Source organism: Ylistrum balloti, unplaced genomic scaffold (assembly GCF_031769215.1).
Source record: "Ylistrum balloti isolate Yb309-2 unplaced genomic scaffold, AGI_CSIRO_Ybal_v1 Utg370298, whole genome shotgun sequence".
Taxonomy (NCBI): Eukaryota; Metazoa; Mollusca; class Bivalvia; order Pectinida; family Pectinidae; genus Ylistrum; species Ylistrum balloti.
In genome coordinates, this window is record NW_026782224.1 from 1,107,215 (window position 1) to 1,179,303 (window position 72,089).

The following is a 72,089-nucleotide window of genomic DNA, read 5'->3' on the forward strand; positions in this document are numbered from 1 at the left end:
AGAAATTGGTTTAAACCGTGTATCGTGATAACACACTTATCTGTATTTTTTAAAATTCACTTTTGAAACGACATATGTAATGAACTTAACTTCACATCTGATTTTTGGTCGGACTGGATTTAAAGGTGAAAATGAGCCCGTAGATTTTTTTTAACTTTAATGTCTTGAAACACATCTTTTTCGAGTGATTTAATGGTCTGCTTAATAACTTGTGACAGTAACTGAATCTGCTGCACAATGATAACCTGTAAACAAGTGAAAAAAACAAACGGCGGATACGTGTATAGATGTTCAGACAGATTGTGAATTCTAAACATCTTATACACGTAGATTATTTCAACCTGTCACATGGGCATAAATCACAACATTCCCAACTCACTATGCGATCTTCAGAAGTCAATTTAAAAAAGCAAGCAAACAGAATAACAATGATTTTGTTAAATCCCTACCCATTGGCCCTTTTTCAGAAAGGAACATATTTTTTTCGTACTATTTTCCAAGCAGATGTCATTCAAAATAATATTGCAACAAATTCCCGTGTTTCATGTTTCCAGCATAACCGTTTACATTTACTCTATAAAGTATTTCACAGCTTGATATGCAGATAGAAAATTAATACCGTTGATTAAGTTTATCTATTTGTTTATTCTTTTCCTTTTCTTTAGCTATTGGAGTGATCTCCCTTACCTTCACGTGAGTACGGTATTGTATCTTTAATGTGATAGGGTGACGATCTATAACGATTGTTCCAAGAGACATATCAGATTTAAGGAATGATTAGAGGAAGTCTTACCACACACAGGTAACGTATACATGTTTATAGAGATTTCATTGAATCTTCGTGCTTGTCAGCACCGAAAACTTAAACAAATCTTACATTTTGAACACATCGGTCGAGGCCTAACACCTGAACTGGTGCTAAACAGGTGTTGAACACTGCAGTATTCGTACATGTACAATATAGCTACATCATACAACGGATTCAGAGAGGACTATTTGTGTTCTGACAGTCATATATATAGTCTGTAACATGATGCTAATGTCAGCGTGATTCTTTTGATAACATGTCATTTGGCTGGTGTCATCGTACATTTTGTTTGTTTGATTTTTGCTGGACTAAATTTAGGAGTTCGATTCTCAATAGGGTCATGAATAGATTTTTTTTTTCTCTTTTATACCGGTATATATAGTTTATTTTTTATTCCATTCTTTTATCATATATTGTTGATATTTTTATGGAAACTATGAAACAAAATTAATTCTTGGGCTGTCCACTGGTTCACCAGGACCCCGAAAACAGGTTACATGTATATGGCTCTATCCCGATGTGTTCATAACATTGTTAGATATTTAGTGTTAGGTGGGTGTTGGAATGGAGCAGTTGTTAGGTCAATACTCAGTAAAATGACATATATTGACAGGGCTCTCACACCCCATTTTGGGACTGGGGCCTGTGGCCCTTAGAATGGGGAAAAATAGCAGCGGTTTCCTTAGAATTGGGAAAACTTGGGGTCTAAATTGGGAAAAAAGATACTATTTTGCATTGGGAATGTTCGGCCCCAAATCTGGCAGATCGAGAGCCCTGATTGAGATTTTTGTTGTTAAATTTTAATTTTTTTAAGTTTATTGACAAATTCCGGGTCCCTTATTCCATGATATGACTTTCACCTCATAGTTTTATGATACATACCTACAAAGATTCATTTTATGATATTTCTTCTTACATACAGTGTAGGTATATTTGAAATATAGGCCATGAAAATTTCCTGAGGTTCTTTAGATATGTGAGGAATTTGGCAGGTATTGATTTATAAACGTTACTTAAAGATCATAATGTGAAATTCCGAAACGCATATATTACATGACTACCTCACCACCTTACCCCACTCACCAGGCCCCTTCACCAAAATCCTGTATCTGTACATTTGTGTGTATCACATACAGTCTGTTCTGTTTTTTTTTTTTTTGCCAAGTTGTGGATAAAAAAAATGAAAGATTTCACACTACAAGTATTATCTAAATCAAAGTAAGTAGTGATGTGAACCTGCAGACATCTGATATCATGAAACCACTTTTGTGTTGTTAATCCTTATGTTTTTTTCTTTTTTTTGAATGTTTTGAGATTTATTTCATAATTTTATCAAAATATGATGTATCACAAGAAGCCATCAAGACCAAAACTCTTATTTTGCTTAGCTTGACCGCAGCCTATCTGCCTTTGTCCTGAGCCAGGTCAGTGGCTGGTCTGTGCCCTATAAATGTGGTTAAGTCATTTCAAGGAGGTTTAACAAGGTTGTGTATTCAAAAACAAACTTAAGGAAATTAACTCCAGAAAGTTGTATTTGTCATAAATGTTGAATTAGGGACATGATGATTAGTGGTCCAAGGGAAGTAACTCTTACAAGTTACCAGTCTGAGTTACCTTTACAACTTACCAGTCTGAGACAGTCTGAGATACCCTTACAAGTTACCAGTCAGAGTTACTCTTACAAGTTACCAGTCTGAGTGTGATATGTTCTGATTGAATTTGCAGAATATTGTGATGATATAAAAATCTTCTAATGGAGATGGACACCACCATCTTGTCTGGACATCATGGCTCTACTAAAGAATCAACTCCACAGTCTCAGCCGATACAGGAACAGAATTCTTCTGATAATGACCTTCAGATTTTACGTAATCGAGGTAGACTTGAAAACCATGTCGTTAACACCACTGAACTGATTGATGATCCAAAGCGGAAATCCTCCAGCAGTTTTGTAGACTTACTAGAGGACTCCCTTATACAGAGAATTGATAGTGATGTGGAGGCTCATAAGATTAGTAATAACTACTTGGTGAGTTCTAGGGAACAATCTATATTTCATCATAATAAGCATGGATTAATCTAGAATATGGGAAATACTACGCATTGAGGAAGAAGGAAAATATTTGGGGTTATTTTTTGAGAAATAGAAGAATTTCAGACAGCCCTTTTGGTCACAATTCAAAACAGGGACAGGGTAAAACTATATGACATTCATGAATAAGATATGACAAGGATGAGGTTAGACATATATATATGATTGGAAAACATATCACTTGAGTTATACTACAGAAAGTATTTTGTCTAAATTTATCCCTGATGATAATGAAGGACTAAGGGAGAAAAATTGTTGAAGTCATGGCTTAAATATATATATATATATATGTGGTCTGTAACAACTATGTATTGGACCAAAAAGCAATCATTAAAATCTCTTGATGATGAGATTTTGAATATTTGAAAAAATCAACATCTTTTCATCACCTGTAAGCCTGTTATCAACTAAGAGTAGTGTTTCAGTTGAAATACTTAATCAACGCAAGTGAGATAGAAAAAAGGCATGATTGTAATAAACAATTTATAGTTCTCATCTTCTTGATTACAGGAGCCAAATTGACAAATCATAAAACTTAAGCATTGTCTATATAAATACAAAACCAGAAGATTTCCCTACGAAGACATTGATATGATGTCATAGTAACAATTCTCTGATGTCATATCTACAATTCAGTCACGTCAATGACAAGAAGCAATAGGACAATACATTTACATAGGAGTATCTAATAAAGCAGGAAAAATAATCAGTCACCCCCTTGTTAGTAAAATAGCGTGATCTCAGTCCTTGGGAAAAGATGTTTATATTGTTAACACTTGGCAAACTTGTGTTTGCTAATTTAATCATCTGTCCTCTTGGATTGAGATCAACCTATTTCACCTCCAAGGGGATGAAAGATTCTGTTAATACTTACATGTATAATACACAAGCATGTTACATATGTATATCTACTTTATAATCGTATGATGAAAAGGGTGTTTTAACTGAGTGATGATTTATTGAAGTAGAAAATCTTTAATTCTAGACATTTTTATCATAAAACTTGTCATAATTATTTGATATTTGTTACAGTTTGGATTTAAGAAATGGAAAGGACATGTGACAGATAGACCGTTAAGTTCACGATCAGAGGTCGTACAGAATCTGTACGAGGATTTTGACAAGATCCAACCAGTAAATGGTAAAAAAAGCATGTAATCAAAAACCACATTCTGATTAAATAAAGCATTATTATACATATATGTTCCGTATAACACATGGAAAACACTCTTACTGCTAGATTTAAATAAATTTTGTAGTCATTGTAGTCAAACATTTTCAGATGATTAAGAGTGTGTGACCCAAACACTTGGATGATTATATAATCTGTCAAACCTGATGCTTCAAAATTTCTTTGGACACTCTGGCAGTTATTTTCATTTCAGTTAAATAATGATTTGTCCTTTATTTAAAGTGTTATTGTGCTTATTCTGAAATTGTGTCTGCTTTGCAGTAGGTTTGTAACAAGCCTTGACCAAGCTGTTTCAATGATGTACAAATTGCTAAAATGAGAAAATCATAACAGAATTTTCCCACTTCAGGCTTTCAACTTACTTTCTGTTTGCTTTCAAATGACTTTTTTTCGAAAGTGTACATGATTTCAAAATAAGTTAGATACCTCATTTTAGACCAGACAAACACTATTTTCTGTTTCCAATGACCTACCTACGGGGTACTTTAAAACTTTGTGTCTATCACTTTTATTGTTAAGATCTCTCTTCTATACAAACCATGTAAAAAGTACATGTTTTTTTCTACCTACCAATCCTAAATTTTCTCGACACATTGTAGGAAACTTAGATTTTCTGTTTGGCCTTACACGAAGGTACTTTGACCTTCATATCTAAGTCGTCACTACACAAAAACAACTATGAAGTTTTTGTTCTTGGTTAAGTTAAATTTCTTATCATAAACAAGTCACACTTATATCAGCTTGGCATTGAATAAAACATAGTTTAAAAACAAAAATTATGCATTATTTGAGATAAAACTTTTGTTACAGTTTCAACATTGCGTCCATCTAACTTGCTGTATGTGTTGCTGTTTGGATGGTGGCTAGCTTTGTTGTACCTAATAGTAGGCTGTCTTATGTTTCTCTCTGTCGTGGGCTGGAACTATGGTAGGTATTTACCTGATTCAGTAAAAGAAAAACTGAAAAATTTGTCATGTTTCCTTTTATTTATTGTTTGATGAAGATATTGTTAGAAGTAATACATAGACAAGGTATTTATGTATTAAAGTCAATGATGATAATGATATATCCAGACCCTGTACTAAATGTTGCTTTGTTTCCTACTCACATATACTGTAACATTTGATCTGGCATCTTATACCACTGAATTTTATTTTATCAGGGGTCTACTGCTGGATGCTAGCTAGATACTTCCTGTGGCCATTCGGAAAGTTTGTTCATCTGGTAAGTATACATATTTTCTCACCTGGTCAGAATCAGTAGTCTCTCACCTGGTCATAGTAGTCTCTCCCCTGGTCAGCATCAGCAGTCTATCACCTGGTCAGCATCAGTAGTCTCTCCCCTGGTCAGCATCAGCAGTCTATCACCTGGTCATAGCCGTCTCTCACCTGGTCATAGCAGTCTCTCACCTGGTCAGCATCAGCAGTCTCTCACCTGGTCAGCATCAGCAGTCTATCACCTGGTCAGCATCAGCAGTCTCTCACCTGGTCATAGTAGTCTCTCACCTGGTCAGCATCAATAGTTTCAGCATATTATGATGGGAACCCAAAAGCTTCTGGGATCTCTTATTTTTTATTGTATTATTTCAAGGAAAAAAGTGGGGTTTACTTCATGCATTGTAAAGAGAGTGATTTCATGTTGGCGAGACTTAACTAGAAACAAAATATACGACTTTTGTAGCATTTCGATAGACTGATGTGTCTTTTAATAGATGTATACAAATTGTTAGAATTGTGCATGATTTTTTAGGTTCTAGGAACTTATTTAGGTTTTATTTAGGTTGCAGGAAGTTTTATTAGGTTGTTAGGAAGGGTTTTATTTAGGTTGTTGTTGTTAGGGTTTTATTTAGGTTGTTAGGGTTTTATTTAGGTTGTTAGGATTTAGGTTTTATTTAGGTTGTTCAAGGAAAAAAGGGTTTTATTTACGTTGTTAGGAAGGGTTTTATTTAGGTTGTTAGGGTTTTATTTAGGTTGTTAGGAAGGGTTTTATTTAGGTTGTTAGGGTTTTATTTAGGTTGTTAGGGTTTTATTTAGGTTGTTAGGAAGGGTTTTATTTAGGTTGTTAGGGTTTTATTTAGGTTGTTAGGGTTTTATTTAGGTTGTTAGGGTTTTATTTAGGGTTTTATTTAGGTTGTTACAAAAGGGTTAGGGTTTATTTAGGTTGTTAGGAAGGGTTTTATTAAGTTTGTTAGGGTTTTATTTAGGTTGTTAGGAAGGGTTTTATTTAGGTTTAGGAAGGGTTTTATTTAGGTTGTTAGGTTTTTATTTAGGTTGTTAGGTTTTATTTAGGTTGTTAGGTTTTTATTTAGGTTGTTAGGGTTTTATTTAGGTTGTTAGGAAGGGTTTTATTTAGGTTGTTAGGGTTTTATTTAGGTTGTTAGGAAGGGTTTTATTTAGGTTGTTAGGAAGGGTTTTATTTAGGTTGTTAGGGTTTTATTTAGTTAGTTAGGGTTTTATTTAGTTTTTAGGGTTTTATTTAGGTTGTTAGGAAGGGTTTTATTTAGGTTGTTAGGGTTTTATTTAGGTTGTTAGGAAGGGTTTTATTTAGGTTGTTAGGGTTTTATTTAGGTTGTTAGGAAGGGTTTTATTTAGGTTGTTAGGAAGGGTTTTATTTAGGTTGTTAGGAAGGGTTTTATTTAGGTTGTTAGGAAGGGTTTTATTTAGGTTGTTAGGAAGGGTTTTATTTAGGTTGTTAGGAAGGGTTTTATTTAGGTTGTTAGGGTTTTATTTAGGTTGTTAGGAAGGGTTTTTTTAGGTTTTAGGGTTTTATTTAGGTTGTTAGGAAGGGTTAGGGTTTTATTTAGGTTGTTAGGAAGGGTTTTATTTAGGTTGTTAGGGTTTTATTTAGGTTGTTAGGGTTTTATTTAGGTTGTTAGGGTTTTATTTAGGTTGTTAGGGTTTTATTTAGGTTGTTAGGGTTTTATTTAGGTTGTTAGGAAGGGTTTTATTTAGGTTGTTAGGAAGGGTTTTATTTAGGTTGTTAGGAAGGGTTTTATTTAGGTTGTTAGGAAGGGTTTTATTTAGGTTGTTAGGAAGGGTTTTATTTAGGTTGTTAGGAAGGGTTTTATTTAGGTTGTTAGGAAGGGTTTTATTTAGGTTGTTAGGAAGGGTTTTATTTAGGTTGTTAGGAAGGATTTTATTTAGGTTGTTAGGAAGGGTATTATTTAGGTTGTTAGGAAGGGTTTTATTTATTTAGGTTGTTAGGAAGGGTTTTATTTAGGTTGTTAGGGTTTTATTTAGGTTGTTCGGGTTTTAAGGGTTTTATTTAGGTTGTTAGGAAGGGTTTTATTTAGGTTGTTAGGAAGAGTTTTATTTAGGTTGTTAGGGTTTTATTTAGGTTGTTAGGGTTTTATTTAGGTTGTTAGGTTTTATTTAGGGTTTTATTTAGGTTGTTAGGAAGGGTTTTTTTAGGTTTTAGGTTGTTAGGAAGGGTTTTATTTAGGTTGTTAGGAAGGGTTTTATTTAGGTTGTTAGGGTTTTATTTAGGTTGTTAGGAAGGGTTTTATTTAGGTTGTTAGGGTTTTATTTAGGTTGTTAGGAAGGGTTTTATTTAGGTTGTTAGGAAGGGTTTTATTTAGGTTGTTAGGAAGGGTTTTATTTAGGTTGTTAGGAAGGGTTTTATTTAGGTTGTTAGGAAGGGTTTTATTTAGGGTGTTAGGGTTTTATTTAGGTTGTTCGGAAGGGTTTTATTTAGGTTGTTAGGAAGGGTTTTATTTAGGTTGTTAGGAAGGATTTTATTTAGGTTGTTAGGGTATTATTTAGGTTGTTAGGAAGGGTTTTATTTAGGTTGTTAGGAAGGGTTTTATTTAGGTTGTTAGGAAGGGTTTTATTTAGGTTGTTAGGAAGGGTTTTATTTAGGTTGTTAGGGTTTTATTTAGGTTGTTAGGAAGGGTTTTATTTAGGTTGTTAGGGTTTTATTTAGGTTGTTAGGGTTTTATTTAGGTTGTTAGGAAGGGTTTTATTTAGGTTGTTAGGAAGGGTTTTATTTAGGTTGTTAGGAAGGGTTTTATTTAGGTTGTTAGGGTTTTATTTAGGTTGTTAGGAAGGGTATTATTTAGGTTGTTAGGAAGGGTTTTATTTAGGTTGTTAGGAAGGGTTTTATTTAGGTTGTTAGGAAGGGTTTTATTTAGGAAGGGTTAGGTTAGGGTTTTATTTAGGTTGTTAGGAAGGGTTTTATTTAGGTTGTTAGGAAGGGTTTTATTTAGGTTGTTAGGGTTTTATTTAGGTTGTTAGGAAGGGTTTTATTTAGGTTGTTAGGAAGGGTTTTATTTAGGTTGTTAGGAAGGGTTTTATTTAGGTTGTTAGGAAGGGTTTTATTTAGGTTGTTAGGAAGGGTTTTATTTAGGTTGTTATGAAGGGTTTTATTTAGGTTGTTAGGAAGGGTTTTATTTAGGTTGTTAGGAAGGGTTTTATTTAGGTTGTTAGGAAGGGTTTTATTTAGGTTGTTAGGGTTTTATTTAGGTTGTTAGGGTTTTATTTAGGTTGTTAGGAAGGGTTTTATTTAGGTTGTTAGGAAGGGTTTTATTTAGGTTGTTAGGAAGGGTTTTATTTAGGTTGTTAGGGTTTTATTTAGGTTGTTAGGGTTTTATTTAGGTTGTTAGGAAGGGTTTTATTTAGGTTGTTAGGTTTTTATTTCGTGTGTTAAAGGTTTTATTTAGGTTGTTAGGAAGGGTTTTATTTAGGTTGTTAGGAAGGGTTTTATTTAGGTTGTTAGGAAGGGTTTTATTTAGGTTGTTAGGAAGGGTATTATTTAGGTTGTTAGGAAGGATTTTATTTAGGTTGTTAGGAAGGGTTTTATTTAGGTTGTTAGGAAGGGTTTTATTTAGGTTGTTAGGAAGGGTTTTATTTAGGTTGTTAGGAAGGGTTTTATTTAGGTTGTTAGGAAGGGTTTTATTTAGGTTGTTAGGGTTTTATTTAGGTTGTTAGGAAGGGTTTTATTTAGGTTGTTAGGAAGGGTTTTATTTAGGTTGTTAGGGTTTTATTTAGGTTGTTAGGAAGGGTTTTATTTAGGTTGTTAGGAAGGGTTTTATTTAGGTTGTTAGGGTTTTATTTAGGTTGTTAGGGTTTTATTTAGGTTGTTAGGGTTTTATTTAGGTTGTTAGGAAGGGTTTTATTTAGGTTGTTAGGGTTTTATTTAGGTTGTTAGGAAGGGTTTTATTTAGGTTGTTAGGGTTTTATTTAGGTTGTTAGGAAGGGTTTTATTTAGGTTGTTAGGAAGGGTTTTATTTAGGTTGTTAGGAAGGGTTTTATTTAGGTTGTTAGGAAGGGTTTTATTTAGGTTTGTTAGGTTGTTAGGAAGGGTTTTATTTAGGTTGTTAGGAAGGGTATTATTTAGGTTGTTAGGAAGGGTTTTATTTAGGTTGTTAGGGTTTTATTTAGGTTGTTAGGGTTTTATTTAGGTTAGTTAGGAAGTTTTATTTAGGTTGTTAGGTTTTTTTATTTAGTTTGTTAGGGTTTTATTTAGGTTGTTAGGTAGGGTTTTATTTAGGTTGTTAGGGTTTTATTTAGGTTGTTAGGGAGGGTTTTATTGAGGTTGTTAGGAAGGGTTTTATTTAGGTTGTTCGGAAGGGTTTTATTTAGGTTGTTAGGAAGGGTTTTATTTAGTTTGTTAGGGTTTTATTTAGGTTGTTAGGGTTTTATTTAGGTTGTTAGGGTTTTATTTAGGTTGTTAGGAAGGGTTTTATTTAGGTTGTTAGGAAGGGTTTTATTTAGGTTGTTAGGAAGGGTTTTATTTAGGTTGTTAGGGTTTTATTTAGGTTGTTAGGAAGGGTTTTATTTAGGTTGTTAGGAAGGGTTTTATTTAGGTTGTTAGGAAGGGTTTTATTTAGGTTGTTAGGGTTTTATTTAGGTTGTTAGGGTTTTATTTAGGTTGTTAGGAAGGGTTTTATTTAGGTTGTTAGGAAGGGTTTTATTTAGGTTGTTAGGAAGGGTTTTATTTAGGTTGTTAGGAAGGGTTTTATTTAGGTTGTTAGGGTTTTATTTAGGTTGTTAGGAAGGGTTTTATTTAGGTTGTTAGGGTTTTATTTAGGTTGTTAGGAAGGGTTTTATTTAGGTTGTTAGGAAGGGTTTTATTTAGGTTGTTAGGGTTTTATTTAGGTTGTTAGGAAGGGTTTTATTTAGGTTGTTAGGAAGGGTTTTATTTAGGTTGTTAGGAAGGGTTTTATTTAGGTTGTTAGGAAGGGTTTTATTTAGGTTGTTAGGAAGGATTTTATTTAGGTTGTTAGGGAAGGTTTTATTTAGGTTGTTAGGGTTTTATTTAGGTTGTTAGGGTTTTATTTAGGTTGTTAGGGTTTTATTTAGGTTGTTAGGAAGGGTTTTATTTAGGTTGTTAGGGTTTTATTTAGGTTGTTAGTAAGGGTTTTATTTAGGTTGTTAGGGTTTTATTTAGGTTGTTAGGAAGGGTTTTATTTAGGTTGTTAGGGTTTTATTTAGGGTTTTATTTAGGTTGTTAGGGTTTTATTTAGGTTGTTAGGAAGGGTTTTATTTAGGTTGTTAGGAAGGGTTTTATTTAGGTTGTTAGGATTTTTATTTAGGTTGTCAGGGTTTTATTTAGGTTGTTAGGAAGGGTTTTATTTAGGTTGTTAGGGTTTTATTTAGGTTGTTAGGAAGGGTTTTATTTAGGTTGTTAGGGTTTTATTTAGGTTGTTAGGGTTTTATTTAGGTTGTTAGGGTTTTATTTAGGTTGTTAGGAAGGGTTTTATTTAGGTTGTTAGGAAGGGTTTTATTTAGGTTGTTAGGAAGGGTTTTATTTAGGTTGTTAGGGTTTTATTTAGGTTGTAAGGGTTTTATTTGGGTTGTTAGGAAGGGTTTTATTTAGGTTGTTAGGAAGGGTTTTATTTAGGTTGTTAGGAAGGGTTTTATTTAGGTTGTTAGGAAGGGTTTTATTTAGGTTGTTAGGGTATTATTTAGGTTGTTAGGAAGGGTTTTATTTAGGTTGTTAGGGATTTAATTAGGTTGTTAGGAAGGGTATTATTTAGGTTGTTAGGGTATTATTTAGGTTGTTAGGAAGGGTTTTATTTAGGTTGTTAGGAAGGGTTTTATTTAGGTTGTTAGGAAGGGTTTTATTTAGGTTGTTAGGAAGGGTTTTATTTAGGTTGTTAGGAAGGGTTTTATTTAGGTTGTTAGGGTTTTATTTAGGTTGTTGTCTCAAAGTTTTGAATGCTTGAATAACAGTTTGTAATACTAAATGTTTTGATGAACTGAAGTCAAGTAGAAAAATATAGACAACTATTTCTTTAACTTAAAATTCCAATCACAAAATGAGTGTATTTGTTTTATTGTAAAACTGTGACCTGTGCTTTCAGCTGAACTTTAAAGCCATCACACAGATAATGTTCCTGCCTCCCCAGAAGCTAAAGGTAGAAGACTACAGTTATGTGGTATGTATAAAACCATCTATCATTTCTAGCAGATAGTCAGATCTGATGACACCAATTTTCATACTCATTAGATTTCACCAAATTTAACCAAACTTGTAGAATGAACTGAACATAGATGATGATTGTGATGTATATGTATAAGGATGACCTTGACATTGATAACAGAGGGAGGACCACCAGGAAAGTGAAATTCTGATGTATACTCACCAGTCTGTGTATCTCTACTACTACAAGTACAGCGTGGACGGCATGAACATCATCCTCTTCAGTATCCTTACACCTTATACTGTTAATCAAAGGAGACAGATTGGCAGATATTTCTGTCTGTCTCCATCATCATTATGTTTCCTGTTCAAATTTTAAGGTTTCTTTAAGAAATATTTATACTTGGAATATATTTTTCCCTTTTCCATTATTTGTGTGATAATGAATTATTGTTACTAGTGTCACTCATAATAAACAATTACTGTTACCTATATACATATATATATATCTATAAATAGTGTCACCCTTAACAGTTAATTCAGATTTACTTGTGTTTGTAATTCTTGCCTTAGCTTTAGGATATACTGACCCTGAGCATAAGATAACCACTGGGGTCACAGTAAGTACACTGGGGTCACAGTAAGTACTATTTTACTGTATCAGATGACCACTGGGGTCACAGTAAGTACTATTTTACTGTATCAGATGATCACTGGGGTCACAGTAAGTACTATTTTACTGTATCAGATGACCACTGGGGTCACAGTAAGTACTATTTTACTGTATCAGATGACCACTGGGGTCACAGTAAGTACTATTTTACTGTATCAGATGACCACTGGGGTCACAGTAAGTACTGTTTTACTGTATCAGATGACCACTGGGGTCACAGTAAGTACTATTTTACAGTATCAGACGATCACTGGGGTCACAGTAAGTACTATTTTACTGTATCAGATGACCACTGAGGTCACAGTAAGTACTGTTTTACTGTATCAGATGACCACTGGGGTCACAGTAAGTACTGTTTTAATGTTTCAGAAGACCACTGGGGTCACAGTAGGTACTGTTTTACTGTATCAGATGTCCACTGGGGTCACAGTAAGTACCATTTTACTGTATCAGACGACCACTGAGGTCACAGTAAGTACCATTTTACTGTATCAGACGACCACTGAGGTCACAGTAAGTACCATTTTACTGTATCAGACGACCACTGGGGTCACAGTAAGTACTATTTTACTGTATCAGATGACCACTGGGGTCACAGTAAGTACTATTTTACTGTATCAGACGACCACTGGGGTCACTGTAAGTACTATACCACTGGGGTTACAGTAAGTACTATTTTACTGTATCAGACTACCATTGGGGTCACTGTAAGTACTATACCACTGGGGTCACAGTAAGTACTATTTTTACTGTATCAGACGACCACTGGGGTCGCAGTAAGTACTATTTTACTGTATCAGATGACCACTGGGGTCACAGTAAGTACTATTTTACTGTATCAGACGACCACTGGGGTCACAGTAAGTACTGTTTTACTGTATCAGACGACCACTGGGGTCACAGTAAGTACTGTTTTACTGTATCAGACGACCACTGGGGTCACAGTAAGTACTGTTTTACTGTATCAGACGACCTCTGGGGTCACAGTAAGTACTGTTTTACTGTATCAGACGACCACTGGGGTCACAGTAAGTACTGTTTTACTGTATCAGACGACCACTGGGGTCACAGTAAGTACTGTTTTACTGTATCAGACGACCACTGGGGTCACAGTAGTACTGTTTTACTGTATCAGACGACCACTGGGGTCACAATAAGTACTGTTTTCCTGTATCAGACGACCACTGGGGTCACAGTAAGTACTGTTTTACTGTATCAGACGACCACTGGGGTCACAGTAAGTACTGTTTTACTGTTTCAGACGACCACTGGGGTCACAGTAAGTACTGTTTTACTGTATCAGACGACCACTGGGGTCACAGTAAGTACTGTTTTACTGTATCAGACGACCACTGGGGTCACAGTAAGTACTGTTTTACTGTATCAGACAACCACTGGGCTCACAGAAAGTACTGTTTTACTGTATCATACAACCACGTGGGTCACAGTAAGTACTATTTTACTGTGTCAGACGGCCACTGGGGTCACAGTAAGTACTATTTTACTGTGTCAGACGGCCACTGGGCTCACAGTAAGTACTATTTTACTGTGTCAGACGGCCACTGGGCTCACAGTAAGTACTATTTTACTGTGTCAGACGGCCACTGGGCTCACAGTAAGTACTATTTTACTGTGTCAGACGGCCACTGGGCTCACAGTAAGTACTATTTTACTGTGTCAGACGGCCACTGGGCTCACAGTAAGTACTATTTTACTGTGTCAGACGGCCACTGGGCTCACAGTAAGTACTATTTTACTGTGTCAGACGGCCACTGGGCTCACAGTAAGTACTATTTTGGGTTTTCCCACTGGGTCACAGTGTCCCTTTACTGTGTCAGACGGCCACTGGGCTCACAGTAAGTACTATTTTACTGTGTCAGACGGCCACTGGGCTCACAGTAAGTACTATTTTACTGTGTGACGGCCACTGGGCTCACAGTAAGTACTATTTTACTGTGTCAGACGGCCACTGGGCTCACAGTAAGTACTATTTTACTGTGTCAGACGGCCACTGGGCTCACAGTAAGTACTATTTTACTGTGTCAGACGCCACTGGGCTCACTGGGTGTTCTCCTGTGGGTTTGTCCCTTTGGGTTTCTCCTGTGGGTTTGTCCCTTTGGGTTTTCCCTTGTGGGTTTGTCCCTTTGGGTGTTCTCCTGTGGGTTTTCTCCTTTGGGTTTTCCCTTGTGGGTTTGTCCCTTTGGGTGTTCTCCTGTGGGTTTTCTCCTTTGGGTTTTCCCTTGTGGGTTTGTCCCTTTGGGTGTTCTCCTGTGGGTTTTCTCCTTTGGGTTTACCCTTGTGGGTTTGTCCCTTTGGGTGTTCTCCTGTGGGTTTCCCCTTGTGGGTTTGTCCCTTTGGGTGTTCTCCTGTGGGTTTTCTCCTTTGGGTTTTCCCTTGTGGGTTTGTCCCTTTGGGTGTTCTCCTGTGGGTTTTCTCCTTTGGGTTTTCCCTTGTGGGTTTGTCCCTTTGGGTGTTCTCCTGTGGGTTTGTCCCTTTGGGTGTGGGTTTGTCCCTTTGGGTTTTCCCTTGTGGGTTTCTCCTTCTCCTTTGGGTTTTCCCTTGTGGGTTTGTTCTCCTGTGGGTTTTCTCCTTTGGGTTTTCCCTTGTGGGTTTGTCCCTTTGGGTTTTCCCTTGTGGGTTTGTCCCTTTGGGTTTTCCCTTGTGGGTTTGTCCCTTTGGGTGTTCTCCTGTGGGTTTGTCCCTTTGGGTTTTCCCTTGTGGGTTTGTCCCTTTGGGTTTTCCCTTGTGGGTTTGTCCCTTTGGGTTTTCCCTTGTGGGTTTGTCCCTTTGGGTTTTCCCTTGTGGGTTTGTCCCTTTGGGTTTTCCCTTGTGGGTTTGTCCCTTTGGGTTTTCCCTTGTGGGTTTGTCCCTTTGGGTTTTCCCTTGTGGGTTTTCTCCTTTGGGTGTTCTCCTGTGGGTTTGTCCCTTTGGGTGTTCTCCTGTGGGTTTTCCCTTGTGGGTTTGTCCCTTTGGGTGTTCTCCTGTGGGTTTTCCCTTGTGGGTTTGTCCCTTTGGGTGTTCTCCTGTGGGTTTTCCCTTGTGGGTTTGTCCCTTTGGGTGTTCTCCTGTGGGTTTGTCCCTTTGGGTGTTCTCCTGTGGGTTTGTCCCTTTGGGTGTTCTCCTGTGGGTTTGTCCCTTTGGGTGTTCTCCTGTGGGTTTGTCCCTTTGGGTGTTCTCCTGTGGGTTTGTCCCTTTGGGTTTTCCCTTGTGGGTTTGTCCCTTTGGGTTTTCCCTTGTGGGTTTGTCCCTTTGGGTGTTCTCCTGTGGGTTTTCCCCTTTGGGTGTTCTCCTGTGGGTTTTCCCCTTTGGGTGTTCTCCTGTGGGTTTGTCCCTTTGGGTGTTCTCCTGTGGGTTTGTCCCTTTGGGTGTTCTCCTGTGGGTTTGTCCTTTTGGGTGTTCTCCTGTGGGTTTTCCTTCCACATCCAAACTAATGTTTGTTCTCTTATCTGCACCACAGTAATAACTCTACAGATCTTATGTTGAACTTTCAAACAACTTAAAATTATTGTTATTTTTCATTTTTATTTTCACAAAGTAATTATGGCTAGATGGCTAAAGCTAGAAATACTGGGAATAAAATCAGTTACATAGAAAATGTAACAAATTGTCAGAGATTTCAAAATGTTTCCTTTTGTCTGTTTCAGAAATGTATTCTGGGAGTGTGTGCCATCATACCATTAACCTACTACATCGGTCTGGCAATTATCAGGTAATTGTTGGGGCAGAAAAATTAGATACAGGATTTAAGTATTGCTGTCATTGAGTCCTATTGAAAATTCATTAAGGAAATTTGAGACCATGTTACGAATGACTCCTGAACTACTGGGCAGGATCATGTAAAGACCCAAAGATCCAATGTTTGTTTTACAACCACAGATTGCCCAGTAGATACATCTAATGGTGGGACATGTACAAATATACAATATAAATGGGTCATTATAGCAAAACTAATGAAGTAAGACAACTGTCTACAATGAATTGATAACAAAACCAAACATTATCACAGTGGCTGTAGGTTTACAATGATACAGTGGCTGTAGGTTTACAATGACTGACAATGTAATGTATTATCACAGTGGCTGTAGGTTTACAATGACTGACAATGTAAAGTATTATCACAGTGGCTGTAGGTTTACAATGACGGACAATGTAAAGTATTATCACAGTGGCTGTAGGTTTACAATGATACAGTGGCTGTAAGTTTACAATGATACAGTGGCTGTAGGTTTACAATGACTGACAATGTTAAGTATTATCACAGTGGCTGTAGGTTTACAATGACTGACAATGTAAAGTATTATCACGGTGGCTGTAGGTTTACAATGATACAGTGGCTGTAGGTTTACAATGATACAGTGGCTGTAAGTTTACAATGATACAGTGGCAGTAGGTTTACAATGACTGACAATGTTAAGTATTATCACAGTGACTGTAGGTTTACAATGATACAGTGGCTGTAAGTTTACGATGATACAGTGGCTGTAGGTTTACAATGACTGACAATGTAAAGTATTATCACAGTGACTGTAGGTTTACAATGATACAGTGACTGTAGGTTTACAATGACTGACAATGTAAAGTATTATCACAGTGACTGTAGGTTTACAATGATACAGTGGCTGTAGGTTTACAATGACTGACAATGTAAAGTATTATCACAGTGGCTGTAAGTTTACAATGATACAGTGGCTGTAAGTTTACAATGATACAGTGGCTGTAGGTTTACAATGACCGACAATGTAAAGTATTATCACAGTGGCTGTAAGTTTACAATGATACAGTGGCTGTAAGTTTACAATGATACAATGGCTGTGGGTTTACAATGATACAGTGGCTGTAAGTTTACAATGACGGACAATGTAATGTATTATCACAGTGGCTGTAGGTTTACAATGACTGACAATGTAAAGTATTATCACAGTGGCTGTAGGTTTACAATGACGGACAATGTAATGTACTATCACAGTGGCTGTAAGTTTACAATGATACAGTGGCTGTAGGTTTACAATGATACAGTGGCTGTAGGTTTACAATGACTGACAATGTAAAGTATTATCACAGTGGCTGTAGGTTTACAATGACTGACAATGTAATGTATTATCACAGTGGCTGTAGGTTTACAATGACTGACAATGTTAAGTATTATCACAGTGGCTGTAGGTTTACAATGACGGACAATGTTAAGTATTATCACAGTGGCTGTAGGTTTACAATGATACAGTGGCTGTAGGTTTACAATGACTGACAATGTAAAGTATTATCACAGTGGCTGTAGGTTTACAATGATACAGTCGCTGTAGGTTTACAATGACTGACAATGTTAAGTATTATCACAGTGGCTGTAGGTTTACAATGACGGACAATGTTAAGTATTATCACAGTGGCTGTAGGTTTACAATGATACAGTGGCTGTAGGTTTACAATGACTGACAATGTAAAGTATTATCACAGTGGCTGTAGGTTTACAACGATACAGTGGCTGTAGGTTTACAATGATACAGTGGCTGTAGGTTTACAATGACGGACAATGTTAAGTATTATCACAGTGGCTGTAGGTTTACAACGATACAGTGGCTGTAGGTTTACAATGATACAGTGGCTGTAGGTTTACAATGACGGACAATGTTAAGTATTATCACAGTGGCTGTAGGTTTACAATGACGGACAATGTTAAGTATTATCACAGTGGCTGTAGGTTTACAATGATACAGTGGCTGTAGGTTTACAATGACTGACAATGTAAAGTATTATCACAGTGGCTGTAGGTTTACAACGATACAGTGGCTGTAGGTTTACAATGATACAGTGGCTGTAGGTTTACAATGACGGACAATGTTAAGTATTATCACAGTGGCTGTAGGTTTACAATGATACAGTGGCTGTAGGTTTACAATGACTGACAATGTAAAGTATTATCACAGTGGCTGTAGGTTTACAACGATACAGTGGCTGTAGGTTTACAATGATACAGTGGCTGTAGGTTTACAATGACTGACAATGTAAGTATTATCACAGTGGCTGTAGGTTTACAACGATACAGTGGCTGTAGGTTTAAAATGATACAGTGGCTGTAGGTTTACAATGACTGACAATGTTAAGTATTATCACAGTGGCTATAGGTTTACAATGACTGACAATGTTAAGTATTATCACGGTGACTGTAGGTTTACAATGATACAGTGGCTGTAGGTTTACAACGATACAGTGGCTGTAGGTTTACAATGATACAGTGGCTGTAGGTTTACAATGACTGACAATGTTAAGTATTATCACAGTGGCTGTAGGTTTACAATGACGGACAATGTAAAGTATTATCACAGTGGTTTTAGGTTTACAATGACTGACAATATAAAGTATTACAAATGATACAAGTGATAAATGTGACAAGGTGTATTATCTGTGAGTGTTCTTTTGTTTTCAGTATTGCTGCTCAGAGTACCTTTACCATAGGAGCAGTTCTGAACGCCACCTTTGGGTCTGTTGTAGAAATAATAATTTTTGTCCTGGCTCTGTCTAAAGGGAGTGAAGAAGGTTCTGGTTGTTATGTAGAACTGGTGAAGTCTTCTCTCACAGGTAAGTCTTACTGTTGTCAGGTATCCTGGTCAAGTCTTCTCTCACAGGTAAGTCTTACTTGTCAGGTATCCTGGTCAAGTCTTCTCTCACAGGTAAGTCTTATCGTTGTCAGGAATCCTGGTCAAGTCTTCTCTCACAGGTAAGACATACTGTTGTCAGGTATCCTGGTCAAGTCTTCTCTCACAGGTAAGTCTTACTGTTGTCAGGTATCCTGGTCAAGTCTTCTCTCATAGGTAAGTCTTACTGTTGTCAGGTATCCTGGTCAAGTCTTCTCTCACAGGTAAGTCTTACTGTTGTCAGGTATCCAGGTCAAGTCTTCTCTCACAGGTAAGTCTCACTGTTGTCAGGTATCCTGGTCAAGTCTTCTCTCACAGGTAAGTCTTACTGTTGTCAGGAATCCTGGTCAAGTCTTCTCTCACAGGTAAGTCTTACTTGTCAGGTATCCTGGTCAAGTCTTCTCTCACAGGTAAGTCTTACTGTTGTCAGGTATCCTGGTCAAGTCTTCTCTCACAGGTAAGCCATACTGTTGTCAGTTATTCTGGTCAAGTCTTCTCTCACAGGTAAGTCTTACTGTTGTCAGGTATCCTGGTCAAGTCTTCTCTCACAGGTAAGACTTACATACTCACAGGTATGTCTTACTTGTCAGGTATCCTGGTCAAGTCTTCTCTCACAGGTAAGTCTTACTTGTCAGGTATCCTGGTCAAGTCTTCTCTCACAGGTATGTCTTACTGTTGTCAGGTATTCTGGTCAAGTCTTCTCTCATAGGTAAGTCTTACTGTTGTCAGGTATCCTGGTCAAGTCTTCTCTCACAGGTAAGTCTTACTGTTGTCAGGTATCCAGGTCAAGTCTTCTCTCACAGGTAAGTCTCACTGTTGTCAGGTATCCTGGTCAAGTCTTCTCTCACAGGTAAGTCTTACTGTTGTCAGGAATCCTGGTCAAGTCTTCTCTCACAGGTAAGTCTTACTGTTGTCAGGAATCCTGGTCAAGTCTTCTCTCACAGGTATGTCTTACTGTTGTCAGGTATCCTGGTCAAGTCTTCTCTCACAGGTAAGTCTTACTGTTGTCAGGTATCCTGGTCAAGTCTTCTCTCACAGGTATGTCTTACTTGTCAGGTATCCTGGTCAAGTCTTCTCTCACAGGTAAGTCTTACTGTTGTCAGGTATCCTGGTCAAGTCTTCTCTCACAGGTAATACTTACTGTTGTCAGGTATCCTGGTCAAGTCTTCTCTCACAGGTAAGTCTTACTGTTGTCAGGTATCCTGGTCAAGTCTTCTCTCACAGGTATGTCTTACTTGTCAGGTATCCTGGTCAAGGCTTCTCTCACAGGTAAGTCTTACTGTTGTCAGGTATCCTGGTCAAGTCTTCTCTCACAGGTATGTCTTACTTGTCAGGTATCCTGGTCAAGTCTTCTCTCACAGGTAAGCCATACTGTTGTCAGTTATTCTGGTCAAGTCTTCTCCCACAGGTAAGTCTTACTGTTGTCAGGTATCCTGGTCAAGTGTTCTCTCACAGGTAAGTCTTACTGTTTTCAGGTATCCTGGTCAAATCTTCTCTCACAGGTAAGCCTTGCTGTTGTCAGGTATCCTGGTCAAGTCTTCTCTCACAGGTAAGTCTTCCTGTTGTCAGCTATTCTGGTCAAGTCTTCTCCCACAGGTAAGTCTAACTGTTGTCAGGTATCCTGGTCAAGTCTTCTCTCACAGGTAAGTCTTACTGTTGTCAGGTATCCTGGTCAAGTCTTCTCTCACAGGTTTGTCTTACTCTTGTCAGGTATCCTGGTCAAGTCTTCTCTCACAGGTAAGTCTTACTGTTGTCAGGTATCCTGGTCAAGTCTTCTCCGACAGGTAAGTCTTACTTGTCAGGTATCCTGGTCAAGTCTTCTCTCACAGGTAAGTCTCACTGTTGTCAGGTATCCTGGTCAAGTCTTCTCTCACAGGTTTGTCTTACTCTTGTCAATTATTCACACTTGTTTGTAATGCTGTAGTGAAAGATGAAATAATCAAAGACCAAAAAAATTGATGGTGTTTAGTTTAAAGATCATGGGAATGAAGTCCTAAAATTAATCTTGGTAACATGGACAACATTCATTTTAAGCATTGATAGAATCACATGCTTCCAAAATTCTGAACAGCTTCTAATTTGATAATCAAAAACTGCAGCTGGCCTTAGAGGCATTCAGCTTGCTTTGAATATTATGATATCAAGTTCTGAAGCCTTCTGCACCATGATATGACAAGCAAAAGTGGAGAAAAAAAGTCACAATTTATATATAGATATCCGTAGAAAATCTGAATATACATAAATAATTCTAATATCTATAATTGGATTGATGGATATTGATAAATAGTGACATTTTCCCACTTTGCCTTACCAGAATGCCTTCTTCATGGACTATGCCATGAAACAAGCTTGTTTTTGGAAGTTATGAAACTATGATTGATAGGGGTTGTGACAGTTCAGTGGGAAGAGCAGCATGCCTATATAACCTTAGGTGAAAATCCTGTCAATAGACATTCTCCTCCCATGATAGTTTGTGTTCCTCTGGCAGCTGAGAAACACACCAGTCTGTGCTGACCAGGTTGTGTCCTTGGAAAAGACACTTCACTCTAATTGCACCACATGGCATGTAATGAGCCTCCTGCATGTTGTTCAGTGAGGTATATACCCGCTACTTTAAAGAGTTTTTACCTCAAAGTGACCCTGATTGTTCATGGGTCAATAAATCCAGCAAAACAAACAAAAAAAATCAAATTTGATGGATTTTAAATCAAACTATTCAATCAGATTGTTTATCTTTATTACGGTTTCTCCAGTTCACATTTGATATGACTATTGTGAGTAAAACAACAGAAATTAAAATTGAATTTGTATTTTTGGATTTCAGGTGCAATAGTGGGCAGTCTACTCTTTATACCGGTGAGTCCTGTCTTTAATGTATATAGGATTGAACATCTATAGGGCAAGGATATCATTACACTTAAGTCTAGTGTAGTTCTGGTGGTCAGATATGATTGTAAAATAGTCACTGATAACTATAAAATTCCAATCTATTAATAATTTTGATTATTAATTGATTAATCAGTTTAGATAGTATATCTGTGTCATCATTGCCCAAGTTAATCAGACGTGTATAGGTGTACATACCAAATGAAATGTAGGTCGAGAGTGAAGACAATAAAAAAACGAATTCGTGAATTGGGAAGGAGCTGTTCGTGTTGTCTTCATTCTCGACATACATTCAACCCTTTGTTGGTGAAGAATCTGTATCCATTTTGTATCTACGGCAGTTCCCTGAAGAATTATCATCATTTGTGGGAGGTTGTGCCCCCTGATACCTAAGGAAAGTTTTGTATTTTGTATTAGTTGTGTGTTTGCATCGTTGTAGGGAATCTGTATGGTTGTTGGAGGAATCAAATACCACTCCCAGCGATTCAACCCCCGGGCAGCCAATGTTACCGCCCTTCTGTTGTTTGTAGCAGTTGGAGGTACAGTAACAACTATGTAATGTGTTATTACAATTCATAAAGAATACTGATCTGGGAACGTACACTGTCAAAGAGTAGACAAAAAGATTTAGCACTGTGTTTATCATCAGATATACCTAGTTGCTGTTCGTTCATAAGATTTTCAAATTTATCAGACAAATTCAATGTTTGGAAAGTATCAATTAAAAATTCTGCTTTGTCAAAGAAGGAGATTTGCATATCACTGTATGATGGACAATACATTTAGATATTTGTAAACCTGCGCCAATTTGGTGAATGTAACTTCTTAAAAAAACTTTGTTTATACAACGATATTGTCCAAGTGTGGTCTGAAGCAATTTTTTATGAAAATGAATCTAAGTTCTTTTTGACCACAATGGACCGAATATGAAAATTATATCTGAAATTATTTATCATATTTGAAATTTGAAATTAAATTGCTGAATAGCTAAATAAGTCATGTGAGCAATGAAGGCCCTTGGGCCTTTTGTTTACAATACCTTCTAATATTGGACTTTTTTCGGTAGGTGTGTATGCTCCAACTATATTTGCAAAGATCTTTGGTAACATGCACTGTAAAAGCTGTGTAAATGTGTATGATGAGAATGCCACTGATGTTACATCAAACTCGAGTTACTCACTCCACTGCAGTGAGTGTCGCAGCTCTGTGGTAAGTATCCAGTTTGTAATGTTATATACATGTGTAATAATACATCACCAAACAGATCCACATCTTTAAGTATTGCTGTTTAAGAAGCAAAGATTACATCCCCTTATATGCTTGTGTTCACAGTTAATACTCTACCCAATTTCCTTGATGTATTCCCTCTCCCCCCCCCCATCTCTTCCTTTACTGTCAATATTTGTCTTCCTCCTGTGATGTATGCCTGTTTTACATGATTATCTCCCCTTACAGTCTAGCCTAGAAGGCGATTCTTCACTGTACCGTGGACACGTGAAGCCCCTGGTGTATGCTTGCTCAGTGTTACTGCCCATAGCCTACATCATAGGGATGATATTTGCACTGAAGACGCATTCTGCCAACATTGCTCAGCATGACCATTCTGGTGACGTGGAAGTGAAGGGGGAGCATCATAAAGGTAGGCCTTGTTTAGTGTAGCTTCACCAGTGTCATCTCTTATTGAGGGAAAAATGTATCATGTCCTGCTGTCTTGTCTTTCTGAAAAAAAGAAAGTAAAGACAACATCTAACAACTCACATTATTTAGTCACCTGAAACAAAAGTCTCATGGTTTCCTATTGCAATCACCTTCGTCCAGTGTTGTGTGTCCATAAACAATTTAACATTTTCAACTTCTTCTCAAAAACTCCTGATTTGACATCAATGAAATTTTGTATAAACCTGCCCGGGCCTTTGATGAACCAAACTTGTGAATTATACAGTCCCCACCCAACAAGGGCTGGTGAGCAGGGCCAAAAAGGATCAGATTGACTTAAATTAAAAAAATCTTCTTCTCAACAGCCAGATATGGTAGAATCAAATACTCTTAATGGATAGAAGCATCGTAAGGTGCTTTACCAAAATTGTGAATTTCATGGCCCCAGAGTCTCACATTTCCCTGTGGGGAGGGGTAAAGTCTACTATAGTTAAAAAAGGAAAACTAGATTTTTGAGCATAATTTGTTCAATTCCCAGTGGATTTAAGGTGCTTTAATTACCAAAATAAGTCTCATATTTCTGCCTTGTGAGGATTTTTTTTTAGACTACTGTGATTTTCATAGAAAATTTGCATTTTTGAGCATAACATTGGTCATTTTCCACTGGAAATAACTTTGTAAGAACTATTAGTATAGGATGACAGTTTTGATGATATTCAGTGTCACAATTTCTGTTTCATGACATTTGATAACTATCCTTTAACCTTTATATTCAATATTGCTTATCTCAGGCCGCTAGGCCTCTTGTTTCTTTACTGGTCAGGATGTAGTTTTATTCTCTTGCAAACATTTATGTGAAGTTGGCTTTTTATTTTCATTTAAGGAATAATTTCATGAAATATGTCAATTATTAATGAGGTAATTATTTTTTGTCACAAAACCCTGAAGTACTGAGGTGTCTCAGAACCGTGAAGTACTGAGGTGTCTCAAAACCCTGCAGTACTGAGGGTCTCAAAACACTGAAGTACTGAGGAGTCTCAAAACCCTGCAGTACTTAGGTGTCTCAAAACACTGAAGTACTGAGGTGTCTCAAAACCCTGAAGTACTGAGGTGTCTCAGAACCCTGCAATACTGAGGTGTCTCAGAACCCTGCAATACTGAGGTGTCTCAAAATCCTGACGTACTGAGGTGTCTCAAAAATCTGAAGTACTGAGGAGTCTCAAAACCCCGAAGTACTGAAGTGTCTCAAAACAGTGAAGTACTGAGGTGTATCAAAACCCTGAAGTAATGAAGAGTCACTAAACTCTGAAGTACTGAGGTGTCTAAAAACCCTGAAGTACTGAGGTGTCTAAAAACCCTGAAGTACTGAGGTGTCTCAAAACCCTGAAGTACTGAGGTGTCTCAAAACCCTGAAGTACTGAGGTGTTTTAAAACACTGAAGTACTGAGGTGTCTCAAAACCCTGAAGTACTGAGGTGTCTCAAAACCCTGAAGTACTGAGGTGTCTCAAAACACTGAAGTACTGAAGTGTCTCAAAACCCTGAAGTACTGAGGTGTTTCAAAACACTGAAGCACTGAGGTGTCTCAAAACCCGGAAGTACTGAGGTATCTCAAAACCCTGAAGTACTGAGATGTCTCTAAACACTGAAGTACTGAGGTGTCTCAAAACCCTGAAGTACTGAGGTGTCTCAAAAACCCTGAAGTAATGAAGAGTCACTAAACCCAGAAGCACTGAGGTGTCTCAAAACCCTGAAGTACTGAGGTGTCTCAAAACCCTGAAGTACTGAGGTGTCTCAAAACCCTGAAGTACTGAGGTGTCTCTAAACACTGAAGTACTGAGGTGTCTAAAAACCCTGAAGTACTGAAGTGTCTCAAAACACTGAAGTACTGAGGTGTCGCAAAACCCTGAAGTACTGAAGAGTCACTAAACCCTGAAGTACTGAGGTGTCTCAAAACACTGAAGTACTGAGGTGTCTCAAAACCCTGAAGTACTGAGGTGTTTTAAAACACTGAAATACTGAGATGTCTCAAAACCCTGAAGTACTGAGGTGTCTCAAAACCCTGAAGTTCTGAGGTGTCTCAAAACCCTGAAATACTGAGGTGTCTTAAAACCCTGAAGTACTGAGGTGTCTCAAAACACTGAAGACCTGAGGTGTCTTAAAACCCTGAAGTACTGAGGTGTCTTAAAATATTGATGTACAAGGAGTCTCCAAATTTAGGATTACATAATATACAGTATCAGCAATATCAAGATTTGATTAAACTGATTAAACATTCTTGTACTCAGGATTTCTGTTTCTTTTAACATGGATTTTCATTCAACATTTTAAGGTACCAGGCATGGCACACCCTCTTGGTCAAGGATAAAAAGTGCTATCATTCTTCTGGTCAGTGCTGCACTCATTGCACTCTGTGCTGAATTAGTGACAGAAAACATCCAGGTGTTAATACAAAGTTCAGGTGTGTCAGAGGTATGTAACCTAGTGGGATTATAAACATCAGGTGTGTCAGAGGTATGTTACATCGTGGGATTATAAACATCAGGTGTGTCAGAGGTGTGTAACCTAGTGTGATTATAAACATCAGGTGTGTCAGAGGTATGTAACCTGTTGGGATTATAAACATCTGGTATGTCAGATTATAAACATCAGGTGTGTCAGAGGTGTGTAACCTAGTGTGATTATAAACATCAGGTGTGTCAGAGGTATGTAACCTGTTGGGATTATAAACATCTGGTATGTCAGAGGTATGTAATCTGGTGGGATTATAAACAACAGGTGTGTCAGAGGTATGTAACATAGTGGGATTATAAACAACAGGTGTGTCAGAGGTATGTAACCTAGTGGGATTATAAACAACAGGTGTGTCAGAGGTGTGTAACCTAGTGGGATTATAAACAACAGGTGTGTCAGAGGTATGTAACCTAGTGGGATTATAAACAACAGGTGTGTCAGAGGTATGTAACATAGTGGGATTATAAACAACAGGTGTGTCAGAGGTATGTAACATAGTGGGATTATAAACAACAGGTGTGTCAGAGGTATGTAACATAGTGGGATTATAAACAACAGGTGTGTCAGAGGTATGTAACATAGTGGGATTATAAACAACAGGTGTGTCAGAGGTATGTAACCTAGTGGGATTATAAACATCAGGTGTGTCAGAGGTATGTAACATAGTGGGATTATAAACAACAGGTGTGTCAGAGGTATGTAACCTAGTGGGATTATAAACAACAGGTGTGTCAGAGGTATGTAACCTAGTGGGATTATAAACAACAGGTGTGTCAGAGGTATGTAGTGGGATTATAAACAACAGGTGTGTCAGAGGTATGTAACCTAGTGGGATTATAAACAACAGGTGTGTCAGAGGTATGTAACCTAGTGGGATTATAAACAACAGGTGTGTCAGAGGTATGTAACCTAGTGGGATTATAAACATCAGGTGTGTCAGAGGTATGTAACCTAGTGGGATTATAAACAACAGGTGTGTCAGAGGTATGTAACCTAGTGGGATTATAAACAACAGGTGTGTCAGAGGTATGTAACCTAGTGGGATTATAAACAACAGGTGTGTCAGAGGTATGTAACATAGTGGGATTATAAACAACAGGTGTGTCAGAGGTATGTAACCTAGTGGGATTATAAACAACAGGTGTGTCAGAGGTATGTAACCTAGTGGGATTATAAACAACAGGTGTGTCAGAGGTATGTAACATAGTGGGATTATAAACAACAGGTGTGTCAGAGGTATGTAACCTAGTGGGATTATAAACATCAGGTGTGTCAGAGGTATGTAACATAGTGGGATTATAAACAACAGGTGTGTCAGAGGTATGTAACCTAGTGGGATTATAAACAACAGGTGTGTCAGAGGTATGTAACCTAGTGGGATTATAAACAACAGGTGTGTCAGAGGTATGTAACCTAGTGGGATTATAAACAACAGGTGTGTCAGAGGTATGTAACCTAGTGGGATTATAAACAACAGGTGTGTCAGAGGTATGTAACCTAGTGGGATTATAAACAACAGGTGTGTCAGAGGTATGTAACCTAGTGGGATTATAAACAACAGGTGTGTCAGAGGTATGTAACCTAGTGGGATTATAAACAACAGGTGTGTCAGAGGTATGTAACATAGTGGGATTATAAACAACAGGTGTGTCAGAGGTATGTAACCTAGTGGGATTATAAACAACAGGTGTGTCAGAGGTATGTAACATAGTGGGATTATAAACAACAGGTGTGTCAGAGGTATGTAACCTAGTTGGATTATAAACAACAGGTGTGTCAGAGGTATGTAACCTAGTGGGATTATAAACAACAGGTGTGTCAGAGGTATGTAACCTAGTGGGATTATAAACAACAGGTGTGTCAGAGGTATGTAACCTAGTGAGATTATAAACAACAGGTGTGTCAGAGGTATGTAACCTAGTGGGATTATAAACAACAGGTGTGTCAGAGGTATGTAACCTAGTGGGATTATAAACAACAGGTGTGTCAGAGGTATGTAACCTAGTGGGATTATAAACAACAGGTGTGTCAGAGGTATGTAACCTAGTGGGATTATAAACAACAGGTGTGTCAGAGGTATGTAACATAGTGGGATTATAAACAACAGGTGTGTCAGAGGTATGTAACATAGTGGGATTATAAACAACAGGTGTGTCAGAGGTATGTAACATAGTGGGATTATAAACATCAGGTGTGTCAGAGGTGTGTAACATAGTGGGATTATAAACATCAGGTGTGTCAGAGGTATGTAAGGTGTGTCAGAGGTATGTAACCTAGTGGGATTATAAACAACAGGTGTGTCAGAGGTATGTAACCTAGTGGGGTTATAAACAACAGGTGTGTCAGAGGTATGTAACATAGTGGGATTATAAACAGGTGTGTCAGAGGTATGTAACCTAGTGGGATTATAATGTAACAAGTGGGGTTATAAACAGGTGTGTCAGTTTATATATATTTAGGTATGTAACATTATAGTGGGATTATAAACATCAGGTGTGTCAGAGGTATGTAACATAGTGGGATTATAAACAGGTGTGTCAGAGGTATGTAACCTAGTGGGGTTATAAACATCAGGTGTGTCAGAGGTATGTAACATAGTGGGGTTATCAGGATTGTAAAGATACATACATATATATTCAGAGTAATATTTAAAAAGACAGAATAAAGGTGAAAGTACATCAGGTGTGTCAATAATTATTTTGAAAAATATAGGTCTTAATTGGTGTGCCTGTAAAACTGGTCCTCATCTTACAGAATATTTTTTATGATACAGTATAGTCTTACTGTCTGTATCTCCTGGTCCTCATCAACCTCATTTGGTCCTCATCAGGTAAGTATAGTCTTAACCTATACATATACAGGTAAGTATAGTCTTAGGTGGTCCTCATCAACCTTATACAGGTAAGTATTGTCTTACTGTCTGTGTCCCTGTATACCTGGTCCTCATCTACCTCATACAGGTAAGTATAGTCTTACTGTCTGTGTCCCTGTATACCTGGTCCTCATCAACCTTATACAGGTAAGTATAGTCTTACTGTCTGTGTCCTGTATACCTGGTACCAGAACTTCCTGAAGTAGTCAACGGCATCCTTGCATACTTAAGGTAATTTGGGGTAAGTATTAGTCTTACTGTCTGTATATATGTATACCTGGTCCTCATCAACCATTATACAGGTAACCTGGTCTTCATCAACCCCTGTACAGGTAAGTATAGTCTTACTGTGTCTGTATACCTGGTCCTCATCAACCTCATACAGGTAAGTATAGTCTTACTGTCTGTGTCCCTGTATACCTGGTCCTCATCAACCTCATACAGGTAAGTATAGTCTTACTGTCTGTGTCCCTGTATACCTGGTCCTCATCAACCTCATACAGGTAAGTATAGTCTTACTGTCTGTGTCCCTGTATACCTGGTCCTCATCAACCTCATACAGGTAAGTATAGTCTTACTGTCTGTGTCCCTGTATACCTGGTCCTCATCAACCTTATACAGGTAAGTAGTCTTACTGTCTGTGTCTCTGTATACCTGGTCCTCATCAACCTTATACAGGTAAGTATAGTCTTACTGTCTGTGTCCCTGTATACCTGGTCCTCATCAACCTTATACAGGTAAGTATAGTCTTACTGTCTGTGTCCCTGTATACCTGGTCCTCATCAACCATTATACAGGTAAGTATAGTCTTACTTACTGTGTATGTGTCCTCATCAACCTTATACAGGTAGTCTTACTGTCTGTGTCCCTGTATACCTGGTCCTCATCAACCTTATACAGGTAAGTATAGTCTTACTGTCTGTGTCCCTGTATACCTGGTCCTCATCAACCTTATACAGGTAAGTATAGTCTTACTGTCTGTGTCCCTGTATACCTGGTCCTCATCAACCTTATACAGGTAAGTAGTCTTACTGTCTGTGTCCCTGTATACCTGGTCCTCATCAACCTCATACAGGTAAGTATAGTCTTACTGTCTGTATCTCTGTATACCTGGTCCTCATCAACCTTATACAGGTAAGTATAGTCTTACTGTCTGTGTCCCTGTATACCTGGTCCTCATCAACCTCATACAGGTAAGTATAGTCTTACTGTCTGTATACCTGGTCCTCATCTACCTTATACAGGTAAGTATAGTCTTACTGTCTGTGTCCCTGTATACCTGGTCCTCATCTACCTTATACAGGTAAGTATAGTCTTACTGTCTGTATACCTGGTCCTCATCAACCTTATACAGGTAAGTATAGTCTTACTGTCTGTGTCCCTGTATACCTGGTCCTCATCAACCTTATACAGGTAAGTATAGTCTTACTGTCTGTGTCCCTGTATACCTGGTCCTCATCAACCTCATACAGGTAAGTATAGTCTTACTGTCTGTGTCCCTGTATACCTGGTCCTCATCAACCTCATACAGGTAAGTATAGTCTTACTGTCTGTGTCCCTGTATACCTGGTCCTCATCAACCTCATACAGGTAAGTATAGTCTTACTGTCTGTGTCCCTGTATACCTGGTCCTCATCAACCTCATACAGGTAAGTATAGTCTTACTGTCTGTGTCCCTGTATACCTGGTCCTCATCAACCTTATACAGGTAAGTATAGTCTTACTGTCTGTGTCCCTGTATACCTGGTCCTCATCAACCTCATACAGGTAAGTATAGTCTTACTGTCTGTGTCCCTGTATACCTGGTCCTCATCAACCTCATACAGGTAAGTATAGTCTTACTGTCTGTGTCCCTGTATACCTGGTCCTCATCAACCTCATACAGGTAAGTATAGTCTTACTGTCTGTGTCCCTGTATACCTGGTCCTCATCAACCTTATACAGGTAAGTATAGTCTTACTGTCTGTGTCCCTGTATACCTGGTCCTCATCAACCTCATACAGGTAAGTAGTCTTAGTCTGTATACCTGGTCCTCATCAACCTCATACAGGTAAGTATAGTCTTACTGTCTGTGTCCATACTGTATACCTGGTCCTCATCAACCTCATACAGGTAAGTATAGTCTTACTGTCTGTGTCCCTGTATACCTGGTCCTCATCAACCTTATACAGGTAAGTATAGTCTTACTGTCTGTATACCTGGTCCTCATCAACCTTATACAGGTAAGTATAGTCTTACTGTCTGTGTCCCTGTATACCTGGTCCTCATCAACCTCATACAGGTAAGTATAGTCTTACTGTCTGTATACCTGGTCCTCATCAACCTCATACAGGTAAGTATAGTCTTACTGTCTGTATACCTGGTCCTCATCAACCTCATACAGGTAAGTATAGTCTTACTGTCTGTGTCCCTGTATACCTGGTCCTCATCAACCTCATACAGGTAAGTATAGTCTTACTGTCTGTGTCCCTGTATACCTGGTCCTCATCAACCTCATACAGGTAAGTATAGTCTTACTGTCTGTGTCCCTGTATACCTGGTCCTCATCAACCTCATACAGGTAAGTATAGTCTTACTGTCTGTGTCTGTATACCTGGTCCTCATCAACCTATACAGGTAAGTATAGTCTTACTGTCTGTGTCCCTGTATACCTGGTCCTCATCAACCTCATACAGGTAAGTATAGTCTTACTGTCTGTGTCCCTGTATACCTGGTCCTCATCAACCTCATACAGGTAAGTATAGTCTTACTGTCTGTGTCCCTGTATACCTGGTCCTCATCAACCTCATACAGGTAAGTATAGTCTTACTGTCTGTGTCCCTGTATACCTGGTCCTCATCAACCTCATACAGGTAAGTATAGTCTTACTGTCTGTGTCCCTGTATACCTGGTCCTCATCAACCTCATACAGGTAAGTAGTCTTACTGTCTGTATACCTGGTCCTCATCAACCTCATACAGGTAAGTATAGTCTTACTGTCTGTGTCCCTGTATACCTGGTCCTCATCAACCTCATACAGGTAAGTATAGTCTTACTGTCTGTGTCCCTGTATACCTGGTCCTCATCAACCTCATACAGGTAAGTATAGTCTTACTGTCTGTATACCTGGTCCTCATCAACCTCATACAGGTAAGTAGTCTTACTGTCTGTATACCTGGTCCTCATCAACCTCATACAGGTAAGTATAGTCTTACTGTCTGTGTCAACCCCAGGTAAGTAGTCTTACCTGGTCCTCATCAACCTCATACAGGTAAGTATAGTCTTACTGTCTGTGTCCCTGTATACCTGGTCCTCATCAACCTCATACAGGTAAGTATAGTCTTACTGTCTGTGTCCCTGTATACCTGGTCCTCATCAACCTCATACAGGTAAGTATAGTCTTACTGTCTGTGTCCCTGTATACCTGGTCCTCATCAACCTCATACAGGTAAGTATAGTCTTACTGTCTGTGTCCCTGTATACCTGGTCCTCATCAACCTTATACAGGTAAGTAGTCTTACTGTCTGTATACCTGGTCCTAATTGTTTTATTTGATAGTTGTTTATATTCTGTATGATATCTAACAATGTTCCTGTTTACCTGGTCTATTTTTTTGACAGCCATTCGGATTCCTGATCCTGTTCAATGACATCCATTTATGGTCTGTTGTCTTCTCGGTGATTGTTATCAACTATACGTTCCAGGACGGCAAGAGTGACTACTTCCAGGGTATGCTATATATTAGTTCTGATACATAGATTTCAGTATCTTTCAGAAATTTGGTAAATAACTGCTAAATTATTTTATTGCTGTCTTCTCCTGTTGATATAAGGAGAGTTTGTCCACAATTTTAGTGGACATTTTTCTTGTTCATCTCTCTTGCTTTTACTCTATCTGCCATATTCTTGACTGATTTGAGCTTTAATTGTGAATACCATGGAAAGATCAGTCAAATGTCAACACCTTCATTAATAAAAAATAAAATATCTCGAGACCAGGATGCTGCACTGTCTCAATGTTTGAACTTTATTTGACCCTGTGTCCCTGTGATTGCCCCTGGCTCATCTCTGACCCTGTGTTTATGTTTGACCTGTGATTGACCCTGTCTCTATATTTAACCTGTGGTTGACCCTGTGTCTCTATGATTGACCTGTAATTGACCCTGTGTCTCTATATTTAACCTGTGTTTGACCCTGTGTCTCTATGATTGACCTGTAATTGACCCTGTGTCTATGTTTGAGCTGAAATTGACCCTGTGTCTCTATATTTAACCTGTGTTTGACCCTGTGTCTCTATGATTGACCTGTAATTGACCCTGTGTCTCTATATTTAACCTGTGTTTGACCCTGTGTCTCTATGTTTGACCTGTAATTGACCCTGTGTCTCTATGTTTGACCTATGGTTGACCCCTTGTCTATATCTTTGGTCTTTGATTGACTTTGTTTCCCTACATTTCACAAGTGCTTGACTTTTGTTTCCATTTTTCAGGGTTTACACTTGTTACTCTGTATGCCATACTCTTGTGTACACACTGTCTGCCATGTAAGGAACAGACCCTGTTATCAGTTCAGTGTTGTACACCACTATCTACCATGTAAGGAACAGACCCTGTTATCAGTTCAGTGTTGTACACCACTGTCTGCCATGTAAGGAACAGACCCTGGAGGTGTTATCAGTTCAGTGTTGTACATCACTGTCTGCCATGTAAGGAACAGACCCTGGAGGTGTTATCAGTTCAGTGTTATACACCACTATCTAACATGTAAGGAATAGACCCTGGAGGTGTTATCAGTTCAGTGTTATACACCACTATCTACCATGTAAGGAATAGACCCTGGAGGTGTTATCAGTTCAGTGTTGTACACCACTATCTACCATGTAAGGAATAGACCCTGGAGGTGTTATCAGTTCAGTGTTGTACATCACTGTCTGCCATGTAAGGAACAGACCCTGGAGGTGTTATCAGTTCAGTGTTGTACACCACTGTCTGCCATGTAAGGAACAGACCCTGGAGGTGTTATCAGTTCAGTGTTGTACACCACTGTCTACCATGTAAGGAACAGACCCTGTTATCAGTTCAGTGTTGTACACCACTGTCTACCATGTAAGGAACAGACCCTGTTATCAGTTCAGTATTATACACCACTGTCTACCATGTAAGGAACAGACCCTGTTATCAGTTCAGTGTTATACACCACTGTCTACCATGTAAGGAACAGACCCTGGAGGTGTTATCAGTTCAGTGTTGTACACCACTGTCTACCATGTAAGGAATTGACCCTGGGTGTGTTATCAGTTCAGTGTTGTACACCACTGTCTACAATGTAAGGAGCAGACCCTGTTATCAGTTCAGTGTTGTACACCACTGTCTACAATGTAAGGAACAGACCCTGTTATCAGTTCAGTGTTGTACACCACTGTCTACAATGTAAGGAACAGACCCTGTTATCAGTTCAGTGTTGTACACCACTGTCTGCCATGTAAGGAACAGACCCTGGAGGTGTTATCAGTTCAGTGTTGTACACCACTGTCTACCATGTAAGGAATTGACCCTGGGTGTGTTATCAGTTCAGTGTTGTACACCACTGTCTACCATGTAAGGAACAGACCCTGTTATCAGTTCAGTGTTGTACACCACTGTCTGCCATGTAAGGAACAGACCCTGGAGGTGTTATCAGTTCAGTGTTGTACACCACTGTCTACAATGTAAGGAACAGACCCTGTTATCAGTTCAGTGTTGTACACCACTGTCTACAATGTAAGGAACAGACCCTGTTATCAGTTCAGTGTTGTACACCACTGTCTACAATGTAAGGAACAGACCCTGTTATCAGTTCAGTGTTGTACACCACTGTCTACAATGTAAGGAACAGACCCTGTTATCAGTTCAGTGTTGTACACCACTATCTACCATGTAAGGAACAGACCCTGGAGGTGTTATTAGTGCTGTCCCACACTTGATGTGGATGTTACAAATCAACCACAATGTTCCTTCCCTTGCCTTTTTAAATACAACTGACTCAGATGTCTGTGTACACAGGGTTACTAGGCAGAACATTGCCCATTGTCTCCATGGTGATGGGTTGATAATTGACAATTTAAACGTCTGATATCAGGATGTGATATTACTGATAGATAACATTATTTTTTATAGAGTAAGATTTAGTGATTATTATCCTGGCAAGGTTTCAAAAATGTCTTCTGATATTGGATTAATCACCCAGCCTTTAACAACAAAATACAGAGTTATCAATAATGACAATGTGATTTCCAGTTTAACATCCCATTAGATGGTGCTAGCTAGGTATCCGTTGTGTGAGTTTATAAAAACGATGATTATTGTGTGACAGTGTTTTTATGTCACCTGTCCTGATGGACCAAGTCAGGTTATGGTATACTGTTGCATCTGTCTGCCATCTACTTTTCTCAAAATTTGCTACTAGTCTGGAACAACAGAGCACATTTTCACTAATTTTGGTCAGAGGCAGCCTTAAATGAAGGTCCTCAATTTGAATAAACAGTGAGTCTCCCTCTTTGGCCTGAGGGGCGCGGCCTAAAAGGGAAAATTAGTAAATTATTTAAAATCCTTTCTCTTCTGTTAAATTGATTGGATTTTGTATAAATTTGGTCTGAAGCATTGTCAGGTGAAGAGGACTCCGCACTGTTTAAATGGTGGGTCTTGGTCCCTTAAGGCAGGAGGGGTTTGGCCCATACATGGAAATAAAACAGATTTTTAATATCCTTATTTTTCTGTAGAATTTTGTATAAACGATGGCTCTCAGTTTTGTTTAAATGGTGGGTCTTGATCCTTTGAGGCAGGGAGGGGTTTGGTCCATACAGAGAAATAGAGCAGATTTTTAAAATCCTTATTATCCTGCAAAATTTTGTATGAACAAATTTTTTTTTTTTTTTTGAAATGATGGATCTCGGTTCCTTGAGGCATGAGGGGTTTGCCCCATACAGGGAAATAGAGCAGATTTTTAAAATCTTTTTATTCTGTAGGAATGCTATGATCTGTCCCAATTTGACCTGAAGCATCCTTTGGTGAAAGGGGGATCAATTTTGTATCAATAATGAGTCTGACCCCCAAATGTTTGTATATTGTTTTTCATAACTACTTTGGTGTTGTTGTTGTTTTTTTGTGTCGCTTGCAGAGCTGGCAGACACTGAGGGATCACTTTGTTGGAAGGGTTCAGATTAAGTTCGATATCCAGCTGTCTGTAACCCTTCTTGGCAGAGTTATGCCCCTTTGAACTCAAATTCTTTGGGAATATTGTTTTCTGGAATTTTCTTGGTTATGCTTCGAGTTACCAAAATGCAATTTTGTATATGAGTTCTTGGTCAAAAGTTACACACCGAGTTCCCTTCTTGGCAGTCTGTAACTTTTCTTGGCAGTGATATGTCCCTTTGAACTTGGAAAATTCTCAGGAATATTGCTTTGCGCAGTTTTCCCTTTATGCCACTAGTTATAGAAATGAAATTTGGTATTACATCTTTATAGTTGAACGTTGCACATCCAGTTCGATTTCTAGGTGACCGTGACACTTTATGCAGGCGACACATACAGTTCCGAGGAACGCTTGTTTTTTTTTTATTTTGTCTTCTTTTTTCATCCCAGAAACATGTATAAAAGCCTTGATATTAGTGTATGTGATACACTTTATGTGTGGTATGTTAGTAATGATCTCAGGTTGAAGTTCTTATTAACTGTTTTGGTTGTTATCCTTTTTTTTTTTTTTTTCGTTCTGACAACATATTGACTTTGTGGTCATCAGACCATGATGAGGGATAAAGGGATTCTCAAACACATATTGTTAGAAAAATATTTTGTTGAAGAACTGTAAACCAAGTGTCATTTGTCTAACCTAAATTACTGAAGAGCTGGTAATTTTTACATGTCAAAGTTTTAACGAATTTCTTTTAAAACAATAAAATTTTATCTTAACGAATTAGAATTTCGCAACATGGATATAAAATGACATTTGATACACATCATTATTTCATGGACTGAATTTAATGTACCAAGAAAAAGAAGAACTAACCGGCTGTACAGTAATTTAAGATTCAAAGAGTGTACTGTGACAATTTTTGCACCTGATATTAATTTTATTTTTTTGTTTTATTTGGAGATTTTGATAATTTTTATGATCGGAACATGTGGTACTCTTCACTTGTTCTATTTTAATTAGACAGGAATTGTTTTACACCTGTACTTTAGCTGAGGCATTTTATGACTAAATTTCGGCCATACATTACACCAATGGTTTCTTGGTCACAAATCACTTATTTTTAAAACTTGATCTTCTACAATCAAGCTCATATATTTGATTGATAAAACACCTGACATGTTTAACACAACCAAGGTTTCTTGAGTCATGATATTTTCATCGGTTACAAGTTTCACTGAGGTTGAAAGCCATCAAGTCTTGTAATAAACCTTTGATTTGTATATAAGTTATTCCTTTGAAGTATAAAGTTAGTAAGCTTTAGGTTAAAAGAAGAGTAAACTAAAATACCACATGAAATTATTTCACCAGAACCATTATAAAAACACTGACCCCTGTTCAAGTCCATGCTGATGAAAACTTTTTTTATTCTTTCATTTTGAAATTTTGTTTATGAAAATTCAAAATTCCTAACTTAAATATGGATTGATCTGACTTTGAAACAGCTGTGGTATGTTATATACCTTGCAGGTTAAAGTTGTGTTGTTTTTTTAATGTTTGTTTACATAGACTTTATATACATATATATATAAATATATTTATTTGTAGTGTCCTGCTATATCCAATATGATAAAATAGATTAAAAACCAATTGTGATATAAGAAAATTAGATTTTACATTAATTGATGTCTGAACCATTATTGTCTCCGATTGATTCTGTTTCACAAAACTGATTTTTCTAAACACAATAACATACAATGTATTGATAATATGTATAATATTATGTTAAATTGTAATGATTTTTGTAACTATCGCTTGATCTTAAATCTGAAACTAGATCTTTCATTTATACATAAAGTGATATAAATGCAATCTATTCTTTTGTCCTTTTTTGTGTTGTTGTAAATTAAAAAATTTATATTTACTAATTAAGTTGCATTTTGTGGTAGATCTGTATCTCAGAAAGTGGAAGTTAAGTGTTTATCTGAAATATTATGTATTGTACCTGTATGTGTCAGAGGTCTATAATATTATGTATTGTACCTGTGTGTGTGAGAGGTCTATAATATTATGTATTGTACCTGTGTGTGTGAGAGGTCTATAATATTATGTATTGTACCTGTGTGTGTGAGAGGTCTATAATATTATGTATTGTACCTGTGTGTGTGAGAGGTCTATAATATTATGTATTGTACCTGTATGTGTGAGAGGTCTATAATATTATGTATTGTACCTGTGTGTGTGTGAGAGGTCTATAATATTATGTATTGTACCTGTATGTGTGAGAGGTCTATAATATTATGTATTGTACCTGTGTGTGTGTGAGAGGTCTAAATATTATGTATTGTACCTGTATGTGTGAGAGGTCTATAATATTATGTATTGTACCTGTATGTGTGAGAGGTCTATAATACTATGTATTGTACCTGTGTGTGTGAGAGGTCTATAATATTATGTATTGTACCTGTGTGTGTGAGAGGTCTATAATATTATGTATTGTACCTGTGTGTGTGAGAGGTCTATAATATTATGTATTGTACCTATTTGTGTGAGAGGTCTATAATATTATGTATTGTACCTATTTGTGTGAGAGGTCTATAATATTATGTATTGTACCTGTGTGTGTGAGAGGTCTATAATATTATGTATTGTACCTGTGTGTGTGAGAGGTCTATAATATTATGTATTGTACCTATTTGTGTGAGAGGTCTATAATATTATGTATTGTACCTATTTGTGAAGATAATCCAATACTTTATTATACAAATCTTGCATATTAATTTTCCTATGAAGTGTTGACCAGAATTTATTATCCATATGTATGACATATCATTAAATATTAATCCTGAATTTACTATGTTTGTTGGGGTTTTTCATACAGTCTCACTCACCTGAATTATTAACATCACAGAAAATATTTGTAAAGGCATCATGGTAATGTCATTGTCAGTCTTTGTCTGTGTTAACAGTCTCTTAGTCTTTCTCAAACGAACACATCACTTTTACATGTATCAGAATGTGATATCTCCAGTGAAAATCCCACATGTTTCCTTTCTGTAGCCTTTGATTCTGGTAAAACATTTATTTAAACAAAGTGATTTTCACCTGGATATCTGTTGCACAAGAGGTTTTTTTTTTTTAACTCTAGTGCCTTTTCATCCTGTGCTTTGTGGTTGTGACCTTGAGCAAAACACATTAGATACTATTTGGTGGGTCTCTCACATGGTGTTCAGTGAGGTAGATGCCATGATCTATTACAATGAAACCCCACATCAAAATGATTACAAAAGCCAGTGTAATATGAGGACATGTGTCAAGAGGAACAAGAATGAGAAAATAAACTGGGCATGAAAATCAGGACACGTCAACGTAATCTTAATTCAAACTGAAATTTGATGAAACAACGTCAAAATGTGAACAAAAGAACGATTTACACGGAGTCTCCTGAAAAAGTACAAGAATAACACCAGTTGTTCCGTAAGGGTAACCGTCTTCTGTTTCATAGACAACACCCGCCATGTGAATCTCGGTTAATCCAAATAAGTAGTGTCACGTTCCAAGAATAAGAACAAACAACAATGGAGACACCAGACATACTAACGATAGAGCAGTTTAAGGAGACCCAATTGTAGTGGGAAAACCCCCACGTATTCGAGACCCAATATGGAAAAAAAAAACGTACTCGAGACCTACACTGAAAAATCTCCACATACTCGAGACCCAGGCTGAAAAACCTCCACACACTCGATGCCTACGCTGAAAAAAGCCCAAATACTCGAGACCTAAGATGGAAAAAACTCCACACACTCGAGACCTAAACTGAAAAAAGAAAACCGCATACGCGAGGCCTACGCTGAAAAAACTCCACACACTTGAGACCTACGCTGAAAAAACTCCACACACTCGAGACCTAAACTGAAAAAAGAAAACCGCATACGCGAGGCCTACGCTGAAAAAACTCCACACACTTGAGACCTACGCTGAAAAAAACTCCACATACTCGAGACCTAAGATGGAAAAAAAACCCACACACTCGAACCTACGCTGTAAAAACTTCACATAATCGAGACCAACACTGAAAAAGCTCCACATACATATATATAGAGTTTATTTGGTTTGTATGTTTGTGTTGTGTTGTATGTATGGTTGTGCGTTCAGTTTAATTGTATGAGGTTTTAGATTTTTAGGTCCATGACCGTTGTACCCGGATTTTCCCGTTACGTTTGATCTATACTGACCGTAGGTCGTAAATGTGGACTTTGTGTATTTTCCTTCCTATTTAGTCGTTTGTTTTAACAAATACTGGAAGAAGCGTGTTTACTTGTGTGTGATCCTTAATTTATTTGTACTCTGTCATGTTATTTCACAGATGTGAATTCTGGGGTGGGGCACAGAGGAGGACACCACATACCTCATGAGGTGTCAGTATGCACCAATTGATGAAAGGGGCAGTAGTAATCCTCTCTAGTACGGTCTCCCTGTGTATCCTGGGGATCCTACCTGTTGTGTATGCTATTCTGTATGTTTATGGTGTTTGGGAGTTGTCTCCCTTCGACCTTTCTGTTTATCGTTTATATTTTTTCTTCGGAATTCGACGAGCATTCTATGCACTAGTCTTTCATTTTCACGTGATTTTAAAACCTTTTTGATGGATGTATATTGGGTTTTCATTCTTTTAAATTCGGCAGTGAGATATTTCCTTTCATGACCGAATGTATTGCAATATAGAAAAATGTTATCTATTAGTCTGTTCTGTTTCACAATGTGTAGTCTGGTGAGATATCTTTAACCATTATAATGATGTTAATTTTTAATTTTGTGGTTCCTAATTTTAGCCTTATGATGGTAATATCTTCTAATTTATTTCGTCCTAAAGTTTTTGATTTAGTATTTGCTTTATCTCTAATTTACCTTGGGTTGATTGATCTTTCCAAACTTTTCCATTTTTCTGACCATTTATTATTGATTTGTTGATTGGTAATAGAATGTACTTCTGTCTGAGATAATTTCACCTGACAACATTTTGTGTTTTTCTGAAGAGCTTTTTTTAACTAGATCTTCAGCTTTATCATTTCCAGGTATATCGACATGATATGATGATACATACTCAAAATTTACCAAAATTCCATGTTGTTTAAACTAGATTTAATATTGAATTAATTACATTAGCTCTTTCGCTTTTTCTAGTCTGTATTGATTGTAATGAAGAAAGACTATCTGTAAGAATTACTGCTCTATTTGTGGACTTTTTGATGTTAATAATTCTAAGTGCTAATTCTATAGCAATGATTTCACTGGTATAAACAGAACACTGATCGGTCAGTGTAAGTGATAATGTGATGTTGTTTTCTCCGGAAAAAATATCTAACCCTACTCTGTTAGTTTGTGGATTTTTTTATCCGTCAGTATAATATTTGGTATGATCATTTTATTTCTCGTCAGTTATGGATAATGCTTTTGCCCTAATTTCTGCTGGATTTTCCCTTTTTGTTGGTTTTGTCTAAAATTTCGTCGCTAATTTCCGAAGTGTCTAATTTCCAGGGCGGAGAGGGTTTTGGAATAATTCATTCAATTTTAACTTGGTCTTAATTCTGTTCGACGAGAAGTTGGCTTGTTACATGGTTATATGGTGGTGTATTGTGTTATTTTAGTTTATCTCTATATTTGATGCTTGTTCTACTATAACATTAGGTAGAATTAAGGTCCTTATTATGGAGTTCTAATCTATTATTTTAATATGAATTTTTTTCTCCTAAGTTTTAATGGTATTTCACTAGTTTCCGTATGTAGACTTATGGTGGATGTGTTTTTAATTGCGCCTGTTGCTTTTCAGAGCTCTGTTCTTTCGATGCTTGTGAGCTAATTACGGTTTATGAAGCGACTGTTTCCTGATTCCTCACTTCATGTATTTTAAGTTTTACTTCGCTACATTTACACGGAATCATGTTTGTACGACAAACAAACAAACAAAAAATAATATAAACGATTCATGGTTTTTAAAAATAGCATAAGTAATTGTTTGTGGGTGGCGTTCCGTCGCTTGATTTTTTTTTCTGTTAATATATAACTAATTGTTGCCAATATTTCGGAAAAGTAACAGCCAGATGTAGAGGTTATTTCCCTTGGATCACGACACGCTCTTCCTATTTCTCCATACTGATAACTGAAAGTAAGGAGGTAAAAATGTATGAAATTTATGTGTAATTTATTTTTTTTAGTGTCTGACAAACCTTTTTGACAAACTTTTTTTATATTTTTATTTTGCAAAAGTGTCGTTTTTCGTTACTACATTATATATATATATATACCTTACTACCATGTTTAGTATAACTGTATGCTATAAATACATAATATTTTATAATTAAAAAAAGATGTACTTTATATACTTCAATCGTTTTTATTATTGTTTTTTTCCCTAATGTTTCATGTTCTCTTTTTCTCTTCAATTGCACCTGAAATAACAAAATATATATAATTACCAAGTTCTGGTCTACAGTTTTCTTTGTGACTTGCTTTCGCGGTTTCATTGATGAAGACGCTCATACTCAATCTCATATTTCATAATAGAAAATGTGGATATGAAATATTTCCGAAAATCCGGAACTGTTCTTAATTATATTGGCTCTATCAATAGTTCAATATAAATTGATCATTTCTATTCGTCAATCTTTCTTTCCATACAGAAATATGTGAAGAAATTATATTCTTCAAAAAGGAAAATTAGGTTTTTTATTGAGAGATAATAAAAGTATTGTATTGCTTGTGTTTGACTCTTGTCCACAGCTTGTGCTGAAAATTGCCGGCCTTGTCACGTATGTACCTGCAGTCGTGGGTGAGTGGGTAGTATGAAAGGTTGGACAGTAGCTGCCCAATGACCCTATTCTGACCATTGTTGACAAGGTCTTGTTATCAAAACGAGCCGCATGATTAATGCATCTTTATGAGATTGTCGTGGTTTATATTCTAATGTGTTTTGAATATATAAAATAATCATTTGTGAATGCGAGGCATTCTGTCGCATGGGAAGCGTTTACGACCTCTAAAATCCTGGGTTTATTTCTATGCTTGACAGGTCGTGATGATTGTACCCCATTTGATCAGAATTAAGTCTACGTTTATTTTTGTAATACGATAAAGATAGATGATTTATTTATTTCTTTTTCTCGGATGGAGGTATTCGGTGATGTGTGTGATCCTTTTGTGTTTTTTACAGTATTCACCTATTTACGGTTTTGATTTTCTCTTGTCTTCACAACAAGATAAATTTGTTTATAACGAGGGTTGTTTTTTTCTCTTTTTTTTTTTTTTTTTTGTCTTGAATATTTTGGGAAATTTAAGTTTTGCTGATAATGTGAAGGTTATAAGAGGGTGAGTATAGGACGAGTATTAGGTTTCTGTCTTCAGGTGAAATATATAGATTTCTAAATATTTTCATAATTAATTGATATGAGATATTAAGATGTGTTCTCATATTTCAAGGTAAAAAGATAAAATGTTGATAAATTTGTGTGACAATTTTTTTTTCACTTTTTTCCAAAGTCATGCTCACGTCTCGGGGATGATATAAGGTGGGTGGGGCAGGGAAGTAGAGAGAGTTTTATTGTACTTCAGAACCTCAGAATTCTTCTGAACGTAAACTTCTTTTCTGTTTTCAATATGATACTCTAAGCAATGATATTGAGGCTATCACAAGAACAATAAAATTCTAGAAATATATGAAATTCAAGATGGAGGAATGGTTAGAAGTGTCTATTTCATAAGATATTGAAGAAATTAGTGATGTCAACGATGATGATGATGATGATGATGATGATGATGATGATGATGATGATGATGATGATGATGATGATGATGATGATGATGATCGATAATTGATGATGATGATGATGATGATGATGATAATGATGATGATGATGATGATGATGATGATGATGATGATGATGATGATCGATAATTGATGATGGTGATGATGAATCAGCGAGGGGGCGGTTCATTTGTTATCATTAGGCTGTAAAAGTGGAAAATCATTACATCACATTTGTGTATGAGGTTTTAAATTCAGAAATTTAAAAAAAAACATATTTAAGATATGTTATATGTAAGGCCATCCTTGAAAATTATATCAATCATACTAGAAGTACCCACATAATTTATTTTCAGCTTGCTCGAATAATCATGGATTCATGAAGATCAGAAAAATGACTTCTATACTCATAATTGTGGTCTTAAATTTAAAGTATTTAAGGCACATAGTACAGTTTAAGGATTAGAAACTTTCTACATCTTCAAGGGTTTGGTCTCGCATGATAAAGTGCTCCATCAGATTTAATTATTAAAAGATTGATTAAAGACGAAAAATCGATTGATATTAAGATTGAACGTTTCAAACTGATTCAAAATGTGCAGATGTACAAAACTGACTGATCTAGAAAGTTGACAGAAAGTCATGTATCTGGAGGTTACTCATTGGAGTGAAGTTGGATACCGGGGAGAGAGAGTGACATTCACTGTCCATGTTAATTAACTCTGACAACTAATTACTCCAGCGCCACCTGTTGGTGGTCCTTCAGTTTCTCGGCTGACTTCATTATTTGTGCAATTGTCCGAAAATTTCTCTTGTTGAAAGTTTCTCTCCCATTTTGAACATTGACATCCTTGATTCTTCAAACACCATCTTAATTAGCAACGCCACACCTGGGCGTCTTCAGACTTGAATAGTCCAAGATTAGTTGGGAGGGCAATGGGATTAAATAGGGTCCTTTGATAGAGATCAGAAACAGCCTTATAGCAAGCATATGTACTCCTTTTATATCCTTAATACCGGACTTTTAACCTGGAGCAGAATTTAGGAAAAGTGACCAGTTCAATTTGCAGGGTTCAAGGGAATGAATATTTTTGGTGTTGTTGGTTTCTGTTAAAGGTCTAATAATTTACCTTAATTAGAAATCAGGATAAAGGATTGTGGAGGGGCGCACTTGATTTACTAAATAGCTCTACATTTTAATGAAGAAGATATCAATAGTAAATCTGTTTATTAAAACTCCTTCCTCGGATTTATTGACATTTAAATAATGTTGAAATATGGCTTAAATCTTTTTGATCTTTACTAAAACCTCCTGTACATTTGATTACTCTGCAGTATCTATAAGAGATATGTTAACGTTATTTCTATTTAAAATTCAACACTTCCACTATGAAATTTATAAAGTATTAAATTATAGCCACATGACATAGCTAATAAAGAGTTGTAGCTGTTACAAAATATCAGCATGTACTTTAAATGATTCGATACCATCCTTAAATTTACCATAATGGTTTACCTATTCTTCGGGACCATCCTGAAAGTTACTATACCTGTCCTCGGGGACCATCCTGTAAGTTACTATACCTGTCTTCAGGGACCATCCTGTAATTTACTATACCTGTCCTCGGGGACCATCCTGTAAGTTACTATACCTGTCCTCGGGGACCATCCTGTAATTTACTATACCTGTCCTCAGGGACCATCCTTTAGGTTACTATACCTGTCCTCGAGGACCATCCTTTAAGTGACTATACTTGTCTTCAGGGACCATCCTGTAAGCTACTATACCTGTCCTCGGGGACCATCCTGTTAGTTACTATACCTGTCCTCGGGGACCATCCTGTAAGTCACTATACCTGTCCTCAGGGACCACCCTGTAAGTTTCTTTACATGTCCTCAGAGACCATCCTTCATCCAAAACTTACTATCATTAATCTCTCATGAAACATTTACTTTGGGCATTTCGTTATAACCCCGTAACATAAAAAAAATTGGTTACTGTGATGGTGTCAGAAATCATGAGAGTTCTTCATAGAAAGAAAAAATATTGCAATCTGATTAAATAAGAATTAACGTCCATTATTTTTTATAATGTTGATCAATAATGTGGAAAAAATTGGATGATTGTTCTTGGCATAACAGTATAATCAGTGCAATATTTTCGTGTAAACTGAGAGTTCCGTGAACAGGTAAACAAATCACAGATCGTGTTAATTACTGTTTATTTACGATTGGAGAAAGGTTTGTACTTAATCTAGGTGTTGACAAGAGGGTTGTCAGCGTCAATAGAGAGGTGTTGTCAGCCATGTTTGTCTGGTTCTAGTTTATGTACACCTTACCTAACTATACAGGCCCAGGTGTCAGGCAATCAAAGCTGGAGATGTATGTCAACAAATTGCTTTTACTAAATATATTCACAGAGATTCCAATGTTTGCTAAAAATATCTAGGGATTCCCCATACCTGATAAGTTGATCATATGCACATGCCAAACTATTTTAATCTCGTTGACAAAGTCTACAATTCTGTGACGTTAAACTAATCTGTCTAGGCAGACATTCTGTTAGCAGATTATAGTGGTTCACTCTGTAGACATCATGTAATTAACTGTCATGGTCTTCAGAATCATCACCCTGTTTACCACTAAGCTATTTTCATTATAGCATTTGAGGTACAGTATGATCTCTATGGTAACAATTAATTTTCAAGAATTTCAGAGAATAAATATCTTATCCTAAATAACAGCAACAGAAATTAGGTTGGAATACGTTTATCATTATAAACTTAATTATGTATTAAATGTGATAGATAGCATTAAGAGTATCAATAACACAACACTTTATGAACAGAAAAACATGAAAATATCTTGTCCAGTTTCTGAAACATCATTTATTACCCCCCTAAAGATCTGAAGAAGAGTCGTTGTCCATCCGTCATTTTGTCAGTTTCGCCATTTCTGGACAATAGCGCAAGTGGACCAGTCAGCCTCAGACTTCAAACACTCCTTTTGGATCAGGAATATTTGTATCTGGAGTATACTTTTAGGGTCAAAAGGTCAATGCCATGTTCACTCTTACTATTTCTGAAGAATTGGTTTCTGTCTAGTTCCTTTGGCAGATAAAATTCATACTTCCAAGTATGCTTCCCTATTCCCTATGCTTGGGATTGCATTTTGATATTAAAGGTCAAAAGTAAAGGTGATATTTACTATAAATAGAAAATGTGTTTCTACGCAATCAGTTGAATCCCTTGGACCAATCAAACTTCATACACTGCATGTAGTCTTAAATGAAGCTGCTTGTTATTTTCTTTATTGATTTTTAAGAAAATATGTCAATTTAGGTTAGGTTACTGTTACTTTGAATAGAAAATTCATTCACAATAATTTGAAATCCTTTAGACAGATCAATTTCAAATGTTACAATAAACATGTAGTTCCTGGTAGTTCCTATCATTCTTGGGTACAAGTATCAAACAACACAGAACGAACAGACGAATTTGTCTTTTATCGTTTGTGTTCTTGTCCCAGCAACAGTGTGTGCATCAGATTCATTTGTTTTATAGCTATAACAGAACACAATTCATCATATCACTTCATGAAAATAAATTTACGGCATTCAAATTTTTTTTTGTCGTTTTGTGAAAGTTTTGACTTTTGTTTATCGACAATTTCGTAATTTTCATCTCAAGTCTCTTTTCCCGTGTTAAAAAAAGTAAAGTTTTCCGCGGTATTTTTTCTATAACTGCATTTTGATTTAATCAACATTGATGGGGTGATGGCTGTTTTGGTTTGGGAATTTTGACTCACCTGTTTTTGTCTTTATCGCTTTACAGTGTTGAATAATTTGACATGTAACTAAATTTCAGTTTTACGTTTAATTACAAACCTAACGGATATAATGTTGCACTTGACAAAAAGACCGCCAAATATTGAATGAACGGCTCCACGCGGTTCTTTCATTTTTCTTCTCAAATGTACAATTAAAGCAAATAAATCGACAGTTTGATAAAACTACATATTTAAACTTTACTTCATTTGTCTCAAAACAGAAATATCAGTAAATTTTAATACAATAAGTCAAATGTGCCACTTTGAATGTTGATTGGTCGATAATAATATATGATTAGTATAATGAGTCATTGTGCAATATACCTGTAGATATCAGGTATGTCGGTGGCCTGTTACCAATTGACTTTAATGTATTGTCAATTTTCTGTATCACGGATGCATGATATACACAGACTTAAATGTTAAACAGGTGCAGTTTTTTCTGTGTAATATTATCTTTTACTTGACAAATGATAATGATGAGAAATAGTGTAACAGCATGCTGTCTTTAGAGATGTTTTTTTTTTATATAAAAAAAAAGTAAAAAAATAAAGTTGAAAGTTGTGTGTATTGTATCCAAAACATTGCTAGAATTTCATAGTTTGATAAATACAGCACATATATTGAAAACCACTTGTTAACATGAAAATAAATTGAAATTGTGAGGAGAGCAAGTCATGAATTCAAATGACCGAGATGGCATCCATGGTAATTTTGGGTACTGATATCAGAGCCTTGAAGGGTCCATGTCTCTGATAACTAACCCATCCTTCTCTAATTTAAAGTCAATTCTAGATCAGCCTGGTTCACGACATCTTGTACACGTAAATATGTCTGAAGAGGTAAGATCCTGAAATAGAGTATTCGTGAATTCTAAGTGATCTACAGTATATACATGTGGCAGACTGTTGGGTGTCAGATACTAGAATATTACCATCACAGGTCTGTTATATATAAGTAGTCAATTTTCACAGTGTTTACTATTTGTGTATTTTTAGTCTTGAGGATGAAACTCCGCTTGTCACGTTCATTTAGCATCATTGTAACCCTGGGCTACCCCCAATCATTTGTAGTATTGTGTTTTAAATGTGATATAGAATTACTAGTTGTTCGACACACCAAAATTCGAGATTAGTATTAAAACTGAATAAAAAGAAATAGTACAAATCAATTAAATATTATGGAATGTGAAATATAATGCATTGTAACTTTACACTACTAAATAGCAGCAAATTGAATTCAAACTTAAGTCTAGTTTTACAAATTGCACACAACTAATGAGGCTATTGTGTGGGTAGACTGGACTAATTGAATTTGTTTAGAATTTAGATTGCGAGGAAGCGTGGACAGAATATCTGGGTGACTGGCGACGGTGACTAAGAAAACCATAGTGGGGATCAGGAAGTTTCAAGTGTACACGATATTAAATGTCTACATGCAAAGTGTGTTTAGTTTGAACAGAGCGGACATTGAGTGACGTTTTACCACACATATAGATAGTAGATACAAAGAGAATACTGTCTTTGTTACTCCAGGTAACAGAAGTCCATTACACTCACTGGTCCTCTGACGGGCTGGACACAGCCCATCATCTCCTTTGATCATGTTCAATATATAATTGTTATACACGAAAAAAAGCCTGAAAAATAATCTTGGGTAAACTGACTAACACCTTTGACCTATGATGGACAGGTGTGCAGTACAGGTATTTGTCACCTGTTCTCATGTGATTTTCGTTTGAACTAATAAGATATTCACATCTAATAAGTTATGCAGTATGAAATACTCTTTCACTAAAAGATTTTCTGTAGTGAAATTTGTGATTCTTTTTGCTATAGCAACCAGCTGTGACCATCGATCTTGTGAAGATTGAATGTTGCTGATTAATTTATTAAGAATATCAGGAAAAACCGGAAAGGAGAAATATGAAAGAGAGATGAATAGTTTACATTTTATCTTCAAGAACCTATTATTTCAGATCTGTTTGATGGTTTAGTAAAAAAGAATTTTTCATATCAATGAAGATTTTTATTGTGTATGCAGACACAAATACGTGATAAAGATTACTATCGATTTAGTGTAACATTGATTCACTGATCATTAAGAAAGTAGGTGTTCAGCTACAGTTTCTACAGATACATATTAACATAATCTCTTTTTGGTTTTTTTTTTTTTCCGGATTAGTATTATACTTGCCGAAGTTTGTGTTTCTAAGGAAACTTGGGTAATAGACTACCAGGGTATTCTGTGCTTCGTCGATTGTGTGACAAAACACTTTACCCCCATTTAACTGTGGATAGGAATAGCATGCAGTGGGCCTCCTGCAAAATGTTCTCTGGGATGAGCCACCAGGTACAACAGGGAGACCAAGCCTCAGAATGACCCTGACTGTTTACAGGAGGATGTAACACCAAGCAAACAAAGAATTATATAATATTAACAAGACCACAGTCACACTAGAAAAGTGAAGAGTAACTGGTGCTCTGCTTTAATCATAAAGTGTAATATAACAGGCTCTGTTACCTAGCTGTTAGACATGTCTTTACGTATCACCTATTCGTCTAACTCACTCAGGTAATTGACACAAGGCAACCATCTTGGATTTTGGAAGCAGACATTTGTTATCAATTTTTCTTATAAAGCACTGGATGGTTCATTAGATATAAGTATGTTTCTTACGTATCATTTATTTCATAATCATTTCGCTTAAAGATAAAGGTTAATTAAACAGAACCCTGTTAAATAGCTAGCTTTGGCACCTAACATCCTTTTAATACAGGTGAAAAATATCTCCTGGGTAATTGTAATGTTATCAAACATTGTGAAAATCTTTTCTGAGACCTGAAGTTCAATGATTACAAGTGTGTTAGAGTTTTGTAGGTCTGTCACCTTCTGAGGAGGGACAGATGTCAATAATTGTGTTCTGTAAAGAACATGGTACCACAGCGGTCAATATCGGATCAATACTAGATACAGGGGGTCAATTCATGGTCTGCCTGTCCATCACCAGCTGATACCGAAATTACCTGATCACATGGTGTTAAAGTATGGACCAATCAAAACACAAAACAAAAACATGTTTGATTTGTTTCTGTAGATGAATAGGTACAGCTCTGTGCCCAGTACTCAGACCTCAAGTTCTACGTTCAAATATTTTGATTTAGGAGATTTTTTTCCCTTGATTTTTTTTCAGTCGGTTTTAAATCATACAGACTAAATACTTCAAAACATGTCTCAAAAATGAGATCTATATTTCAAGAGGAACAGAATCTCTAAATTTGTATTGTTGTGGCAAAGAGTGCATAGTTTACTCAGTCACTGACTACAATCTCTAAATCTCAGTGACAAAGTCTGAGGTTATTATCATAATCACTTGGAACCTTAAAATCTGTTTTTCTGAATCAAAGAAATGGAATTGCTAGATCATAATATATTTCTAACTAAAAATGTAACTCTGAATCGCTGAATATGGCTGAAAGTCCAAGTCTGTTTTCCTGAGAATGGGTATACAAAATGCTCTTCTTTGGCTAATCCTGACATGAAATAATCAAAAGGGGAGCTAACTGATTATCATTCATCTCTCATAACATTTGATTTTATGTATTATATATACATATGATATTTCATTGTCTGTCTGTCTGTCTGTCATATTTCTGTCTGAAGATCTCCTACCACATTTCTCAACTGATTTCTTCAAAACTTAAATTGTAAACTTTATTACCAGAGCAAGAAGTAGTGCTTTTCTGAATACCATTTCGATTTGACTTTCTTTTTAAGAGTTAATGCCCCTTGTTTCTTTCATAAACTTGTACAGAGATCACTTCTCTCAATTTTTAACTGATTTCTCTCAAACATTGTAGTCTTTATCCTTATAACCAACCCTACAATTAATCAATTATTATGAAAATTAGGAAAATATCAACAGAATTACATCTAATGAAAAAAAACCTAGTTAAATGTATTGGTTCATTCTACATTGCATGGTCCTGTGAGGACAACACATTTAAACCACATGGCTTGAAATACCCACTACTTCAACTTATTGTATGTGGAGCTGGTGTGGACCATCTTCAGGCAGGACAAGATTAATATAATCTTATTTACATACATACAGGTAACCTGGAGAAAATGGTACTTGATATTTAGCCATCAACAACAGTATTTAAATATATACCAATGTCTAACACAGAAAATACATGTTGAACACCATTTAAAAAAATTGTCTAAACATGTCTGATTAAAAGAGAAGTAAGTTTAAAGTACATTATATCTGTAAGGATGGTACAATTAAAACATTAGCCGCAAGCACTTTTTTTTTTATTGATATCAAATTTATATCCTGTTAAGTCTAACCCTTTCTAACCCTTTAAACCTTTCTTAAGTTAAAGCTTTAAATTTGAAGATTAAATTAAAAAAAAATTTTTTATATCATTTTTAAATTTGTAAAATTTTGATATGAATCAAAAAGTTTTTAATATTGACACATGACTCAATAACTTATAATCTAATAATTGGGCACTATACTTAGTCACACACATCTCGTGTCCTTTTGACAGGTAGTCAGATAATTTTAACATTTTATACATGCGTGTTACTGTCTCGTATTGCTACTAAAATGTTGCTTTTATGATAATTCTACTAAAATCATATGATAGGCCAATGATAGGATTTGAATCAAGACAAAAATTGTTAATGTAAGTCTATTTGCACATAATAAAGATGACAAATTTTGTTCATTAAGGATGCTGAACAATTCTGTTTTCATTAAGAATAACAAAGTTGATTAGTTGCTCGTATTGATTAAGATTGTTGAACATTTCATTCAATAAAAATATAGCATGTATGAATTTGGAAATTTTTGGAATTTTTAAAGTATCTCTATTTCTTGAGAAATCCAGAATGGATCTTTCTCAGTTTTCATATGTATTTTCCCATTGTTCCATAGTTGTGCCGAGTTTTGGGACTAATCAGTAAAACACAATGGCTGACAGTTGGCCATCATGGACTTTGACAATGAAACATTGTTTCACTAATGTTTGGAAAATTCCAAAAATAGATTTCTTTATTTTTCATTTTTTTTTTTTTTTTTTTAAATATTTCCTATTTAGGTACCTCTTTTTCTCTAGCTATGTTCCTTTAATTTTTAGGGCTGATACAAAATGGCTGACAGATGTCCACCTTGGATTTAAAATGGAAGTTTGTTATCATTGTTGTTCAGAAAATACCAGATTGATCTTTCTCAAATTTCTATGTAGGTTTCCCTTAGTCCCTTAAACTTTGCCAATTTAATTTTGGGAAGGTCAACCTGGATAGATTTTTCTCAGATTTCATATGTAGGTTCCTCTAGGTCCTTAGTCCTACCCAGCTGATCTTAGGGCTGATCTGTAAAACAAAATGGGCAACAGGTGGCCATCTTGGATTTTGTCAATGAAAGTTTGCTATCAATATTTCTTGAGAAGTACAAACTGGCTTTTTCTTAAATTTCATATGTGTATGGTTCCCCTTGGTCCTCCTTAATTAGAATTTGACATATTCTCAGTAGTCCTTTAAATTCTGCTCCATCATGATTTGTAAATTTTATGAAGTGATACTAACGTTAAAATAATGCCACTAATTACATAAACTACATACAGGAGAATATATTTCAGATTGTCCATTGTAATTACTACAGAGTTAGTAAAGAATGTGTAGAGGATGAGGATCTGAAGGTGGTCCAGTCCATCTCCAGCCACAATCTAGTACTTTCAAATTACCTGTAGATATGTACTGATATGTAAAACACCTGTAATGTGATTCAAGCTCGAGAAAAAGTCCTGATAAATATCATATGTCAGATCATAGATTAATTACATTTCCATTTTGTTCTTTTTCTTTCTGAAGAAAATACACAAATTTTTAAACTTGATTCTGGTTTTTCAAATGATCAGATTACTGTAATGGCTGTAGATCCTGCTGGGATTTAGCATGAGATTTTATATTTAACCTGAATGAATCTGATGGCAGAATCCATTTGATATTTACGTCCTAATTTGAAATTTAACAATCCTTGTGACCAGCTGTGTAGTCTGGACAATACTGTCAGCGTCTGTTTCCTACCCGATCAAATTTCATCTATAATGTCTTTAAAAAGTTTTTTTCTAGACAGTTATCAACTTGACAATATTCAGAATATTTTTTTCCTGAAATATCTATAGCAACTTGTGAATAAATGTGCTTCAGCATGCTGGTTGAGGTGTGGTATAACAGTTCTGGCGGAGTGGGATGATGTTCCGAAGTCCAGTTGATGTAGAGGCCTATATCTATAGTATATATATATATATCAATGCTTTCTCCAGAAGCTGAGTATGCTGTGAAGAGTCTTACCTTAGAATAAAACCATTAACTTGACATCATAATAAGGAGAGTTTAATGAGGTAGCTAAGTTTCATGGTGTGTAAATCAGGTGCAGTAATTAAACTGTCGGCCAACCAGGTAAACAGAAATTGTACAGGTAGATACAGGTAACTTAATCTGTATGCACACACTTACATCAGTCTATCAACCAATAAGTATTAATGAAAAAGGATTTCGATAAAAAAAAAATCATAAAACACAAATTAAGGTAAGATTTCAAAAAGTTTGATTCTGGTGTCATATTTTTTCCTTTTGTGGGCCAGTAATTGATTTGGAAAATTTTAGACATGTGAGAATGTCTTTTTTCTGTAGATGTAATTCTTTGATGCTATGTGTAAACAGATGTTTCCATCAAAATTCTCCATGAAATCTCTGTGTTTTACCCTAGCTGATGTACAGAAGTTTCCATCTTAATTCTCCATGAAATCTCTGTGATTTACCCTAGCTGATGTACAGAAGTTTCCATCTTAATTCTCCATGAAACCTCTATGTTTTACCCTAGCTGATGTACAGAAGTTTCCATCTTAATTCTCCATGAAATCTCTGTGTTTTACCCTAGCTGATGTACAGAAGTTTCCATCTTAATTCTCCATGCAGTCTAGCCTAAAACCAATCTTGTTGACACAAACTGGCACCAAGACTTTATATCATGCATGTAGGAAAACTTAAAGATTCTGATAAAACATGACAGTAATTTGACTTCTAGTGTTATAACATTGTACTTGAGGTACTACAGACACAGGGGTCATCGTCTCCTAAAGTTCCTGTTCATCATCTGATCTGGAGGAAGTTTACCTGTACTGACATGTATTAGATGACAAACATGTGTTTGGGGGTCACAGGTTTGGATACAAATGTAAAACAATTATCTTAATGCATGTTCGTCCTGAGTGAAAAGTTCCCAAAAGGGGAGATAATCATTAATATTATGTGAAAAAAATATTCATGACTGTTTCACTTATAAATATGTATAAAGATTAACTGTGTTTCTGAATATGTACATTTGTTTTTTATATTCATTTTTATATAAGGGGCGGTCATTATACAGCCTATGTACCTATTTACTATCAATAAAAAATAACTTGTATTGTATTCGTGTGTATAATTGCCTTGAGTGATCACCATATCATACCATCAAACACTTTTAATGGAGTCATAGTTTGAAAGAACCTGATTAGTTTAACAATGAACCATGAACAGTTGATTGGTAGGGTCGGAGACAACTTTTATCAGTCACAAAATTTGACAGAAATTAACTGATCACTATTTTCTACAACATTGCTATTTTCTAATCAGTTAAGTGCTCATAAATATCTATAAGGCTTAATACAGTCATATAAATGGGAAAACATATCAATAATTGATCATGGTGGTATGACACACAGATATTACAGTTACACACACACGCACACACACACACACACACACAGTTGTATATTTAACACACCAGTCTTACAACGTCTATTTGTCAGCATCTCATTTTTCCAGTATGTCCAGCATCTGTGACTTGCCAACAAAAGATTATTAGTGAGGAAATTGTGTCTTCATTGCTTGTATCTAAATTCAGGATGAACTTTGTTTTGATATTTTTTTCTTTTCAGTTTTTACTCTGGTTAGAAAAATATTTTATGAAGTATACGAAATACTAATAGGATTTCAAATTTGCATCTTGTTAAAACTGCTTTATACTGTCCCTCATCTAGCATCTAGTCATTAAGACTAAATCTTGAATTCCTTTCAAGAGTAATGGTTTAAAAATAGTTCAAGAATTTTTGCAATGATATGAAATAGATCTGAGAGTGCTTATTTTTAAGGACTCTGGTTAGTTTTTCAAATATTATTCAACAATAAGAAGCTACTGGGGACTAAACATGAACAAGCTAGACTGCTGGCCTATCATGGAGACAGTGCCATGAACAAGCTAGACTGCTGGCCTTTCATGGAGACAGTGCCATGAGCAAGACGAAGGTTTATCCTTAAGAGTTTAAGAAAATTGAACAGCTGCCACAAAAGGTTACTGAGAGTGACCCCTCCCTGTTACAGGTCTAAATCATTTTTACACCTGTGTACACTTGCATACCAGGGGATTTACCTGCAAGGTAATTCATTGCTCATTCATTGTTAAGGCTTCTGTCTTAAGGTGTAAAAGCAGCTGTGTGTATTTATAAGTACAGTGTTATACCTGTAGTCTATCAGCCTCTAAGACATCTAATTTATATTGTATCACATCTAACTTTTATCATTTTCTCAGTTTGTAAAATAAATTGATATATACATTACTGGTACAACAGTATTGCTGCATGATTTTACATTTGCAGTTAGTGTATCAAACTCCTGACACTTGTTTGAAGTTATGAAATCCAGCTTGATAGGGCGATCACCAACATATAATCACACCTCTGTATAATGACCACCTACATGCAATGACACCTGTATACACAGACCACCTACTTAAAATGATACTGGTAAGATCTGAAGAGAAAAACTGAGAATTGTTCACATATTTCCAAGAATACATATATTTGTATATAAAAGAAAAACTGATAATTACTCAAGTATTTCCTGAAATATATATATACATGTATGTAAAAGAAATGGGCTAGTGTCCAGGCTAAAGATCTATATTCAACAGCAACAGCTGAGGGCATGTCAGTACAGATCAATACAACACATCTTAGCGCCATGTCTCGGCCGTGCTCACCATCCTTAATACAGCACATTCTAGCACTGCACCAGGTCTTGGCCCTGTTCACCATCCTCACTACAGCACATTCTAGCACTGCACCAGGGATCAGCCCTGTTCACCATCCTCACTACAGCACATCTCATTGTTACACTAGAACAGACACGAAATTAATTTTTATTGTTTCTACTTTCATAATGACTCATGAAGGCAGCCAATCAAAGTATTTTTGAGCTCTCCTGATGTATGGGGAATTTTTTTTCTGACAAGTTTTTGCGGGCATTACTTTCTATTACATACTCCGCCAGATTTATCAGTGAAAAGCTTGAATTGTTTGAGCATTTAACTGAAAATGTAAGGTCACCTAAAAGCTTGATCACTTGGTAAGGCACCAAAATGGCGAGAGTGCGAGTTCTGTCAGGTGTCTGGAGAAAAAATTCATTCACCCTGGCATCGTCCTTACACTGTTGAATTGAGATATGTTCTCAAGTGCTATCACTATTAGTAACAGGATGAGAGGAAAATTAGAACAAACTTATCGACTGGTCATCTGACTGTTAAAGCAGTAGTGGATACTAAATTTATCAACTGGTATGAATTGTTACCGTCATTATTGAATACTCTTCACAGCATCGGTCCCATGCAGTTATACCTGCTTCACAGAGCTTTGCCCCAAGTTCGTTGATAATTAAACAAAATTTAATCAGTTCATATACTTCTGTGTACAATATTTGGTGTGAATCTTGTTGAGTCACGATTAAATGGAGAGGGAGTGGGATAGTGGTAGGGGAGGCTATTCGGGAGTGCGGGGGGTGGGGGAATGGTGATAGAGGGATTTTTCACTCCCCCAGTGACAGATCTATGTCCTGGACAAGATCATAGACAAACATTTTTTCATGCTTCTATTTGCCAAACATGGACAGCATTGATTTTCTGTAACATGTATTTAATTGATAAATCAGTATTTATAAGAAGAGTGTTGATTAAACTATTTTGTATAGATTTCCTTCTCAGGAAAAAGAAGTGAAACATTCTAGAAACTTTTATAACGAAAGGTGAACGGAGGGTCAGGGTCTTGATTGATCCTAGATATTTATTTGGTTTAATGTCATTGGTTTACATTTTGATACGATAAATTAAAATCTTAATCTATGTGAAATGATCCACAAACATCATTGCAATGAAAATAATCAATTATATTTAACATTAATCATACCAGAATCTTTTTCTAGGCGTTGAGTAAAGCCATTTATGATAATGTTGGCTGTGTATTTATGTGTTTGAAGTGTCGTAGTATCACACCTTTTTATCCTGTTTATATTGACAACATATTTTAGTTACAGGTGTTAAAAAAGAAACCTATTAGTGTGATATGTATAGCCAATTCCGACTGTATATTTGATAGATAACCCTGTGATCCTATCAGGTCTGTAGTGCTTCCCATTAAAGTCCCACTTAAATGCTGTTACTGTGGCAGAAATATTGTTATTTGTTACAGCTAATTCAATAGTATAAATACTGGTAAACAAGCCACAGTTAATATATATTAGGGTATACCCATTAGGATATGGACAGGTACAGAAGTCTCTATATATCAGGGTATGGACAGGTAGGGAAGTCTGTATATCAGGGTATGGACAGGTAGGGAAGTCTGTATATCAGGGTATGGACAGGTAGGGAAGTCTGTATATCAGGGTATGGACAGGTAGGGAAGTCTGTATATCAGGGTATGGACAGGTAGGGAAGTCTGTATATCAGGGTATGGACAGGTAGGGAAGTCTGTATATCAGGGTATGGACAGGTAGGGAAGTCACTATATCAGGGTATGGACAGGTAGGGAAATCTGTATATCAGGGTATGGATAGGTAGGGAAGTCTGTATATCAGGGTATGGACAGGTAGGGAAGTCTGTATATCGGGGTATGGACAGGTAGGGAAGTCTGTATATCAGGGTATGGACAGGTAGGGAAGTCTGTATATCAGGGTATGGACATGTAGGGAGGTCTGTATATCGGGGTATGGACAGGTAGGGAGGTCTGTATATCGGGGTATGGACAGGTAGGGAAGTCTGTATATCAGGGTATGGACAGGTAGGGAAGTCTGTATATCAGGGTATGGACAGGTAGGGAGGTCTGTATATCGGGGTATGGACAGGTAGGGAAGTCACTGTATATCAGGGTATGGACAGGTAGGGAAGTCTGTATATCAGGGTATGGATAGGTAGGGAAGTCTGTATATCAGGGTATGGACAGGTAGGGAAGTCTGTATATCGGGGTATGGACAGGTAGGGAAGTCTCTATATATCAGGGTATGGACAGGTAGGGAAGTCTCTATATATCAGGGTATGGACAGGTAGGGAGGTCTGTATATCGGGGTATGGACAGGTAGGGAAGCTATGATTCATAAATTACATATAACTGTTATGATAATGATGTCATAATTGGCTCACTGAAGTCAGTACAACATTTTTTTTAGGAAAAACACAGTGTTATCCACCTACATTAAAAACTCATATTCATTGGAGTGAGTCAGGTCAAGATGAAATCTCTTTTAAAAATATTTTGTTAAATTTGAAACTTATAAGTTGATGATGTTTATTTTCTGTTAACACGCATTCAGGAAACAGATACTAAATGACCAGAGAGCCTTCAGACTACCTAGGATATTATTACATTAACTGTAGACCTATCAACATTTCTTATCAATAGAGACAGCACAAAACTCAGAAATAAAAAACCTTAACGTGTTATAATTCAACCTTGTTCTCCACCTGATATGTTTTATCATATTAAGTTATTTTTGAATTACATTATGTAGGTGCCCAGATGTTATGGTATACTCTGGATATGTAGAAACATGATACCCCCTGACTCATACAGAAACCTTTTACACGATTAAATGGGGTCATAATTACATTGTAAAGGGTTGAAATTAAAGACAATTATGACAGGTTGCCCGTGGGTCGGGGACGTATCTCTACAGCAAACACTGTGGGCGCTGACCCGTCTAACAGGCGCCTTTCATACTTAACATCCGTATTTAACCACAAAAGACACTATTCACCTTTTTTAGTTTGTCTCAAAGATTAGTTTGTTTCCCAAAGCAGATATACAAGATTTCGGAACAGGTGGTTTAAACATGCATAGCGATCTATTATAGATATTGTTTAAAGACGTACCAGCACATGGTTAAGTCGACGCAAACATTAACAATGTTTATTTCGTGTTGATGGACTAAAAAAGAAATTGTTTCATTTACCTGGATTTACGACTTTTACCCATGAAGATAATTGACAGGTAAATGATTTATTTCTTTTAGATCAGTATTTAAAAATTCAATGACACCTGAAGAATGAGGTCTTTGTTTAGACCACAAACAGTGTGAGTTTATACTGGGGACTGACCATATTGAATCCAATAAGTTGTTGTATAATGTGTGATGAATTAGTAAAGTGAAGATGTGATTTTCTCCACATCTGTTGTAAAGGAAAGTCCAGATATACAATAATGCTGTGATGTGAACTCTATACAACCCCCATTACAAACACTGGCTTTCATGTGAGCCAGTGATAAAGACAAATGAAGAGGTTTTGATCTTTTGATAGTACCTTTTTTAGTAGAGTTTTACCTAGTTAAGTTTACCATGGTGCTCATCTGTTGTCTGTCATCTGGCCATCCAGGTTTGGTCAGGAGTTTCCCTGGGGAAAATGGACCTAATTCTATATATAGGTCTGACCCACTCTAGCATGAGAGTTTGGGTAAAAAGGTGGAAATCTAGCAAATTCTTTATAATCTTTCTCTTCTGTAGGAACGATAATATATTGTCAATATTTGATTTGAAGTATTCTTAGGTGAAGCAATTATGTATAAACAACAGTTTGATGAGGCAGGAGGACCAGGGTACGTTATGGATATAGGGCAAACTCTTTAATGTCTTTCTTCTGTAGGGATGTCAGAGCTCATCCCAGTGAGGTTGAAGCATCCTTAGGTGAAGGGGAATCAATTTGTATAAATGATGAGTCTCAACTCCCTGGGGTAAGATGGATGGGCCAAAAGAGGGCAAAGAACAAATTCTTTAAAAACGTCCTTCTGTTGTAAAGGATTGATTCTGTCCTAATTCTGTCTAAGGCATGAGCCTTGGATAAAAAGGAATCAATTCTGTATAAATTTAGGGTCTCTGGCCCTGAGATTGGAGGGTTGGACAGCATGAGCCTTGGATAAAAAGGAATCAATTCTGTATAAATTTAGGGTCTCTGGCCCTGAGATTGGAGGGTTGGACAGCATGAGCCTTGGATAAAAAGGAATCAATTCTGTATAAATTTAGGGTCTCTGGCCCTGAGATTGGAGGGTTGGACAGCATGAGCCTTGGATAAAAAGGAATCAATTCTGTATAAATTTAGGGTCTCTGGCCCTGAGATTGGAGGGTTGGACAGCATGAGCCTTGGATAAAAAGGAATCAATTCTGTATAAATTTAGGATCTCTGGCCCTGAGATTGGAGGGTTGGACAGCATGAGCCTTGGATAAAAAGGAATCAATTCTGTATAAATTTAGGGTCACTGGCCCTGAGATGGGAGGGTTGGGGTCCAATATGGGAAAGCTTTAAAAAGTGAAATACATTGATTCTGTCCTGGATTGGTCTAAAGCATCCTTGTGTGATGGGAGTCAACTTTGTATATGTGGTGTTTCTTTGGGATGGGAGGAGACCCAATATGAAAAATAGAACTATTTCATTGAATCTTTCTGCCTCTGTAGGAATGAGAGGATTCTCTCTCAATTTTTTAGTCTGATGCTGTCTTCGGTGAAGGAGTATACATTTTTTTCTGACCCCCTTGGGACAGAGAGATGGGGGTCAATGGGAAAATGGACCCAAATCTTTAGAATTCCTTGTCCTTTTTATTGTGATAAAACAATTTCAGGAAACAAGGCCTTGAGGTGAGCAATACATGTCCTACTGGCCTCTTGTTGTTACCGCTTTATCTCAATTAAATCTTGTTGATTTTTTTCTTTCAGTTTTTGTCCACCATTATCAGATGAGTACTGGATGGAACATTCCCTAATTCCATACATAAGTTCTCCTTGGTGGTGCCCTTTTCATTTCAGGACTTATAACAAAATCAAAATGGCTGACAGGCGATCATCTTGGATTTTTACAGATTGTTATTGCTCTGTTTTGAAGTTGTGGTCAAACATTCTTCGATTTCATTTGTAGGTTTTCCTAAGTCCCTTGTTGTGTTTATTTATTTTGGGACAGATTAGGAAAACAAACTGGCTGAAAGGTAACCATCTTAAATTTGAACAGATATAATTTGTTATCAAAATCTTGAGAAATATTTGTGGAATCATTCAAAAGTTCCTTTAAGTCTCTAATTATGTGTGATTGACTTTTGGATTGCTTGGAAACACAAAATGGCTGACAGGTGGCCATCTTGAATATGATATTTATTGGCTGAGAGGTAATGAACAGAATCATTCTGAAATCTTATGTGATGGATTCTGTTGGTCTCTTGTTGTATGTCTTTAATTTCTGGACAGATTGGAAAAAGAATTGCTGACAGTTAATACTTTAGATAATAAAAAAGAAAAAAGGGAAAGATTCAATAGAACAAAGAACTAATGAAGGGTCCTCAATACTCAGATTTTATTTATTGTTCTGTTATATTTACATATGTCATTTACAACAAAAGTTATATCATGTTGTCAGTTTGTTGGTGCAATGGAAGCGATCTTACTTCAGGAAATAAAAGTAAATAAAAAAATCCAGTGTTGTTGGGTAGATGATCCAGTGTATCTGTGACAATGTGCAGTGATCCTCCAGTGATATATATCATTATTCTAGACATTGATTTGTGATATGCACTTCGTATGCTTTAGTTCCTGAACATGGGGTTACTGAGTGCTAATTATCAGATAGAAATATTTCTGACCTTATTCAGTGTGAAATGTTCTGAGGAAACATCCAATCATTAGCGCCGGTATTTCATACTCACTGCAGTGCTGACTGTGACAAAGATTTAGCTTGGGGGAACGGACTTGAATGCAACAGGAAGCAGTTTTATTGGGCTGATTCAGAAGTCACCTGATACAGGGTCTTCTGTTTTATTTGTTTTCATGTGTGTGATTAGTTCTTATCAGGAGAAAATATGAAGCTTTATTGCGAATTTTGTGTGGGTATGACATCCATTATGTACAAACATTTGACCGACTGTGATGAGGTGAAAATGTGAGGGTCTGACATTCATAGCGGAGGTCGATAGAACTATGACAATAGCTTCATGGCTTTGCTCTCCCAGACTGACATTAACTTAAAAACAGGGTTCTTTAGGATATTAAAAATGTACACCTTAATTTGCTTGGTTGAAATTCTTTACAGATTTGCATAATTTGAAGAAAAATCTCACAAAATGGTCTTAAGCACAATATATAGATATTGTTATATTGACGTTAGTGTTGGTATAATGAAAAACTGGAGTTATACGGCACATTTGCAGCTTGTTAATTCCCTGTATAATGAATTGAAATAAAATGTTGTGGTTTTCTGAATCGTTTTCTCATAAATCTTGATTACAATCGTTGGATAATACTTTGTACCTGTACCCACTATTACACTGAACACATCTGACATTTACAGAATTTATAGGGGGCCTTACAGGTACTTAATATCAGGAGTTGTGAGTCATTTAGTATCAGAATCACATCATTTCCATATTTCTGATGAGGGAATTTTTTCCCCCCATTTATTCAATACAGATTTATTTTAGTGCTGAAAGTTTTCCTCATGTGCAATTTTATTTTATCAAAACCCTAAACATGATAAAAAAATAAAAATAAGTGTATACCTTTTTTTACCAATACCGTTTTAAAGTGGTATGTACTTATTATCAGTTTCGATATCTTACCATCAGCAAATTTAGGGTAGTTATATAGTTACAGGATTATCTAAGTATGGCTGATTAAATGTTTATGTCAAAACATTATAAGTAAGACATTACAGAATATTATTAAAGAGAAGTAAAACATTTTTGATTCAATACAAATGTGACAACTTCAGTATTGAAAACTTATAAAAGATCCATTGAATTTAATACAGATTTAAAGTTATTGTTCTTTTATCAGTTATATTCAACAATCTGTTAAGACATCAGAATGACTTTAAGATGTCATGTTTTGTATCTATATTGTCATGAAATCTGTCCCAAGTAGATACTTTATCTCCTGAGATCTCATTTTAGTATCCATTCTTCTATGATCAGATTCTAGTATTCATTGTCATGTGATCAGAATCCAGTATTCATTGTCATGTGATCAGAATCCAGTATTCATTGTCATGTGATCAGAATCCAGTATTCATTGTCATGTGATCAGATTCTAGTATTCATTGTCATGTGATCAGATTCCAGTATTCATTGTCATGTGATCAGATTCCAGTATTCATTGTCATGTGATCAGATTCTAGCACTCATTGTCATGTGATCAGAATCCAGTATTCATTGTCATGTGATCAGATTCTAGTATTCATTGTCATGTGATCAGATTCTAGTACTCATTGTCATGTGATCAGAATCCAGTATTCATTGTCATGTGATCAGAATCCAGTATTCATTGTCATGTGATCAGATTCCAGTATTCATTGTCATGTGATCAGAATCCAGTATTCATTGTCATGTGATCAGAATCCAGTATTCATTGTCATGTGATCAGAATCCAGTATTCATTGTCATGTGATCAGATTCTAGTATTCATTGTCATGTGATCAGAATCCAGTATTCATTGTCATGTGATCAGATTCCAGTATTCATTGTCATGTGATCAGAATCCAGTATTCATTGTCATGTGATCAGAATCCAGTATTCATTGTCATGTGATCAGAATCCAGTATTCATTGTCATGTGATCAGATTCTAGCACTCATGGTCATGTGATCAGATTCCAGTATTCATTGTCATGTGATCAGATTCTAGCACTCATTGTCATGTGATCAGATTCTAGTATTCATTGTCATGTGATCAGATTCTAGTATTCATTGTCATGTGATCAGCTTCCAGTATTCATTGTCATGTGATCAGAATCCAGTATTCATTGTCATGTGATCAGATTCTAGTATTCTGTGTGTCATGTGATCAGATTCTAGTATTCTGTGTGTCATGTGATCAGATTCTAGTATTCAGTGTGTCATGTGATCAGATTCTAGTATTCATTGTCATGTGATCAGCTTCCAGTATTCATTGTCATGTGATCAGAATCCAGTATTCATTGTCATGTGATCAGATTCTAGTATTCAGTGTCATGTGATCAGATTCTAGTATTCTGTGTGTCATGTGATCAGATTCTAGTATTCAGTGTGTCATGTGATCAGATTTTAGTATTCATTGTCATGTGATCAGATTCTAGTATTCATTGTCATGTGATCAGATTCTAGTATTCATTGTCATGTGATCAGAATCCAGTATTCATTGTCATGTGATCAGATTCTATTATTCAGTGTGTCATGTGATCAGATTCTAGTATTCCTTGTCTGATCTCCTGACTCTAGTCTTTTAAGGATCATGGTATATTCTGTAATATAATTTTTGCAGACTGCTGAATTTCAACACAGCGTTCCATCTGTGGATCAATCTACTAGTGGGTCTTCTTCCATAAACAGGTTTTAATGATTTTTTCAGTGATTTGATATAAAAACTAAACAAAATACCTTGCATGTCTATTGTGTAACTATTTAAAGTACAAATATAGATATAAAAAAACTACCAATGTAAATATAATCTGAGTACTATACTGAGAAATGTTTCTTGTCAGATTTTATATCAAGAGATACAAACAAAGGGTCGAGATGTAAATGATTCCCAAAATAAACACAGCCTTTTATCCTTCTTTTATCATACGGGGATATTATTTTTCAGTTTTTGGCTCCAGGAGTTTATTTTGTTTTGTTCTACAAATGGCTGGGCTCTGTTCCCAGCGTGTTTAGTTGCAGCCATTATGCTCACAACAACGTTGTTTCTATTGATGGTCTAAACTTTGGTAACGTTTTGTACTGTCTTCCATTGTTCTCATAATCATTTTGTTTTCTAGCGTTACCGAGGTCAGCCCAGAACAGTATCGTGGCAGATCATCATTTAGGTATTAGAGTAAACAACACTTCGTGTCATCCTCGTGAAGCTAACATCCCGTGAACATTGACTTGACCTATCTGCTATTCTTTGACCTCATAAAAATTGGCTCAGAAATTCTGGTAAGAACTTTAGCATGACCTGCGGAATTAATATTGAGTTGAATAGTGTAGAGTTTGGTAATGTAAGGATTTTTATGTGAAGGATTTCTTCCGTGACACTGATTTTCAACAATCGCTTCAACCGGACTATTTAAACTAAAGGAACTGTATTCCCGGCCTCGATTAATTGGTACGATGTTGATTTTTTTATATCGAGGCAAATTTCCGTTACTGCTTTGGTTTATTCATGCTTTGTAGCTCAAAGAGAAAAAGAGTCATGACTTTTATTGGTGTAAAAGAATGAAGAATGTCAGAATTTAATCCCCCAGTTTTGGACAATAGGTAGTTGTACTTGCCCTTGTCCCCATCCCAGGTGTTGAGCTATTACTCTGGGCAGTCAGTGTTTGGCTTCAAGTCGTTGGGGACATTACGATGGAGAGGTTTGGAGGGTGTTTTTCGGCCACTATGGTCTATGAGACGTATTTTTAAGAGGGCAGTTATTCTAGAGATACAATTGTCAATGACAGGCACCCATTGTGGTCATGGTGTCGGCCTTATACTTTTAAACCCCACAATATCTTGTTTGTTGATTTAGAGCTGGGACGTTTCAAGTCTGTTTACTTAGTCGTTTTCTGTCTTGTAAAATCATTTTAAATCAATTTGAATGTTGTTTCATTTTAAAAAGTTAATGTCAATTTGATGTAATGAAATAAAGATTTGTCAGGAAAACATCTGTCTGCGATGTTGTTAAAGGGACATCTAAGTGTACAATATGTTAGGATCACAACAGAAAGCATGCCAGATTAATATTTTTTACTGATTTAATGGCTGTAGATATTGGAGTATAATGATAAATAAACATATCAGGGACATCCTCAGTGATTCTGTCAATACAGGTAGCAGACATACTTAAATGGATTTGTTTTGAAAAGTATTTAAAAGATTGTGTGAATGTACCACCCCAGATAACTCTACGACGACATCTTGATATCAGTCAAATATCCGAATAACACGCTGAGGTAGAGTAATTTCTTCAAAGTCAGGATGTTGTAAAACATTATTTCTTCAGAATTAATTTAGCATTTACAGGACTAAGGACCTCCTCAGGGTTTGGGGACCAAAAAATAATCATTAATCTTGATTTCTGTCCAAGATTAGCAGTACTTTATTTGGTTGATCACAGGACAATTTTCAAATTAACAAGATATCTTTTCAAATAACAATATTTTACTGTCTGTTTCTGAAAGAAAATATAGATAACAGTGCTTTTATTGGGATCAGAGTAAAAATGGGCCTGGGATGTGGAATTGTGCCATAAATATGGTAATGTTTTTCAATTTTCAGAAAAAAAGGCTATCCGTAAGATTTTAGGTGATTTTTCATCTCAGTCACACTTTTATCAATGGTTTTTTATAAAAACATATGATGGTAAGAAAATATAAAAACAAAATTTTTCATTTTTGAAACTTTATGGTGATTAAAACTTAGTTAAGCATGTTCAGCTATGTTGAAGATTATTTCATTTCTTTGACGAGATTTTGGGCCTGTCGTAATTATCTTTGACGAGATTTCGGTTCTGCCTCCTTCATTTTGATGACTGGACCGTTGGTAGCTATCATGTTGTTGAATAGAAATATTAAGCAAACTGTACACCATCCCTGGCCATCATGTCGCAGGCCATCATCGTGCCACACCTGTTGTTGACTGCTCTAAAGAGATATCATGCTATAGATCTTCATTGTGGACAAACCAATTAGAGTTGTGAGCTAAATCACATCCCTGTATCTTTTCTTGCTTGATCAGAGACATAAAATTGTCATACAGCACCAAAGCTCACACCATTGTTGTGATCCCTTGACTATCTGGGAGTTGATCTTTGGAGATTTGATATGGGAGAGTGTGACTAGCAGCATGGGGTAGGAACATCCATTGTAAATACCTGTATCATAGCAGACAGCAGGTCAGTGTTTCTCTCCGAGTGTGAAATTCACTGCATGAACTTGTAGTGAATATAACTTGAGCAAGTTAAACTGTCTCATCATCAGCAGGTACCTGCAGCAGACCTGTCATTTTTTACAGCTTTGGAGTCATGTGAATACAATGTTAAGACACCATGTGGCACCTTTGACCATTCCTGATGGGACACAATAATTATGCCTTAGATTTAATCCCTTAATTTACACTGAGAATTGCTCCCATAATTGTCATATCTGTCCAGATTAATCATTTCTGCACAATCAGCCTTGGGATCGATCCAGATAATCAGTTGACCAGTCTGATTGGTGTAAAGGTCCAGCAATTAGGGCAAGATTGAAGCACAATCATCTTGTCATCAGCCAGTTATCATGTTACACCTATACAGACCAGGGTCAATAGTATCTTCACACCTATACAGACCAGTCAATAGTATTGTCACACCTATACTGACCAGGGTCAATAGTATTGTCACCTATACTGACCAGGGTCAATAGTATTGTCACACCTATACTGACCAGGGTCAATAGTATTGTCACACCTACACTGACCCGTCAATAGTATTGTCACACCTACACTGCCCAGTCAATAGTATTGTCACACCTACACTGACCAGTCAATAGTATTGTCACACCTATACAGACCAGGGTCAATAGTATTGTCACCTATACTGACCAGGGTCAATAGTATTGTCACACCTATACTGACCAATCAATAGAATTGTCGCACCTACACTGACCCGTCAATAGTATTGTCACACCTACACTGACCAGTCAATAGTATTGTCACACCTATACTGACCAGGGTCAATAGTATTGTCACACCTATACTGACCCGTCAATAGTATCGTCACACCTACACTAACCAGTCAATAGTATTGTCACACCTACACTGACCAGTCAATAGTATTGTCACACCTACATTGACCAGTCAATAGTATTGTCACACTTACACTGACCAGTCACTAGTATTGTCACACCTACACTGACCAGGGTCAATAGTATTGTCACACCTATACTGACCAGGGTCAATAGTATTGTCACACCAACACTGATCAGTCACTAGTATTGTCACACCTATACTGACCAGTCAATAGTATTGTCACACTTACACTGACCAGTCACTAGTATTGTCACACCTATACTGACCAGTCAATAGCATTGTCACACCTACACTGACCAGTCAATAGTATTGTCACACCTATACTGACCAGGGTCAATAGTATTGTCACACTTACACTGACCAGTCACTAGTATTGTCACACCTATACTGACCAGTCAATAGTATTGTCACACCTACACTGACCAGTCAATAGTATTGTCACACCTACACTGACCGGTCAATAGTATTGTCACACCTACACTGACCAGTCAATAGTATTGTCACACCTACACTGACCAGTCAATAGTATTGTCACCCCTATACTGACCAGTCAATAGTATTGTCACACCTATACTGACCAGTCAATAGTATTGTCACGCCTATACTGACCAGTCAATAGTATTGTCACGCCTATACTGACCAGTCAATAGTATTGTCACACCTACACTGACCAGTCAATAGTATTGTCACACCTATACTGACCAGTCAATAGTATTGTCACACCTACACTGACCAGTCAATAGTATTGTCACACCTACACTGACCAGTCAATAGTATTGTCACGCCTATACTGACTATGTTTTACAAAAAAAATGAGACATGAACAAGTGAAAGGTATATTCTTTTCCTGTAGGTACAATGATAGATAACCATAATTGTGACAGAGACATAATGTATTGTAACATATTACTGTCCCAGATCATTATAAACTCTCTCAACCTAATTTTGTATTCACAAACAATTACAAAGCGTGTTATTAAAAGAGACTAATCATGTGTTATATCTGTTCCCTGTTAATTAGAAAAGTATTGTTAAGTAGGCCTGAATGACAATGAGATAATACAGTGTGTGTTAACCTTGACCCTATATAAGTATATCTTACATTAAGTACCTTGTTTTATCACAATTTGACACATTTTCTCATGCTTCAGTATAATTGATTGGTGTTGAACACCTTGGCGATATTGATCATCTTTAGGTACTAATTCTAGGAATTTCAAATATGATATTCATTTGAAAACATCTTCAACCTACTCTTTCTGTAGTGAGTCTGTAAATCCCTAGGAAATGAACTCCCCACACTACATGAATGTCCATTTTCAATTAAGTACGCTAACATCTGAGTAAAAAAGTGTATAAACGGGACCTCAGTTTCAGAGATCATCAAATTCATTTTAAAGGAAATGTCATATTGTTTCAAAGGAACTAGAAATGGCATTCTTATCTATAAAACTTGGAATTCTCTTGATATGATAACTTGTCACCACATAAACCGTGGTCACTTTAAGAGTTCTTGGATTGAAAAACTATTTTTAATTTTATTTAATGAAAAAAAAAGTAGTGAGCTTTTAGCTGCAGTTTCAGGTCTCCTGTGTTAAAAAAGAAAGGGGTTACTTATTAGAGAGCCTCTGGGTAATGTAAATACAGGGCTTTTGATCTCCTAGATTTGGGGCCGAATATCGGCCCCATTCCAAATGCAAAATAGTATCTTTTTTTCCCAATTTAGACCCCAAGTTCTCCCAATTCTAAGGAAAACACCATTATTTTTCCCAATTCTAAGGGCCCCTGGCCCCAGTCCCAAAATGGGGTGTGAGAGCCCTGAAATAGTCTTACTAATGTAGTTATATCCTCCATCTGAAATTTATATCACGGAATTATCAAAATCAAAGATAATTTTTTTCTTTTTTATTAACAATCCCTGCATCCCAATATTCTTAAATTTTGAAATTTTGATTCAACTTTAAAAATCATCTTCTTCAACAGAGCTTTCCTACACCCTAAATAGAAAAAATTAAACATTCACAATTAGAACAAAATATTGATATCAATCTTGAAATATGAACAAAATTAAGTTAAAAATTTTCACATGTTTTTTCTTTCAAATAAACAAAATAAAATGAAAAATGAAAACATGATATGTGGGGTTATCTATTAATTTCACGGATGGTGAAACCCTGAATGATGTTTATAAATAATTAATATTTACGCTTCACGTACCTGCTTTTCCTTATGCAACTTGATCCTGTTTTATAACCCACTGACATCATAAATATCAGATATGTGGTTTCAGTGATAGATAGGAAGCTACTCTTACTAATCATTCTTACAACCATTTTCCATATATGGTTAAAGATCCTAGAGCTCGGGTAGAAATTTATGACGCAAATCAATGGAGGTCAAAAAAGCTTTAAAAAAATGATTTGTATTGTGGAGGTGTAAGGATTTGAAAGGATTTCTTTGTTTTAGAAATAAAAGCCTGTATGATTTATAAAAGGCAATTGATAACGTATTGATAAGGGTTTACCGAGTATAATGCCACACAGATCGTCACGGAGATAAATCTAGGACCTAACAATACATTTTATGAAGTAAGCAATATCAAACGGTTTCCTGTACCAGTACGATGGAATGGATAGTTTGTAATGTATCAGATCAACTCTCAAGTGCACTCAAAGGTAGTGTGTTCCGATATCAGGAACATGGTTAACATCAGTTGAAATTCTAAGGAAAATCAATTGGAAACTGTCGTCTAGCTAGCTGACAACTGACAGATTCACTAATTAAACAGTGCAGTGTTTGAATGTGCATTGATGTTTGTGTGATAAAAATAACAATCATGAAGGTTAATCTTAATATTTGACATTTTCAGACTGGTATTTCCTATAAAGATTGTTAGTAGACTTTTTGGAAAATTTTCCTGAGGAAATTTTCTGTTACATGTCATGCTAGTGATTGTTCAAAAACCTCACACAGGGTATTAACATGTTTTATAGTAACCAGTGGTAACAGCAATGCAAGATGGTTTGCCTCAGTTGTCGTTGATGTTGCTGCTGATTGGCTGATATCTTGGTTGTTGTAGATGTTGTTGATTGGCTGATGTCTTGGTTGTTGTAGATGTTGTTGTTGATTGGCTGATGTCTTGGTTGTTGTAGATGTTGTTGATTGGCTGATGTCTTGGTTGTTGTAGATGTTGTTGATTGGCTGATATCTTGGTTGTTGTAGATGTTGTTGTTGATTGGCTGATGTCTTGGTTGTTGTAGATGTTGTTGATTGACTGATGTCTTGGTTGTTGTAGATGTTGTTGTTGATTGGCTGATGTCTTGGTTGTTGTAGATGTTGTTGTTGATTGGCTGATGTCTTGGTTGTTGTAGATGTTGTTGTTGATTGGCTGATGTCTTGGTTGTTGTAGATGTTGTTGTTGATTGGCTGATGTCTTGGTTGTTGTAGATGTTGTTGTTGATTGGCTGATGTCTTGGTTGTTGTAGATGTTGT

General features: G+C 36.4%; 1 protein-coding gene across 1 annotated transcript; it reads left to right on the plus strand.

The window, feature by feature from the left end:
- Positions 1-2,553: 2,553 nt before the first annotated feature.
- LOC132553120 (uncharacterized) lies at positions 2,554-33,259 on the plus strand. Its single transcript, XM_060217332.1, has 18 exons — positions 2,554-2,837; positions 3,933-4,041; positions 4,903-5,019; positions 5,255-5,316; positions 11,396-11,467; positions 11,636-11,738; positions 11,998-12,074; positions 15,772-15,836; positions 18,549-18,700; positions 21,581-21,612; positions 22,082-22,181; positions 22,709-22,851; positions 23,098-23,281; positions 25,629-25,768; positions 28,914-28,923; positions 29,530-29,582; positions 32,282-32,390; positions 33,150-33,259. The coding sequence occupies exons 1-18, from the start codon at positions 2,562-2,564 to the stop codon at positions 33,257-33,259; spliced, it is 1,914 nt and encodes a 637-aa protein (XP_060073315.1). The 5' UTR covers positions 2,554-2,561.
- Positions 33,260-72,089: the final 38,830 nt, after the last annotated feature.

What these genes read in the sequence shown, in the direction of transcription:
- LOC132553120 (XM_060217332.1), top strand. Translation starts at nt 2,562, where the DNA reads ATGGAGATGGACACCACCATCTTGTCTGGACATCATGGCTCTACTAAA. An exon ending in CAAGATCCAACCAGTAAATG is followed by an intron (nt 4,042 to 4,902) that starts GTAAAAAAAGCA and finishes CTTTTGTTACAG; the next exon opens with TTTCAACATTGCGTCCATCT. An exon ending in CATGAACATCATCCTCTTCA is followed by an intron (nt 11,739 to 11,997) that starts GTATCCTTACAC and finishes CAGTTAATTCAG; the next exon opens with ATTTACTTGTGTTTGTAATT.